Source organism: Bicyclus anynana, chromosome 7 (genome assembly GCF_947172395.1).
Source record: "Bicyclus anynana chromosome 7, ilBicAnyn1.1, whole genome shotgun sequence".
NCBI classification, from domain to species: Eukaryota; Metazoa; Arthropoda; class Insecta; order Lepidoptera; family Nymphalidae; genus Bicyclus; species Bicyclus anynana.
Genome location: NC_069089.1, coordinates 336,515 through 397,462, shown reverse-complemented (window position 1 = coordinate 397,462; position 60,948 = coordinate 336,515). Strand labels below are relative to the sequence as shown.

General features: G+C 32.8%; 1 protein-coding gene and 1 long non-coding RNA gene across 3 annotated transcripts in view; one reads left to right on the top strand and one right to left on the bottom strand.

Moving 5' to 3' along the window:
- Nucleotides 1-4,164: 4,164 nt before the first annotated feature.
- LOC112045055 (uncharacterized) lies at nucleotides 4,165-36,716 on the top strand. 2 transcript variants are annotated; one of them, XR_008250970.1, is made up of 4 exons: nucleotides 4,165-4,439; nucleotides 21,629-21,953; nucleotides 22,301-22,454; nucleotides 23,554-36,716. It is a non-coding gene; the product is annotated as an uncharacterized LOC112045055 (long non-coding RNA). The 2 variants fall into 2 exon arrangements; XR_008250969.1 differs by lacking the exon at nucleotides 23,554-36,716 and having other exon boundaries at nucleotides 22,301-23,506.
- Nucleotides 36,717-40,518: 3,802 nt separating this feature from the next.
- LOC112045056 (uncharacterized) overlaps nucleotides 40,519-60,948 on the bottom strand; it is a 65,415-nt gene continuing 44,985 nt past the window's right edge. Inside the window, exon 3 of the mRNA XM_024081110.2 lies at nucleotides 40,519-45,140. Coding sequence (XP_023936878.2) covers nucleotides 44,623-45,081 — 459 coding nt within the window. The 5' untranslated portion in view covers nucleotides 45,082-45,140 and the 3' untranslated portion in view covers nucleotides 40,519-44,622. The remainder of the gene's footprint in view (nucleotides 45,141-60,948) is intronic.

Here is a 60,948-nt window from a genome sequence, read left to right as displayed (position 1 = left end):
GATAACTGGACGTGACTCCGTTCGTGAAGAATTCGTAAGGATGCTTTTTTTTTTTTTTCTTTTTTTTTTTTTTAATATTGAGTCACCTATACATTCAACTGATTACAGTATGCAAGATTTTTACAATTAAAATATTAATTTCAATAATTTATCCTTATAACATAATTATATTTGATGTGAAAATTTACAATAAAAATTTCAACCTAAATTTAACAAATATTTATTACAATTTTTATTACCATCAATTTTTATTATAATAAACCATAAATAAAATTTTGCTATTTACAGAACAAAACTTTAAATGAATAAGAAAATGAAAAATAAATCGATGATGAAAATTAATAGATTAAATTGCTTATGTCATAATGTCATTATTTCATGAAATTAATAAATTCATTCATTTTATAAAAACTCTTTTCGAGCAGCCATTTATTTAATTCTTTCCTAAAAGTTTGGAGAGGCATTGCTAGCAACTTACTGGGTAGCTTATTAAAGGCCGTTATAGCCATATATAGTATGCGCATTATCATCTGAGTCGTCCGGTCATAAAAGTCAAAAAAGATAGGAATGTGCAGCGCGCCTACCTGCGCACCCTAATTATCGATAAACGGCTACCTGCGCACGTGCTAATGATGAGTCAATAATGATTTGGACGATTCTGATTGGTCGGTTTCTAATGTAATTGCATTGCGTATTTTTTTTGCTATAAATGTGTTTACTGCAATTAAATAAATACATTCATGTGTTACTCGTTGCGCACTATGGATACTAATATATAATAAATTTGGCAGAAGACGAAGATTCTGATGATGAAGACTCAGATGAAGATTAATTTTATTTAGTTAATAATTATATAATATGAAATATGTATTATATTAAATCAAATATTGTTAATTTTTTTAATTTTGTGAACAAGATACGATAATAAACTTTACTTATCGATAATATGTCTTTCATTGTTACACCCTTCACTAGACGGCTCCATAAGACCCATAAGTGCAAGCGAGATAGATATAGAGAAATGATTTATGGCCCTAAGACTCAGTTGTTAATGCTATTAGTATTATAGTAAGCGTTGTTTTTGAATATAGTTAAAGTACATTTTGGCTGTTTATATCCTCATTACTTATTTGCTCATTTGCTCATTACTTATTTAATCGACAAACCTTTTTTTGGGAGTTACGCTTAGGTACGCTTTCTTTTGTCGTCAATCAGAAATTCTGCATTTCAATTTGAAAGGTATGAGTGCCGGAACAATTGTAGGCACATGAAGCCTAACATCTGTTATACCTGCCTTGACGGGCCCAGGATAAAACATGGTAGTGTATGTTCTTCTTCCTAGCGTATGAACTGGTGGTGTGGTATACTACTGATGTTTTAATTTGGTTTTGTGATAAAATTCTGGGTCAGACAAACTGTAGCCAGTAGCATATCGACGCAACGCTACTGTGCTTCGTCATGCTATATACCTACTTATATAAAAAAGTGTCATCTCTTTCATTCATCTGCCGGTAAAAAAAACGTAATCTGTCGGTTTTTTGAAACACTTAATCGTTCTGTTTGTTCTTTGTTTCGTGCTAAGTTACAGATAGAACCATTTGTATATAATAGCTACCCATTATCCTGATCTGATTCTCATACAAATATCTACATTTAATATTAACGAAACAGAGAATATGTAGTTTAATTGAAAACATAAAAATATATTTGAATATGCAATTTCGAAAAGGGCACATGTCATATATTCTATACATACATCTCACAAATATAAAATATCTACAAATATATATACAAATATATAACAGATTTATTTTAAAATACATAATTTTAGTTTTGTTCTCATAATCTGGTATCCCCAACAATGCGCCATTTATTTGACGAACATTCCCGAACGTTTGTATTGATCGCCGCCCCGCTGCAGCTGCCTGGGATGTTTTTATATCCTTTGACTACAATATAGGCTAAGAGACGACAATAAAAGAATTATATTATTGTTAGCGATGAATGTTTTTTTACAATAAAATTATGTAAAATGAGGGGTCACATTTTCTCATGGTAATATTCTTAAGTAGATACAAAGAATGAATTGTATTTTTACTTTTAGCCAACGGTTTTGAATGCTTTGCCGTCAATGACATTTTATAGTAACATCATTGTTTGTCGTAGTATTTCGTCATCGAATTGAATATGCCTGACTGTCGGCCTCCGTGGTCCTGGATTCAATCCCCGGCTGTGCCGATTGAGGTTTTCATAATTAGTCCAGGTCTGGCTAGTGGGAGGCTTCGGCCATGGCTAGTACCCTACCAGCAAAAACGTACCGTTAAGCGATTTAGCGTTCCGGTACGATGTCGTGTAGAAACCGAAAGTGGTGTGGATTTTCATCCTCCTAAATTAAAATTAAACAATGTTATTTTATGTTTAAATAGATTTAAACTCAAACAATGTTATTTCAATTTTTTTTTTTTATTCTTTACAAGTTAGCCCTTGACTACAATCTCACCTGATGGTAAGTGATGATGCAGTCTAAGATGGAAGCGGGCTAACTTGTCAAGGAGGAGGATGAAAATCCACACCCCTTTAGGTTTCTACACGGCATCGTACCGGAACGCTAAATCGCTTGGCGGTACCTCTTTGCCGATAGGGTGGTAACTAGCCACGGCCGAAGTCTCCCACCAGCTAGACCTGGACAAATTAAGAAAATCTCAATCTGCCCAGCCGGGGATCGAACCCAGGACCTCCGTCTTGTAAATCCACCGCGCATACCACTGCGCCACGGAGGCCGTCACAATTTTTAATTAACCGACTTTAAAATAGGAGGTTTTATTTTAGACTAGAAACTATCTCAACCTTAGCAACGCCTTCAAACCGATCAGTAATTAGCACACAAATATTAAGTATTTTTCGTTTTATGGTGTTGTTTTAAGGAGATTTAAAAATATATTCTTCATTCAATCAATCAATAGGGATGATGACAGTATTTTAAATTGTACATAAATTAAGAGTATGCTAATAGTAAAGCAATTTTGTAAAAGGAACAGGGTATCTGCGATCATTACTTTCGGAGCTACAGGGATTTAAAGGGTCAGATTTGCGGCGCTGCTGCGGATCCCTGAAAAACGCCCCATACAAAATGGCACGAACTAATGACGTCGTAGGTAATGTTATGTTCGTTAGATTTGCATGTGCGTTCAAACAAAATTACTAATATCTTTATTATTTATGCGTTTATGTTTATAGTTCACATATTAAAAATTGTCACATTTAATGTAAGGAAGCTAAAACTGTATGAATTTTCATCTAATTACGATAAAAGATTTTTTTTTGATTTTGAAATTTTATAATCTCATTTATTTTGCAAATAGCCCAGACAATCTATGCTTTTTATGTATAAATTAATTACCCGAATGTATCATAAAAATCAATATATTCAAACCTAGTCATCATCACCATTCTGAGGTCAATCAATCAATTCTGATGCAATCAGTAAAATTTTTGTCTGTCTGTCTGTGTGTTCGTTATAGAAATAAAAACTACTCGAATTATTCTTCATACTCCTCGGCAGATTATAGTATACTTTCCATCACGCTACGATCAATAGGAGCAGAGCAGTGAAGGGTAATGTTGGTAAAATGGTAGAAGCTACTCGATTTTTACAGCGATACTACTGTAGGGTTGTATTAAAGAGGTTTAGGGGCGGATAAACTCGCGGGCGTCCGCTAGTTTAAAATATTTATGTTATGATTATATAATTATATGCGTTTTCTACCTTCCAATTTGTGTGTTGGTAACCAATGCACATGGAATATGGCTCTAATAAAGTTAATTAATTAGGAATTGCAACAAAATTATACATACTCACCTACCTAACGTAGGTACTTAACATTATAGTAAAATGTTTGTTTTATCCTAATGGAAAATGTTGGATCTTAGACTATGCCAATGCGGTGGAAAATTCTCGACGCATTCGTTTACTCGCTTGTACGTATAGCAGCATCTCTATCGCATGAACAAAGAACATTCTAGAACGATTATGCGACCGTATCGAGTTTGACGTCAAAATACGTAGTTTCTTACCTGACAAAGTGGCTCCCTAATTTAGTCGTATACAATTGCAGGGAGAGGGGACAGGACGAGCATATAAAAGCTCAAATTTCGCGGTGGGGCTACGATACCTTTTCCATTAGAGTAGTGGTAAGGTTCAGGTACAATATGTATTTTTAGGATTAATTAGAGTTAGGCGGAGGCTAATATCTAGTTAAAATGTAGCCAATATAGTGATATTATTTTAATTTTAACAACAATGTATTGGAATTTGGAGTTTATCCGAGGTGGCAAGTTCCGTTAGAATAAGATGGCGGAGTCATCGCCCGGTTGACGCGTATATCCTTGATAGCACTAGAATCTATCCCAGAAAGAAGGCAAAAGGATAAAAATGTAAGGTGGGTACGATTTTAAATATTTTTTTCTAATTTTAAATTGTGCAATAGATTTTCGGAACTTTTTTCCGAAATGCAGGAATTGCGTCGTTACATGACCTTGAGTCGTCAGTCAATATTTTTCGTTTGTTTTTGATAGGTATTTACTATGAGGATTTATATTAAGTATATTAATCGAGTTTTTCATAACGATTGGGTAAATTCCACGTATCATTTTATTGAATTGGGTAAACAAGAGCAAAAACAGCTGTTTTATAGCGGCCATTTTTGATTAGGTATGATTACACGATCGTTCATAATATTTATAACTGTGATTACAAATGATAACATTTTTATTAAGTAATTACTTACCTATTAGGTACGTACAGAGAAATTATTTTAATAATTAAGTAGAAAATATGTAGGTAGGTCGTGCAGTATAATTGCGTCTCTGTTACCTATCTGTGATACACAGGATTTTACATTTATATATTTATTGTTCTTCGTTATTAAGCATACCTAGGCAATACAACGGCTATAGGCGGCCATTTTCCAATAAGTAGGTAGGTAGGTCGATCTACAATCAGTCTTTAAACTATAATCAAAATGGAAAAATAAACAATGATGTGTAGTCACGAAGTGGATATCTTACATTTATTTTACTAACAGTCGGTCAGTTTAAGCTGAAATAGGTAGATTGACGCCATATTTTTATCGATCAATGCCTAACACACCCAGATGTTACCTAGCGGCCATCTTTGAATAATTAAGTACTTGTGCTAATTACTTTATGTTATATAAATATCGTCATCATTGTAATGATATTTTATCTGGTAGCGGCAATTAATAAAGAGGATAAACAAAAATAACATATTTTCAACGGGATAACTAACTGAAGCATTTAGCAGCCATTTTGTTTGCGGCCATCTTTATTATTTTTATTTTTCTAGAGGGTTATTTAGCAGAAACATTTAAAGAAGCATGGGGAAGCATTTTATTTTGTGACAGTAAAAATTGTTAAGACTTTGACTAAATAAACGAACGTCATATGCACTTCTTCCTACATGTAATTTATTTAGGCCTACCTTGGCAACTATTGCAATTATTAGGTAAACAGTTCTAGTCTCTAGATAAGAGTATCATTCTCATAATCAGTCAATAACAAAAATTATTTAGGTACTTTGTTTATTTCTGTTGGTTGTCAACTGATTACGATTTTATCAAATAAACAGATAGGGACGTTACATATAAAAATGTATTTATTTTTAATGGTTCTTATTTAAACTACAAGATTTGTCTAAATGGGTAGGAACCTAACAACCTACACAGATTTTTAAGATTCTAAGGTAGGCTTTTCCAAGAGGCCTTTTAGGTTTGCAAGAGGAGCTAGAGAGATAGTTTAGTATTATTTACACCAATACTTGGTTAGGTTATCTAGAATAGCTCAAAAACATGTTTCTCGGTCAATCAGATATTGCAAAGCCAATCTTTAAAAATTGTGAGTTTAGAAAATGTTAGCAGTAGGCAAATGATCAAACACATACCGAAGCTATTTCATAATAAGGCAAATATCGATATAGCTGGAGACGGCACAATAAATATGATCGAAGTAGGGGGTATTCGCACTATTCACAGTTAGTTTATTTATATCTCTTATAGTTTGATGATCCAAACCAAACGAGGGATCTATCTAATTACATTGACTCTCAGAACTTAATAAAAATAAAAGTATATTTTGAAGAATTGATTGAACTCGAATTAAAGGCATTAGGTGGATTCAAAGGTTAGATTTAATTAATAATATGGTAATGAATATAGAATCAAAATACAGAAAGCATAAAAAGATAAAAGTTAAAATAATAAAAGTACCAAAACAGTATATAAGACGTATTTTTGGAATGAAAGGTGACTCGAAATGTAGTTTAAAGTCTAATAGATATAATTTTTTATTTCAAAATATAGAAAATCCCGTTCATTTAACACATTAATTATAAAAAATATAGTCATTAAAGAAGAAAGAAAGAAAGAAAAAAGCTTTATATTAAAGCTTTATATATTTAGCTAGAACGAAAGTTCTAAGCCTCAAAACTTAGATAATCATAGGCAAAATTTATTTATGAAAAAACATTCACCCATATGGAAAAAAATCACATTAAAACGTATGTGTTAAATTTAGAACAAAAAAAGTATACAGATAATTAACTAAAATTAAGGTATATTAATAAGTGAAGTAAAAATTTTAGGCCTAAGTTTTCATTTCAAAAACAAGAGTTTTTAGAGAAAAGTGTAGGTAGTTTATAAGACGTTAATGTTAATGAAGGTGTAAATCAGGCTAAACATTTGATTAACTTCATAGATTCTACTAGTGAAATTACAGAAAATCTGTAGATACTTTATTATTATTATTTTATTTCGAAAGTTTATTTATTTAGGTAAAATACCTACTGTTAATAAGGCACTCTGCATGGTATAGCCATACTAGAAAAAAAATTATAGCAAACTAGACGCAAGTCATAATAATAAAAGGTATTAGAATTAGAACCTTAAAAATAATAATGAATAAAAAACAAACTTATTACAATAAAATGTACTAAGGAAACAAAGATTATAATAATAATAAGCCCATTTATTTCCAAGTGAGTACATGAATACTATAGAGCTAGGAATAGGGATACAGCTAAATGACAGAATCAGCAGATTCTAGTTAGTGTTAAGAAATGGATTCGTTTGTAAATTCATCTACAACAACTTGTAATTAACTGCTTATCACAGGCTTAGAGAGAAAGGTGTTTCCAGTAACATATGCACTTAATTTTAATAATATATAATTTACATTAACTTAGTACATTGCATAAAAAAATAGAAGAATGCAAAGGGATTAAGAAGCCCAAAATTTCTAGTGAATGGAACAAAACAAGTATACTCGTCATAAATACAGTATGTTAACAAACAAAAATGGATACCTAAATATACTTAACCAGATTGAAATCGGTTAAGTGATGATATAAATAAAAGGTACAAAATTATGTATATATTTCAAATTGCAAAATATAAAATGAAGATCAAAAGTGACAAATTTGATGGTTATTTCTCTCTTCTTTCATCTCACTATATGTATCCATGAATAAATTATTAATTAGACTATTATTATAATATTTTCAGAAAGAGAAGCAAACATGATAGTCAGTGATATGTTTTACAATGAACCAAAAAAAATTAAGAGTGAGAAAAAGTGATTGGATTAAAAATATTAAGTAGCAACTATTTAAGATTAGACTATGAATCAGTTTAAAAGTATTACAAATTAAGAAAATTCATAATATTGGTGGAAAAAATACCTCTACAAAGAACACAAAGAATATGAAATACTTATATTTTAAGTATATTATGAACTGTAACTTAATCTAAAATTAAAAATAATAAAAACTGAAAACATGCAACTTTTCTTGAAATTAGGTAACATTTATATATATATTAGTAAGATTAACTCTATAATTATAAATTTTGTTTATACATATATTAGGTCGCTTACGTGCAGGGAGTATTATATCGTAGTTTAAACTTTAGCTTTTCATGATATTTAAGGAGTTTTTCTTATAGTTTTTCAATATTACTCTAATATTTTTGTGGAATTATCGGAATATGATACCAATGAGTCAAATCAAGCTTACAGTGGAGACGTAGGTGGACTTGTTTATTAAAAATACTTTATATTTTTGTTAACTCTATAAGACAAAATACCGACTACATAAATTCATAATATGAAATATTGAGTTCCTGAATTGATAAAACAATCATAAAGTTAAAGTATTTTCTTTTTTTATTAATTGTATAATAATCTATACGTACTGCACATTGTGAGTTTAGGATAACATAGATAAATTCTTTATCGTACATACATATACACGTAAAGTGAGAGAGATTTGAAACTAAATGACATTTCATGACATGACATCTTTAACATTTTATATGTATAAAAACTAAATAAGTGTTTTTTTAAATAAAAAAAACAGAGTCCCTGATATATGAGCATTATTTGTCTTAAAATATCCAAAGAATATCATGAAAGTATCTTATTTTTAACTTCTGTTTTTAATTTAACTCAATAATAAAAAAATATAAGTTTAGCAGTAGAACATTTTTGAATTAACATCAAGAAAGCATTTTATTGATAAATTCTGCTAGTTTTTTTTCTACAAAGTAAGCATTAAAATAGTAATTGTATTAGAAAACTATAAGAATAAAACATTAAGACATGTAGTTAAGAGTATAGGCCATTGGTAGAGAATATGAAAATATCTTGAAATGTTAGTCGGTATTAGAAAATATATTCGCATTGAACAATAAACATTTCGATTTGGTTACTAAAGAGGTAATGGGTCAGCTTAGGCCTTTGATAGAGAAAATGAACATTATTCACTTTAAAATATCGAAAGCTTTTTATTTATGAATTTTGCTAGTTTTTATTTTTACAAAATACACGTTAGATATAGCAATCGTATTAGAAAATGTGAACATTAGAACATCAACAAGATAATATCTCGATTTAGTCAATGAGCATTATTTAGGAATCTTAAAACATACTCGTATTGTTTCGACAATATATAAAGATCAAGGAAACATGTTATTTATAAATTTTCTTATTTGTGCCCAATTTCGAATACAATATAAATACAGTTCAATTTCAATACTTATGAAATAATTAGGAGCTTGGTCTCTTGACGAAGAATAAACCCGTTATTAAAATTAAAATATCGAAAGAAAATATCGTACATCAAAGAAATATTTTAATAATAAATACTGCTATTTTTTTATTTTTACACAGTATTAGAAAACGTAAGCATGATATAAGACTAAGACAATTTAATTTAATTACTGAAGAGGTAAAAACGAACACAGGATTTTGATAGAGAAAGGAGTATGAAATTTTAAGATAATAAAGTATTAAACGAAGACCAATATTATAAATACAGATTACACGAGTAGTATTCCTAATTACCAGCACAGTACTTATATATTATGATAAATATTGAAATGACAACTTTAGAAAAGAAAAACAACTTAGTAGTAATTATAAAGACAAATTGACCGAACATTCTCCATACCAACGAATTTAGAAAACTTGTAGGTAGAAGTAAATAAGTGTAGGTGATTATAAAGTTTTAGAATATGGTTCGGTTTTTTCTTCTACACGTATAGCAAACTGTATGTTAGAAGTGGTATAACAATGTGTGGTGGTGATGTTTTACAACAAATACATGCTTGTAGGTAAATCTTAATTATAATATAAATATAATAGAATTTGCGAATATGTACGAAAAAAACACGGGAAGAAATAAAATACATTATTATAAAATTACTAGAAAAGACTTGTCGATTGTTTGGCTTTATTATACCTACCTATTAAAGTATTACAAGAAATTAATATGTTACAAGAAAAAGTTTTAAAGCAAAACAAATAATCGTAATTTGCGATAGAACTTCATATAACAATGGTAAAGAACATACAGAGATGACACATAAAATAGCTAAAAGATAATAAAAGGAGTACTGAAATGCGTCAACAGCTTTTTTTGGTTTATTTCACAACATGACGTTAAACGATGACGTAGCGAGGTTGAGTCTTTCTGGAAGTCTTAATTCCATAACGTTTAGTGTAAACAAAATAGATCCATAGATGTGACATAGAGAAGCGAAACAAATGATAATAATTTGCTATAGAACCTCATAAGAATTGTAAACAAAATACGGAGATTATACACAAAATAGCTAAAATGTAAGTGAAGTATTCAAATGTGTGTTTAATTTTTTTTGTTTATTTCACAACATGACGTAAACGATGACGTAGCAAAGTTGCGTCTTTCTGGAAGTCTTAATTTCTTAAATGATAAATTATGCAATAGAATGTATAGATTACGATGACAATTATTTTAAGACTTACTCAATGATAATAATTACATGTACATACATTAATTATTAAGTGATAGAATTAAGTACTACATCGTATATATAAGGGACCAATAAAATGTGACATAGGAATCAGAAACTATAATAATAATTTGTGATTTGTGATATCATAAAATCATAACATTATAAATGGTTGAGATCTATCTGGAACTCAAAGTTTAGAAATTATAATATATTTTTTCTAGTTAATTTCATAACATGACTTTAAACGACGAAGCGAGTATTCTAGAGTAGAATGTATAGTATTTATGTCAAAATAGACAATGTTCACATTAAAAGAGACTAATAAAATGTGCAATGGTGAAGTTAAATTTAAACAATTTGCTAAGATTTATTTTATTTATTTTATATCTAAGGAAAAATAAAGAACTTTGGTAGATGCAGGTAAAGCATATAATATGTATGAAACCTACAGATACATGAATGTTTTTTTTTTTATTAAACCTACACAGGTCAAATGAATGAAGTACTAAAATGCTTTAAAAGTTTTTAGTTAATTCCATAAAATGACTACGATGATATAGCGAGCGAGCATTAAAACCATATGAAGTCATTAAGAAAGTCAAATAGATATTTTAAGAAGAATTAAGCAAGCTATTTTAATACGAGTAGATATAGGTAAAAACAAAATCACTGACAAGATATAAACTAATTCAATTACGGAAAATATTAGTCTAATTAAGCAAATTAGAGACGAGATAGGGAATAGAAGCTTAAATAATAATTTGCGATAAATCTCATCATAAAACTATAACATTAAGAATGAATTAAAATATACTGAAACGTTGTTAAACAAGTTGCAACTTATTTCGCAACTTAAAGTTAAGTGATGATACTGCAGAACGACTATTAATTAACGTAACTCACAAATATACCAGTACATTAATGAAGTAATAAAATATAATAGTACTACACAAGAGACCAATAATATGTAAGACAGGGAAGTGAAGCTTATATAATAAGACATATACAATTTTAACATTATTAATGGTTTAGAACTTACCGAAATGCATCTAAAGTACGGTAGAAATTCTGTGATAACTTAGTAGGTAGAGGTACATATAATTATTTCACTTAAAGTATGAGAGAATATTAAATGATATGACAGAATCTCATAAAACTCTTATATTAAGTATGAGTTTGAATTAACATAGATGACATTGCATAGGTACGTAATATAAACTTACAGATAAATGGAGTACTAAAACACGTTGTCAGGTTTTAGCGTATATCTCAATATTATGTAAAGCGATGATAAAACAAGCGAATCAAAAATGGCCTAAAAATATGTATTATGTATAAATATAAAAAATAATAGTTAAAACTTACTGAAAGTTACACAGATATGATTTATAAGAGCGTATTAATAATAGAATGAAAGATGGAGAAGAAAAATTAATATAATTTGTAGAATAGTATATGATAATGATATTAAGATTTAAAAGAGAAACAGAATTTACGTAAATGATACAGTATAAAAAAGCTAGGGTTACAGAATTGCAGCATATTTTTTTTTATTTCGTTAGTTGTTATTTTACACATTGGTGAAGTTTATGTAAATTTTTACACAAAAGGTTTGGTACATTTAATTATCAGCTTCTAGCTGCTGCATAACAAAGTAATCAAATATTACATTATGATAACCTTGTCACATATGGAATTATTATGGTTAAGCGATAACATGTATAAACAAAATAGATCCTTAGATATGAGATAGAGAAACGAAACAAATAATAATAATAATTTGCGATAGATCCTCTAATAAGAATGGTAAAGAATATACGGAGATGCTACACAAAGTAGCTAAAGGATAAGTGGAGTACTGAAATGTGTAAACAGTTTTTTTTCTTTATTTCACAACATGACGATAAACAATGACGTAGCGAAGTTGCGCCTTTTTGGAAGTCTTAATTTCGCAATGTTTACTATCAAAAAATAAAATATAAATTATGTAATAGAACATATATGATTGTTATTAATTTAAGACTTACTCAATGATAATGATAAACACGTAACTACATTAAATATTAAGTAATAGAATATAACCTACACTTATATCCATGGACCAATAAAATGTGACACAGGAAACAGAAATTATAAAATTACAACATTTTTCAAAAGTTAATTTATTATTATTTATAGTATTTATGTCGAAATAGCATAGTATACATTAAAGAGACTACTAAAAAACCTAAGGAAAAATATAGAGCTTAGGTATATGCGGGTAAAGCATATATGTATGAAACCTACAGACACATGAATGATTTTCTCATTAAACCTACACAGGGCAGGTGAATAACGTACTAAAATGCGTTAACAGTTTTTAGATTGAGTTGACAGTTGATTCCATAAAATTATAAACGATGATGTAGCGAGCGAGTGTTAAAATCAAATAAAGTCACTAGGAAGTTAGATAGATATTTTAAGAAGAATAATGTAAGCTATAGTTAAAGATGAGATAAATAAAGGTAACAACAAACTCACTGACAAGATACAAACTAATTCAATTACGGAAAATATTAGTACACAGAAAAGACTAATTCAATTAGAGACGAGATGGGGAAGAACAGCTTTAATAATAATTTGGGATATATTCTCATCATAAAACTATAACATTAAGAATGGATTAGAAGTTAATGAAACGTGTTAACAAGTAGCAACTTATTTTACAATGTGAAGTTAAGTGATGATACAGCGAAACGTCTCTTGAAAATTAATTAACGTCACTCAGAATTTCTTACAGATTCACATTTTTTATTTTAAATTTTCTATAGTAATTATAATACACATACGAGTACAACAATGAAGTAATAAAATAGTTCTACACAAGAGACCAATAAAGTGACAGACAGGAAAGTGAAGCTTATATAATAATTTAATTATAAACAGATAAAACTTTAAAATTATGAATGGAACTTACCGAAATGCATCTTAAAGTACGGTAGAAATTCTGTGAAAAGATAAGCGAATCAAAAATATCTTAAAAATGTGCATAATGTATAAATATAAGAAAGAATAGTTAAAACTTGCTGAAAGTTACACCGATATAATTTATAACAGCGTATTAATAATAGGAAGAAAGATAATGAACGAAAATTAAAATAATGTGTCATAGAATATTATAAGATTGATTCAGAATTTACGTAAATGATACAGCATATAAGAAGCTAGGACTACAGAAATGCAACATGAGTTCTTATATTTAGTTAGTTGTTATTTCACACATAGACGATGATTATGGAAATTTTTACACAAAAGGTTTGGTAAATCTAATTACCAGCTTTTAGCTGCTACATAACAAAGTAATCAAATATTATATTATAATATCCTTGTCAGATATGGAATTATTATGGTTAAGCAATAACATAGTATAAACAAAAAAAAATTGAAATTTTAATACACATACGAGTACAATAATGAAGTGATAAAATATAATAGTACTACACAAGAGACCAATAAAATGTGAGAAAGGGAAGTGAAGCTTGTATAATAATTTAATTATAGACAGTTAAAATTTTAACAATTTGAAAAGTTAAGAAACTTACCAAAATGCATCTAACGTACGGCAGAAGTTCTGTGACAACTTAGTACATCTAATTATTTGACTAATAAACTATGAGATAATATTAAATTATATGACAGAATCTTATAATGCTCCTAAATTAAGTATGATTCCGAATAAACGTAGGTACGTAATATAAACTTACAGATAAATGGAGTAGTAAAACACGTCATCTGGGGCTTACTGTATTTTTCAATATGAAGTTAAGCGATTATAAAACGAGCGAATCAAAAATGGCCTAAACTAAAATGGAACTTACCGAAATGCATCTAAAGTACGGTAGAAATTCTGTGAAAAGATAAGCGAATCAAAAATATCTTAAAAATGTGCATAATGTATAATATAAGAAAAAATAGTTAAAACTTACTGAAAAATACACAGATATAATTTATAACAGCGTATTAATAATAGAAAGAAAGATAATGAACGAAAATTAAAATCATAGAATATTATAAGATTGATTCAGAATTATATATATTTTATATTTAGAAGCTAGGATTACAGAAATGCAACATGAGTTTATTTTACATATTAAAGTTGATTATGGATTTTTTATAGTTTTACGAACAATAGGTTAGGTACATCTAATTATCAGCTTCTAGCTGCTACTTAACAAACCAATCAAATATACGTATAGTAGATACCCTGTCAAATATAGAATTATTATGGTTAAGCTATAACATACTATCAACAAAGTATATCCATAGATGTGAGATTAAGAAGCGAAAAAAAAATCATAATTTGCGATAGATCCTCATATAAGAATGGTATAGAACATACGAAGATGATACACAAAGATGCGTCAACAGTTTTTTTAATTTATTTCAGAACATGACGTAGCAAAGTTGCGTTTTTCTGGATATCTTAATTACGCAATGTTTACTATCAAAAACTAAATGATAAATTGTTTAATAGAACATATAGTTTAATACGACAATTAATTAATTATTTAATGATTAAGTAATAGAATAAAGTACTACGTACAGATACATAATAATGTACATATGTAAAAATTATCATAAGGAAAAATATAGATTAATATAGGAAAAATATAGAACTTAGGTAGATAAAATATTTTGTTATGAAATCTACACAGGGCAGATAAATTAAGTACGCACTAAAATGCGTTAACAGTTTTAGTTGATTCCATAAAATGACTATAAACGATGATGAAGCGAGCGAGTATAAAAACCAAATAGTCATTCAGAAAGGTAGATAGATATTTTAAGAAGAATTATGAAAGCTACAGTTAACGGTGAGATAGATGTAGGTAAAACGAAACTTAGAGACGTGATATAAACTAATTTAACTATTGAACATATTAGTACACAAAAAGAGACTAATTAAATTAAAGACGAGATAGGGACAAGAAACTTAAATAATATTTTGCGATAGAATCTCATAAAACTAACATTAAGAATGGTTTAGAAGTTACTGAAACGTGTAAATGTAAAGTTGTGAAATAAGTTGCTTCTTGTTAACTTATTTCACAACTTGAAGTTAAGTGATGATACAGCGGAAGGACTATTGTACATTAATTAACGTAACTCGGAAATTGTTACACATTCACATTTTTTATTTAAAATTTTCAAGAATAATTAAATGTAATACGCATACGATTACATTAATAAAGTGATACAATATACTTAGCACACTATCTAGTAGTTTACTGCACTACACACTGAGACCAATAAAGACAGGGAAGTAAAGCTTTATAATGATTTTATTAGGGACAGATAAAATATTAACATTATAAATGGTTTAGAACACACCAAAAGACATCCAACGTACGGTAGATATTCCGTGATAGCTTAGTATAATTAAAAGAAACTAATGAAGTATATGATATGACAGAATCTCATAAAATTCTAATGTTATGTATGGTTTCGAATTATCGTAGATGGTATTGCATAGGTACGTAATATAAACTTACGAATACATGTAGTACTGAAACGCGTCATCGGGTTTTAGTGTATTTCTCAATATGACATTAAGCTGTGCTAAAGCAAGCAAACTAGAAATGGTTTAATTAATAATGAATAATATAAGAAAGAATAGTTAAAACTTACTGAAAGATACACAGATATAAGTTATGACAGCGTATTCATAATAGAATTAAAGATGAAGATGGAAAATTAAAATAATTTTTTATAAAATATTACAAGATAATAATATATTGATTGATTCAGAATTTACGTAAATGACACACCATAAAAGAAGCTAGAATTACGGAAATGCATCATTAGTTGTTTTATTTAGTTAGTTATTTGTTTAATTAATTCATAGCGTTAATTAGGCTTTTTTTTTCCGTTTTACAAACAAAAGGTTTGGTTCATCTTATTACCAGCTTCTAGCTGCTATATCACAAAGTAATCAAATATATAATAACCATGAGATGGGGAGCAGCTTTAATATAAATTTGCGTTATGTTCTCTTCATAAAACTATAACATTAGGAAATGGTTTAGAAGTTACAGAAACGTGTTAACAAGTAGCAACCTATTTTACAACGTAAAGTTAAGTGATGATACAGCGGAACGACTATTGAAAATTCATTACAGTAACTCAGAAATTCACATTTTTTTATTTTTTATTTTCAAGAATACTTATATGTAATACGACGAGTACAATAATGAAGTGATAAAATATAGTAGTACTAGAAGTGAAACTTTTATCATAATTTAATTATAGACAGATAAAGTTTTAACATTATGATTAGATTATATTTAGAACTTACTGAAATGCATCTAAAGTACGTTAGAAATTCTGACAACTTAGTACATCATCATATACATTTGACTAATAAAGTATGAGAGAATATTATTATTCTAATGTATGTATAGCCTGGGAAGACGAATTGGGCAACTGTAATGTCTTCCCGGGTATTGATTAAGTAAATAAATAAATAAATAAATAAATAAATAAATAAATAAATAAATTAAAATGATATGACAGAATCTTACAAAACTCCAATATTAAGTATGATTTCGAATTAACGTAGATGGCATTGCATAGGTACGTAATATAAACTGACACATAAATGGAGTACTAAAACACTTCATCAAGTTTTAGTGTATTTCTCAATATGACGTTAAGCGATGTTAAGCAAATCAAAAATGTTATTATATGTATAACATAAGAAAGAATAGTTAACTCTTACTGAAAGATACACATACATAGATATACTTTTTAAAAGCGTATTTATTAATAGATGGAGAAGGAAAAGATCAAGATTGAGACATAATTTACGTATAAAAGAATCTAGGATTACGGAAATGCGTTATAAGTTGATTTATTTAATTGTTAGTTTATTTCACACATTACTGGCGTTGAATATGGAAACTAACTTAGGTCTTGAGGATTTTTTATAGTTTGACAAACATCTACATCACATCACACGTCACATCTACTTACCAGCTTCTAGCTGCTATAACAAAGTAATCAAATCTATACTAATATTATAAAGAGGTAAAGTTTGTAAGTTTGTAAGTTTGTAAGTTTGTAAGTTTGTAACAATTTTTTGAAATTGGGTAATCTTCGGAACTACTGGACCGATTTTAAAAATTCTTTCACCAGTAGAATGCTACGTTATCGGGGAGTGCTATAGGCTATATTTTATATTTCTATCATATATAACTACTGAGATATCGCGGGTTTTCTCTTACAGGTCAGACCGAAAAACTTACTTATTCGCATGCGCTGCCTCAACCATTGCGTATAACTGAAATAAATGTATGGAGGCTTTTTGAACCTTTAAAAGTTCTACAAAAAAGTCCGCGACACCATATATCTATCTTTTATATTTTAGCAGATATAGTACCTTTAGTACTTTAATAAATTATTTAAATTTTAAATTAAGGTTTACGTCATTATTTACACAACTAAACTTAAATCCTTATCAAAATAAATTATTTAATAATCACAAGGATATTATAGAGATAAGATTTGCCCTTTACAGTATGTTAATTAGTTATATAGTTTCGGAGATAATACAAAATTTCTGAAAGTCGCAGAAATGCCGCTATATGACGTCCCGCGGTTTCAATTACGTGGTTCCCGTTCCCGTATAAATATGAGGACCAAACATAGCCTATGACACTCGCAAATAATGTAGCTTTCTATTGGTAAAAGAATTTTCCAAATCGGTCCAGTAGATCCAGAGATTACCCCCGGCAACCACACAAACTATACCTCTTTATAGTATTAGCATAGAAGTCGCTTGGGAAATTTTAGTCTTTTGGTCATTGCACCACGCACAAAAGGCTGGACCAATTTTGCTGAGGGTAGGGATTGGATAGAGGTAGGGAAGGGGTAGGATAGAGGTAGGGTAGGGGTAATTTAGGGAAAGTGTAGGGTAGGGTAGGGTAGGGTACGGATAAGGTAGGAGTAGTGTAGGGTAGGGGCAAGGTAGAGGTAGGGGAATGATATGGAACGTATAGGGTAGGGGAGGAGTAGGATAGGGGTAGGGTAGGGTAGGGTAAGGTTAGGGTAGGGATAAGGTAGGTGTAGGGAAGGGTTAGGGTTAGCGGTAGGGTAGGAGTAAGGTAGGGGTAGGGTAGGGGTAGATTAGGAGTAGGGTAGGATAGGGTATGGATAGGTTACGGGTAGGGTTAGGGTAGGGTAAGGTGGGGGGAGGGAAGGGTTAGCGTTAGCGGTAGGGTAGGAGTAAGGTAGGGGTAGGGTAGGGTAGGGTAGGGTAGGGTAGGGTAAGGTAGGGTAGGGTTGGGTAGGTTTACGAGCAGGGTAAGGTAGAGGTAGAGAAGTTTACATCAATTTTTACGCGGACGAAGTCGCGGGCGTCCGCTAGTATATAATAAACAGAATACTAAATTGTACTGCCTTCTGGGGCACTTTACCACTGGTTGACATCGATTCTGAGGAATCGACCAATCAAATCAGGACGTTTTAAAAATTTTAAATTTAGGTAGGTAATTTATAATTTGTATTTTAAATTTAAATAGCTAAATAAAATAAATATTATAAGGATAATGTAATATTTTTATTCTTTATTTGGGTAAACAACTAAGAGGTAGAGTATATCTACGGATACAAATAATATGCAATATTACAATACAACGTAACGATAAAATATAATACAATAAAAATAAATTAGGTATGAGTATATGTGATGATAATTGGAGACAATGATTTAGCAAAGTATTTATTATGTTTATGAATGTTGTGTTTAGTGTTTGCCATGTACTAAAAGTATTTAACAAAAGAAGGACCGAGCGAGTAATGTTCAATTCTTGATACATTCAGGAGGGAAATTATTTCTTATAAATGTCAACATTAGTAATATTAAGTTTAGGCAGGCATATAAGCCCAACTAAAATTAGTAGAATCAATTACGAATACATAAATTAATTGCAAAATCAGATAAATATTTAGCAAACTGAAAACAAGGGCGCAAATTAAAAACAATGGAGGTTATTAAAAATATAAGTTTTGTATATTATACAATATATTACCTTCCCCTCTCTAACCAAGCTAAAGCTAAAACTAGGAGTTGTAACAAAAAAAAAATAACCAATAAATTAACTTATTTAAACCAGCTTCTCTGAAGTATAGCTGCCATTCAAGCAAAATATATCTGTTCCATAGTTATTGTACTGTAAAATCAAAATTAAAAACTTCGTCTTTTGTATAAAGGAACATTTGATTTCAATAAAGGTTTCAAATTGTTGTCAAAGTGGAAAGCTATTCAAAATGTAAACGATGGTTTACATTTGAGGCATTGTTCACACGAATACTTAGAACGTCATTTTGTATATCAAAACATTACAAAAGGTATTCTTTGACTGTGTATACAATCATTAACTAATTGACTTCAGACAACTGTAACAAACAGATTGTGAAAGCCTTCGTGGAAACATTAAGGTACTAAACATTTTAGCATAGATATTATGTTTATATTTTGGCGTAGTTTATCCAAAGATAACTATTAACACTTTATTTATTCAGTTAGAGATTTTATTCATTTCGAATCACAACCACAGAAAGTTTAATATTACCTGGTATGCAATTGTAGAAAGCTGATATATGATATTAGTTAAAGCGATCTAGTGTTCACATCGTAGGTAAACTAAAGATATGTGTATAATAATCCATTTTCTTTTGAAACTGATACAACTGCGGATTTTATGATATGAAACATTATTTTATAATATAGAAAGATAAGATTCTCAAGTTAAATTAAATTAAAACAGGTTTATGTTATAATTAAAAATTAGGAGGAAAATCGGAAAATAGCAAAAACGATGCCGAAATAGGGAATGATGACTATCACTTTTTCAAGATTATTTCTTTAAATTATTTTAATTTTATTTCAAAAGTAGGTACCACGTTACGTACGTTATATTTTATAAGGAAAAATCAGTAAACATACGTCTAAATCTAAAGTTCTATTTTAATTCGCCAATAAATTAAGAGTTTATTTGTTGCGGTACATTATAAGTTAAGAAACATTTAAGAGAAAATATGAAAAGTAAAAATAAAACAAACGAAAAATATTGACTTATTAACAGACGCATTCAAATCTCATCAGATATGAAGAAATGAAATAGATAGGCAGTTCGTAATATTTACATAAATCATTGTTAAGTCCACTACATTAAGGATGTAAAATAGATAGATCGGAACAATATGTGAAATAAGCGTAGCAGGTGGTTTTAATTTAATTGCACTGTAGGTAGCCAATGAAGCATTTTATGATCTATCAATTAGGAAGGGGGAAAACAAGTTTTTATACTATTTTCTGTACGACATTCAGATTTACTCGTACTGACATAAGATAGTAATAATAACAGTTAATTATGGTATATGGTATATATGGATCAATATACAGTATACAAATAATGCGATAAAATCGTATGCTTGAAAGAAAAATTATGAAACCTTTTTCGAGTACTTAATTTACTCGTAAATTTTGGTAGGTATCTTAAGTTTAGGAATTATTAGAAATCTAATGATAATCAATCGATTCATCGATTAAAGTAATGACAAAAAATGATATAAAAACATACATAATAAAATTAGGTTAGCAATAATTATAAACCAAATAATACGGATTATTAATAAAAAATAAAATAGTTACGCCGTTTTAAAATATTACTTCCTAATTTTAAGGTTAAAAAAGGTGAATAGATTTATAGTATATACACTTATACAGTGTAAAGAATAAATCGACTATGAATAGCATAAATAATCGAAGACGAGAATTATAATTAAATAGGAATTAGAAAATTCCTTATAATATTGTTCACCAAACATAAAGAAATCTAAATGAAATAATTAGATCAGTGCTAGAGCTTAAAATATTAATTATGATAATAATGCAGTTAAAATATAAAAGTAAGCATAGTTATTAAGCTGGTATACATAATATTTCGAGATTTCTTGAAAAAAACACCCAAGAACAAATACTAAAATTGTTTTAAATACATAAAGTAAACTACTGTGTTACTTACTACTGAGTAAATATTGTATAGTTTTGCGCTAATAGTTTATTATTATATTTCGTATCATACGAGTAATATACGATATCTGAAATGTCTGAAAATAATATAATTGAATAAATCATCAATATTTTTCTTCATATTCATTCATATAATATATTATGTGCATTTTGAATATTTCAGGATCTTTTTATTTTTATTAACGTGTTTTCAACGCTTGTTCTACAGACTCGATAAAACCGTCGAACATCATGGCAGGTCGATTCCAAACAATAGGCCAGTATATTAGGAGTCCAAATATACAATGCGTTCGTGCGTCAATCGAAACGCTAGAGGATTAGGCCGGTCTCGCTAAGGAATGTCCCGGTCTTGCTAAGGAACGTACCCGGTCTTGCTAAGGAATATACCCGGTCTTGCTAAGGAATATCCCGGTCTTGCTAAGGAATATCCGGTTTCACTAAGGATTACCACACGCTTTCGCCACAAGATACACACACGGTCTACGACGTAGAAATCTTCCCGATTAGGGATTTTTCTAGTTACCATTACGCAGGTATAATACAATTTGTAGTTAATTTTATTTAACACATTAAATATGAGTAGTTGTTAATTTTCGTACGCTATACCTCTACTAAACTAAAACCTCACTTAACGATTATAATAAAGTTCTAAAATTACCCATTGCTCGAGCTCCATTTTCAACTTCATTACAAGTTAAAATTTTGACATAGTTCTGTGCGTGCTAATTTTAGTGCAAGTTTACATTTAATCGTAACAAATTTTTGATAGAGCGCCTTGATTGTATTGGCTCTAAACTATAGTTGTCTTGATGTAGATGATCACTCTTTTAGTTTGTAAGGATAGGCATCAGTAATGTTGTTATTGTCGATTAATTTTCAGATGTTTAGTGTGTTGGCGCTACGGGCAGGCTTGTTCGTGTTATGTTTCGCGCAATAGCTACGAGAGCTTTAGTATACGATGTAGATTTTATGATCGCAACGTTATACGCAGAAATCATACTTAGATCCCGACGCAGTTCATTTTTAAACTATGTGTAAGTTATAACTATTAGGATACAATTCTGTTTTATAAAGGACATACATAATTTTCTCAATAATATAAATTAATTTTAGATTCAATAAAATAGTATGTATAACTTATATTATTTAGGTATCTACTACTTATATATACATTAATAGATTTTTTGGAAATTAGAAGAATTTCGTGAATTGGGAATCGTACATGAATTATTAGATTCGAGTTTAAGTTCTTATTATTTCGTATATTAATTTAAAATTAAATATATAGTCTCTTATGCATACTCCTAAACAGGTATTGCAGTTACTAAGCCGGGCGATGACGTAGAGTTAATATAGGATAGTCATAGATTTAGACTTACATTTAGGATTTATTTTATCACATTCAGAATTTGACAAACTTAATCTTACTGTAGTTTATAGGAATCTTTAGTTCTAGGTTAATTTTAGGTGTATAGGATAACGTTAGTGATCTATTTATAATATTCACTTAAAATAAGGATAGTTGATAATATTACGTTAGCTATATAATTTAGATTTACGTAAGTTACAATACTGCATCAATAAATAGAAAGAATATCGCAATATATATAATGCAGGTAGGTAGGAGATAGAATAAACCTCTGATGTAAACCAAAAAATAATACCGTTAGGTCTTGAAGGCAAAATATGCCCATTAATGAACCTGGAAGAAGCCTAAATTGTTGGCAGGTATGATTTAGATCTGATTAGCAGAGGGTAGGACATAGATAGGTTATGTAGATACTCAATAACGAAAAGCACGTCTTTCAGAATTAAATAATAACTCTAAATTGGCCTAATGTAAAGTTAATTTGTGGCCAAGTCATTGCTCCGGGGTAGAGACGACTAAATAAAAAACCATACTCAATAATAAAACTCGTAATCAGTGATTTGTGTACGCATATATATTTTTTTGCTTGGGAATTGTTAAAAATAAACTGAATGTTCATTTAAATAAATATTTTAAATAAACTTATTATTTTATAGTATTCAAAATCAAAAGAAAATGTTAAACAAGCATTTGAATTAAAATATTACAGAAAAAGAACACAGGTTTTTTTATTTTTATTACAACTAACTTTTTTTTTCTTTTAGCCCTACCATATCATTTTTTATATTGTAAAAAGCTTTTAGTTTTCAAACACTTGTCTGAAACCTATTATTATTTTTAAAACTATTCAAACTACAAAGACAATAATACTCAAAAAGATGACAACCGAATACATGAAACACTTCAATACATGAAAACTAAATATTTATGAGAAGCAAAAGAGTAATAAGAGAGAAAAGACAAATAAATGTTAAGGCGAATCAAATCAAAATATTCAATTTATTTGTAGATATACCATCCAACGGAAATTGAAATAGTTTGAGAAAAGATAATCATCACAGTCATGTAAAATATAATCATACGAGAATCAAGGAATATTTATTTGTTATAAAAATACATGTCAGTTAGGCGTCGAAACATGAAAACAACTGAAAAACAGTTAGTAAATATGATAATAGACCATGCAGTCTCATTTTAGTGAAGATGTTTTTATGGCGAAAACTTGAGAACTTGTCTGTTTTTCTATTTTAAATAATTTTGTAAGTTCTACTATTTCCGAGAAGACTAGTTAAAGAAGATGTTAAGTACATACGCACATAAACGTGATGAAAGTTTTACATAGTGAAAAACTCGGTAAAATATATAAAAAGGTTTAGTGTACAGAAAATCTATATAGGGTCAAAAAGTTATGGCCACTTATTCAAATCATAGACTAGATTATGACCAAAAATACGATAAAACTAAACCAACTATAAACCCAGCCTGCATCAGGTATAATTTGAACACGAAATCACAAGAACAAATAAGTGTTGAAATATAAATAAAGACTATATAAGAATTTTATGCACAAAAATCTAAACAAAAGTAGATATTTCTGAAAGGAAGGAATAACTAGAACAACATTTATTAATGATATTAGAAAATAAATTCGGATTTTTTAAAGAGACTCAGCTAACACGAAATTTTAAAAAGAACTTTTTAACATTATGTACGCATTTGAAAAATAGCATACAATACGTAGAATGTAAAGTGCTTACAAAATTATGGTAGTTTTAGAAACTAACACAAGAGAAAACAAGAAAGAATCATTATATTTGGAATACATTAACAAATATGTTATGTAGAGACACCATTGTTACTGCGTTTATTTATATTGGTATTAAATAATTTGTTTTTTTTTCTTGGCAATATGTTCACATCAATGCTAGTAGAGTAATATGACCACTGCACGAAAATTGTAAAATTAAAAACAGCGTAGATAAATTGGACTTTTTTCGTGGTAAATAAGAATCAGCACATTTTTTGGTAAGTGATATTCTTCGCTACTCGTTAAGAAAAAAATATATTGCACTATTTAGTCCGTGGTAAATAAGAATCAGCCCATTTCTTGGTTAATGATATTCACCGATACACACTATCGAAATATCATCTGGCACCAAAATTTACTACAATTGAAGTTATTTTTGCCCGTAATTAAATTATACGACAATCAAGATTCAATTAAACTTACACGTCATTTAGAAATCTGCCGATTTCTGAGTTATTCTACGTTATACTTAACGAAAAAAATAATTTGTCAACATCTGAAGGAGGCGGTTGATTTTTATTTGATTTTATTGTATTTAAACATAAACCACAGTTCATTCTTAACACTACACATTATTTACGACCTATATTAGGTATATGTATTTCTACTTATATATTATATGTATGTATTAATAATTTTATTTACTTTTAAATCTTTTTAGCACCTTTTGAACCATTCTTAGTTGAAACTCGATGTTTAGATATTACGAAAATGAAGCATGGATTAGATTAATAAAGTTAAGGATTTGTCATTTTGCAATTTATTGCACTGTTTCGCACTTGGATGACTAGTGGTTAATTCATAAGGTTTGTTGCCCTGTACTTGTAAATACTGAGGCTAACCTGTGCTGTTAAAGCCCTGTTCTTGTAAATAATGGATAATTCTGTTTTTACTACGTGGACGTTGGAAACACAGTCTCTAATATCTAATAGTTATAGTAACTGTCCACGTCAAATAATCGCTTTATTTCAGAGGTAACATTACTAAAACTTTAACGATAATAGGATATTTCGAGGGGAACTCTGCAGTGGCTAACAAATTATGGATTGTAAAATATCTTTGGTCTTGTATAAGCATGAGGCTAGAAAGGTTTGGTTTAGTTTCCAAAACGTTGTTTGTGAAAATATTGCTACAAAGTTTCCGAAACGGCTTGTACGGTTGTAGACGCATCATCTGCAGATAATGACATCACGCTTTACGCCTTTGAGAGTTGTTATGATCATTCTATCATCGGCATTTGTATGGGTACGTACGTTTGATACATTTTGAAATACACGATGTTATCAATTTCATTGATTGATTTATTTGATTGTAATTATTAGATATTATTTAACGTTTTAACATTTTTGTATAATAACATTTTGTATTAGCTTTGTGTATTTTATTTAGGTATACGTTCAGTTATTGGAATATTTTAAAGTGAAATGATATAAAATTTTATTGCTCTGATTTAAATGGCACGTTTATAAGAATTAAAGTTGAATTGAAGAAAATTTATTTAAATCAGCCTAAAATAGCGTAACTACGTGAAAAATTAATGACTTGATTTCAGTTCCATTTGACCATCTGAAAGACTTTATTGCAGGAATTGGAATATATTGACAAAATTTGTAAAGCACAATTAATATAGTTGATGTTTAACGAAACTGCAGCATCGCATCAAATTAGCTTTTTCATATTTTCACATTAAGCCAGTTACCCAGTATCGTCGTAACTAGCCGACAGCAAGCTTAACAAACTGCCACTGAGCCTGTGTGGGGATTATTTTGGTAAAACACAACATGCTAACTCACTAAGTGCCGTCGAGTACCGAGATCGTACGAGTCCGTTGCTGCTCGGGTTGCCCGCTTAAATGTGTTTTCATTGTTCGAGTCTTATCTTATTAGTAACAAGTATGCTTTTTATTTGCAATTTCATCGTTGATCTTTTTAATATACACAGTTTATTTTATTTAAAATATTCTGTGATATTTGGTAAAGTGCACCAAAATTACTTGTGGCTAACTTCAGATTAAAAAGGAATGAGCATGAAGCTAGATGGATTTGGTCTTACGAGTAAGAAAATTCTTTCAGATTTGCGTTGTGTGAGTAGTGGGTATACATTTGATGTCACTTTTATTACTCTTAATAGCACAGAAGTCGATGTTGGTTGTGATTAGAGGCGATACCACCTTCATGAGTGTGCGGTCATAATGCGCTTGCATTTTGTTACTCTATAACGCTGTTCACCGGGTATGTAACATAAAATCCTTTCTGTAATAGGATGCTTTAATAGAGCTTTATAATCTCTGGAATGTATGACACTGGCAAACATTTTATTGGTTATATTTACGTCTGTGGCTAATTCTGCGTACCTACATTCTGTAATATTTTTTATTTGCCCCATTGTACACGATTTGCGGCAATAATTATAAACAAGTAACGAATATTGTATGTGATAAAAATATATTTAAATAAAAAGGAATTAATATAGTTCATATGTATGGCTATTCGCTGACTGTTTGAGGATATACATTGAGCTGTAGTTGATGCTTCGGTAATATTCATGACAAGTCAATAATAAAATCAACTTTCTTACTTGAAAATACGCTTACAAACGAGCTTTTTCATTTATAGTGTTGTGATGAATAGTGTTTGGTTTATTCAATAGTTATTTGTTTGTCGTGGTGCTTTGTGATATTGACTTAAACTTGTCTCCAGAGATATAAAGTTTAATAAATATTAACTTATCTTTATAAAGCAAACATCTATCTATTTTCCAAAATTTAAATAGTTGCCGGGTTTCAGAAAATATATTTAGAGAAGAAAGTTTGTGCCTTGTACATTAGAAAAAGACTAGGAAATTTATAATTCATAATGATTGAAATCAAAACCACGTTTTTATTTATCGACAATTATAATTATCCACCAAAAAGTAATTCAAAATTAAAAAATGTAATTTCAAATTCAATAGTAATAAAAATAATATACATAAATCTAGTATGGGTGATAAGTGAAATAAGTGATGAGAAACTTTCGTAAAAGTTTGTTTTGCATAAAATTTAGTTCTGTGCTGTTTCTAGATTGTGTGTCAGTGAAAATGTGTTGCTTATATAGTTACATACAATAACATAAATGTAATATTAAATATTTCTTTTAAATTACCTTGTAACTAATAAAATAATGTCAAAACTTATAATGCTGTTATTTGTAGGATTCGTAGTAAGATCCAAATTCAGGTTATATTATTTTAAATATTGTATTTTTTTTTGTTTGCATAACATATCCCATTACAGATTAAACATTACACATTATTGAATATTATGATGAGTTAAGTGAATTCACGAATAATTATTAAACAAGGAAAAAGAAGCTGAAAAAAATACTGCAAAAAGTAAAATAATACCTACATGGCCGGGATTAAAAAGACAAAGAAATTAAAAAAGTATCAACACAGTTATTGGCAAATTGATAATTGTGATTACAATAACAGTTTATGGGAAAGATTAAATTAAATACATATTTAATTTAACACAGCTAGGCTTAGCTAAGATAATTTTTAGCCCGTAAGTGTTTTTACAGATTTTTAGGTACTCGTGCGCGAAAGATTTAAAAGTGTTAAAAAGTAGACCTCGTATTAAGTAAATCAATTTTGGCTTATAAAAACGGTAACTGGTACACGAAGTTTTTGCAAGCAAGTATTGGATTGAACGTCTTATTTTACTCAATTTCTAAAAGCGTAAGAATTTAACGAAATTTATCTCTTAACTATTATTTTTTGTTGTTTCTTTTTTACATGTAGAAATTCTAGGAAATCTTCATTAACTTATTACTTTTTCATTTTGTATTTAGGAAAAACTGCTCTAACAATATATCAATGGAGAAAGTTCCAGTTTTTAAAGATTTTAAAATATTACAATAGCTCATACGGTTCCGATAACACATCACAGCAAGATCGACTTTTTCACGAGTCAGTAAATTGTTGAACTCCACTCCATGGTATGATTTATTTCTAGTAAATTTTCATTTTGCGTTTTGTTCTTTTCCGTTTCTTTATTCAGTTAGCAAGCTCATATAATTACTTTTCTAGATATATGCTTTGTGGAAATTTACTTTTTAATGTATTATTAACGATTACTACAATTTACAACTGAGCTGAAATAGAAGAAACAATACATTTGTTAAAAACAATTTTGTTGCAACAACTACTTTGTTCTAATCGTTTTATCCTAACGTTTTCTTTTTGCGTTTGTATTATATTCTTCTTGCAGTTAATATTTTGACAGTTTCACTCACGTTTCGACGTCAGATGTCCTTAACGCACGAGTAGTATAAGGTATATGATTAGCATTATTGATCTTATTTTATGTATAATGCAATAATCACCTATATATGTTAACTATATGTTCCTCTAACATTTTTATGCTTGACTGCGTGTGTTCGTTTCGATATATTTCACAGTTTTAACACGGCGGTTCGCCCTCAGGTTTCCAGTTACACGACAAGTGATAGAACTATTTTGTCGAAGTATTCGTTGGTATTTAAAAATTAATTACTATCAATAAATATTATTGTCTTACAGCATGATTTTTAAATGTATTTTAAAATCTTCAATTTATTTAAAAGTTCGCAATTATAGTTATGTCTCGCTAACGTCGTTATTCTTTTCTGCGTGTCCCTTTAATATTTTGTTACAGCTAACGGTTCTAACTATAGTATGGCAAGCTTGTTTGCGATTGATGACAACTCAAAGAACTGTAATGCAGATATGCAACTTTATCACCCTGTCACCAACACAATTCACATTTATGAAAAAACGAATACAACATTATAATAATTAATTTAAAACGTTCCATGACTGTTGAGTTAATGCACGGGTGCTGCGTAAAACGTAAGATATATCAATTAATATTTATATTCGTTAACAATAATCAATATTAGTCCTATTTTTCGCATTTGTGTGTGTGTGTGTAAGATTATTTTACAGTTCCGTCTACGTATCAGCCCAGCAGGATTCGCGTAACGGCACCGGGAGAAATCTTTATCTATAAAATTATTGCGAATACATACATACAGAGGTACTTACATTAACAGCAATTGATTAAACCTTAACTTAACAATAATCTTACTTATCTATTCTAATTAGATTTCTGCACATTTCCCGTAACTTGTATTTTTCTTGCCTGCGTGTCATTTTGTCTTCTTCACAGTTACTTTCTGCCAGTTCCCGAGCAAATGCCCGATGGGTCGGTGCCCATACTTGTGCGACATACTTACAGTTGCAGCAGTAAATTAACCGTACCTGTATTTCGAATCCCGTGTTAAATATTATTGCAGATAGGCGAGCATCTACATAAACCTGAGGGATCACATCACTATTTCTTAAAGCATCAACAATATAATTAACATCGATTATGTAAGTCGTAGTGCTATCATTGCTTATAAAATTTATATTACAATAGATATATGATATTTATTTGTAAATAGATTTTTCAAATCAATTTTAACACTTTGTCACATAAAGTTAAATCGTTAGAATATAGTTTTTGAATGATTTGATAAAGCAATTTACTCGTAATTGCAAAAGCAGAATTTACTCGTACTTCTGCAATTTTTTTAAATGTATTTGAGCTCGTGTTAGGCTTTTCTGCGTGTCGTTTGTATTTTTTTTGCAGTTGATGCTTTTAAAACAGCCGCGTATATTCAGCACTAGGCAGTTCTCGCACACTCGTGAGCCAGGCGTGATTCGCAAGGTACACATTACAACTGGAGATTATTGACCAAAAAAGCTTTCACCATAAAAAGGATTCAAGGGTATGACCATTAACTTAACGTTTTTAATAAAGACTATAGTTACAACCATTTGATTGGCCCATTAATTATCTAATGTAATGTAAATGTTTTTGCTTGTCTGCGTGTTTTTCTTTTTATTTTACAGTTTCTAGTCCAGGTTTACTAAAACTGAAGAATCTTAAGAATAACGGGTAGACTTGAGATTAACAGAGAAATGCATCCAGAAATATAATATAGACCGAAATGACATTAGGATCATGATGAATATAGGTATTTAAACATATAACTCGATGTTAATTTCTAACCTTCGCGTCTTATTAAGGTACACTAAATATTTTTTTTTACAAATACAGTTGATGGTTAGATAGTGCGTAATTTTAAATTAAACAATATAATTGAATTCTATTAGGCAGCATGAATATTGTCTGTGTTTACTTATATTTTTATGTTGTCCTAGTTAATTTTATTGTATTATGTCTATCACTGTTTGCATATGGGGACCCGGTATGTTTTCTCTTTATCTTTGCTTATTTTTCCAAACGAAACAAAATGCGCCATTCTCAGATACTCTCGCTGAGCCATCAAAGTTTGAGTTACATCTTCTTCGGGTATTCTTTGAGTATAAGGTAAAAAGGACACTTGGATTACGAGATTCGCGTTTCCCGAAATCAGATTGATGCGCGATATTTTCAAAAGGTATAGTTATTACCATGAAATTAATAGAATCACAAGAAATATCCAACAGTAAGGATCTGTCGAGTACATCTTCAACGGCTCGTCTCAACGTCATCAAAATAGAACGCTTGAGGTTTCCCATCCTGCGTAGCAGTATTTAACAACAAGATGTTCGAAGCTGTGAGTAAGAATCAAATTTGCCGCGTTTCCTGGTACCAGACTACCGCGTGATATTCTAAGAAGTACAATAATTACCTAGACTCCTATAGAACTTCTGGCGCTAGTCCAAGCTACAGCAAATAAGGCCGCACTAATCTACTAAAGAAGGTTTCAAATTTGTCATGCGATTTTGCCCGTTAGAGTACAAGATGTTTCCCGGAATCGGATCACGGCGCTGTATCCCGAAAGGTACAATCATCACCACGACATTTGCCAACATCAAAAATCAAATTCAAAAGACTTTAACAAAATATTCTAAAACGCGCATAGCGCGTATATCAGTAAGATTACCGAGATGTAAAAAGCTTGCTGTTAGTAAAAACTAAATTTGCCAAGCGATATCTTTCTTAAAGGTTTCCGGAATTACAGCGTGACATTTCAAAGAGGTACAATAATGTTCCTAGTCGTATACGGCTTTTAGCGCTCGTCCTAGTCACAGAAAGTGATGTACGAGATTCCGGAATCGGAGATATATTCTCAAAAGGTACATTAAATACCAATTTTCTTCCTTAGATTACAAGATTTGCGGGATCTTATTAATATGGCGAGATATTCTCAAAAGGTACAATTACTAAGTAACTCCAAGGATTCTCGTCTTACTGGCATTTGTGCGACTTCAAGAGATTTAGACTCCCATGTTGCAGTATTACCGAAATGAATAAAGTATCTTTCTTAAAGGTTTCCGGAATTACAGCGTGACATTTCAAATAGGTACAATAATGTTCCTAGTCGTATACGGCTTTTAGCGATCGTCCTAGTCACAGAAAGTGATGTACGAGATTCCGGAATCGGAGATATATTCTCAAAAGGTACATTAAATACCAATTTTCTTCCTTAGATTACAAGATTTGCGGGATCTTATTAATATGGCGCGATATTCTCAAAAGGTACAATTACTAAGTAACTGCAAGGATTCTCGTCTTACGGGCATTTGTGCGACTTCAAGAGATTTAGACTCCCATGTTGCAGTATTACCGAAATGAATAAAGTATCTTTCTTAAAGGTTTCCGGAATTACAGCGTGACATTTCAAATAGGTACAATAATGTTCCTAGTCGTATACGGCTTTTAGCGATCGTCCTAGTCACAGAAAGTGATGTACGAGATTCCGGAATCGGAGATATATTCTCAAAAGGTACATTAAATACCAATTTTCTTCCTTAGATTACAAGATTTGCGGGATCTTATTAATATGGCGCGATATTCTCAAAAGGTACAATTACTAAGTAACTGCAAGGATTCTCGTCTTACGGGCATTTGTGCGACTTCAAGAGATTTAGACTCCCATGTTGCAGTATTACCGAAATGAATAAAGTATCTTTCTTAAAGGTTTCCGGAATTACAGCGTGACATTTCAAATAGGTACAATAATGTTCCTAGTCGTATACGGCTTTTAGCGATCGTCCTAGTCACAGAAAGTGATGTACGAGATTCCGGAATCGGAGATATATTCTCAAAAGGTACATTAAATACCAATTTTCTTCCTTAGATTACAAGATTTGCGGGATCTTATTAATATGGCGCGATATTCTCAAAAGGTACAATTACTAAGTAACTCCAAGGATTCTCGTCTTACGGGCATTTGTGCGACTTCAAGAGATTTAGACTCCCATGTTGCAGTATTACCGAAATGAATAAAGTATCTTTCTTAAAGGTTTCCGGAATTACAGCGTGACGTTTCAAATAGGTACAATAATGTTCCTAGTCGTATACGGCTTTTAGCGCTCGTCCTAGTCACAGAAAGTGATGTACGAGATTCCGGAATCGGAGATATATTCTCAAAAGGTACATTAAATACCAATTTTCTTCCTTAGATTACAAGATTTGCGGGATCTTATTAATATGGCGCGATATTCTCAAAAGGTACAATTACTAAGTAACTCCAAGGATTCTCGTCTTACGGGCAATTTGTGCGACTTCAAGAGATTTAGACTCCCATGTTGCAGTATTACCGAAATGAATAAAGCTCGTTGTAAGTAAAATTAAATTAGGCATGCGATTTCCTGCCTCAGATTTTTGACAATCGCGTTTTCCGGTATCAAGACTACAGAGTGATATTCCTAAGAGGTACAATAACTAGAATGTATATAGTAATAAAATTCTTGGAATTCATTTTATCAATAATGCTGCAGCGAGCTACTACAGAAGGTTTCTAATTTACCAAACGACTTTCCCCTTTAGATATCACAGATTCCCAGAATCGGAGTATGGCGCTATATTCTCAAAAGGTACAATAATGATCATGAATTATTAACGTTTTCGAGGATTCTACTAGGCTACCAAATATTCTACGTACATAACATCAAGAATCCCGTCATTTTCGGCTTCGGGGGCAGCAAATAAATCTCAGCGGTAATCCACTTCGCATTTTTTTTCTACTAAAATAAGGCAAAAATAGTGTTAACTACATTTTCCCACAGCCGCTAACTCTCGTCGTGTAAAGGAGTAGACGGTGCGTCGCGATTAAGTCTTTGGAAAGGTTTATATCAAATAGACTGAATGTTTATGAGCTTTTTACGTGTGAACTTCCTAAACAGTATATTTGCGATTGATGGAGTTTCTAAGGGCCGATTGATCGAGCACACCGGTATACTGCTAAAAAGGTTTTTACCAATTTGATGTAAAAAAATATGTTTTATACGTAGCTTAGCTAAATGTCGTAGATTAATGGATTCAGATTCTATCCAGAGATCAGTATTTACCAGAAAACGTCGGCGGAGGTACAGTTTCGATGAAGTTTCACCAGACAAGATTTGACGATAGTTCCTCTGCTACTTACTTCAGTCGGTAGAAATACAGAATTGAGCAATCGGCGTGTTGCGTCATTAAAATTAAAGTACTTATCAAAGTTACCAAATTCGAGCATCACGCGTAGAAGATTTTATTCACATTACACAGAGGAAGTTTCGCAATATCAGAATTTAATACTTTTACCAATTTCAAGTCGGCTCCAGCGACAAGATTCACCCCCACTGTTGCCGTTGCATCAAACGACGCTGGTTGCAGTACTGTAACTACGAAAGGTTTAACATTATTTTATTATTTGAAATGTAAACGATTATTCGCGGTATCCGGACAAACAAATGTTGCAGTACTCTTCAGACTAGGCTATGCCGTCGGTAACCGATTACCAACGAAGTAAAGGTATAAAATGAACAATTTTATCAGCATGTCTTCGGTGTTTATCTCCGTCGCAGAATGGTTCTAATGGTCTCGATCGTGGAAACTACGAGTACAAAGGTGGAAATCCTCAGTAAAATGTAGCTTTCGGCCACGGTCGCCGTACGCCCGCACTTCGTAGTTGGTACTGCAATTTTGATTTTATAGCTTTTAAGGATAGGTAATATAGTTCTTTCTACATAGTAAATTGAATCCTAATCATAAATTGTGCACAACGCATCGATTGAGAGCTTCTGCAACAGCATGATTTGCTGTGTTATATTGAATTTAATAGTCTAGCAGCATTAAATGTTAAAAATTAACTGGCACATGATAAGTTGGAGAGCTTCTGGAACGTATTATGATTCCCCGTAATGTATTTAAATCAGCTACATAACCATTATTTTGTTATAGCGGTGGAAGGAGTTCCTGGGTATATTTAATTAACTCTATTTGATTTCAGCATTTTCCATTTTCTTATTCTTGACACCTGTTTGTACACGTACTAGTAACTGTGACTGTGTGAAATAACTTAATTAGTTTTTCCTTTTTAAATATAAAGCTTGCTTTAAACCTGGTGCTTAATTGGACACAAACGACGAGGTTTTGCTATCGGAAAGGCAACGCGACCTTCTACTTAGCATGTTTGGACTGATCTATTTTGAAAATCAACCCCATTCTCGCATACACTCGCCAAGCAAACTGTAGCTGTAGATTACTTTGTCAACGCTAATTGTAAGTATGCAATTGTGTGACGTGGTGTTTAACTTAGATATTACAACCAGCAGCATCATTAATAATAGGCGGCTTCTACTGCTAATGGGTATAATTATGAATGTTAATTAACTTTAAGAAACCGACCTATTTCAGAATTACAACAATGTCGTTTGTCTTCTTGTCAATGTCTACGTAAATAGTTACTGCATCTACTGTTATAGCGATTTGTTTTGGCTTGTGCGTGTTGTTTTCTTCTAAACTGCAATTCTGATTGTCCGTTTTGCCTTTTGCCCCTCCTTAAACTGAAGTTACTTGTGTCCTCATTGTTAGAGAATCAGGCTTTAAAATGGAATAAAATATATTCCTATCCTTTCCATGTTTAGTTTTATTTTTAGTTTTTATAAAATTCTTTATGGTATTTTTTTCAATATAATTTATTTTTATTTTTATGGCACTCAACCAGAAACATTGTAAAATTATGTATCGACCTTATAGAAAAAACAAAAATAACTATGTACGAGTATTTGAATTGATTTAACGCAATAAAGTATTAGAATGGGGTCTTCGTTAAATGTCTGGAACTTTTTTTTGTTTATAATATTTACTCGTATACATTACACTGTACACTGCAGATAAAATAAAAGCAAACTTTGTTATAAGCATAAGAAACGAAATAAAATAATAAAACTTTCAAGCTATAAACGTCACGTTATAGTAATAATTACTCATTAAGATAATAAACAGATTATGTTACATATGTGTATTATAAGAAAAAATATAAAATAAGGTATTTCATAAATTAGATTATAAAGGGATAATACAGAAATAGTAATATTTATTTATTATAGTAATATTAAGTTAGTAATATTTAAGGCTATGAGGTTAATTTATATAGGATAAGAAGTATTTGCTACATAATGGGTATTTTATAATAAAGCGTGACGATAGGTCGTTATATGAATGTGTTAGAACTTGCCACGATAGGTACATTATAAAAGAAACGGTTAAATCTTATTAAGAACCGGGCGATGATAGGTAGAAAGAGGCAGGGTGATGAAAAAATTCGAAGTCATTAGACGATTATTTTTGAAATCCAATTGGCTTTAAACTCAACCTATGATCTACGGTGATTCCTATGGAGTTTCTTGCGCCGTTTCTTCTCCATAGAAGTACACCTTACGAAGCGGTGGTACATTTTTTCCAAATTTATTAAATAATAAAGTTTTAAATCATATTGTTATTGCATAAATAAAATACATTCGAAAAATGTAATGACATTAAATAATTGCAAGCTCATTTGCCAATTAAGTAACTTTATTTTTAGAGTTAGGCATTATTAGGTAGGGTAACAACATATTAAATTAACATTCATTGACAAACATTTTGACAAAGAAAATTGGAATTTTTTCCTACAAAAGATGTGATCCCTGTGGAGTTTCTTGCGCCGCTTCTTCTCCACAGAAGTACACCTTCCGAAGCGGTGGTAGATTTTTCAAAATTAAAAATAAATGATAATAAAATGTAAATGAGAAAAAGCATATAAAAAGTAATAACTGAAATAAAAAGTTAATTTTGATGAATTCACTCGTTTCATTCAATATCCCAATTTTCAAAATTAAAAATGTGAAACTACCCCTATTGTTTTATTTCCCATCCCTATAATATTAAGCAAAATAATATAGTCCGCATCATGTAAGATTGCCGTTCTGAAATATATTTTCTGACTACACATGTAAATACATGTAGATAGTTTAATTTTGACTTGTTTATGTAGTACAATTCGTACTTGACTTCAGTGGGTCACTTTCATGATGCGATCATGCAAACGGCTTGAGATCGTAAATCGAATGCCAATCCACTCCATTATATTTAAAGTTTAGATAAAAGTACGGAGATGGTACCACTTGACCAATACCTAACTCTGAAAGTTAAATTATTATACGATCTCTACAAATTATACGACGAATACATATTATTATACGATCTCAAAACAATATACTCAAACGCGAACTTATTTAGATTATGTAAAAAGTTACTCAAAAATTTTCAAACGTGTTTGTATTCTTGCGAAATCGTTACACATCAAACAGAGAATAATTGAGCAATATATCAATTAAAATCACGCGAGTCCCTTCGTCAAAAGTTTAAAGAAATAGGTATACTAACAGTAGCCTGTCAATATATATATATTAACATTTATATTATATTATATTATATATTTATATTATATTATTATATTATTATTTATATATTAACAGTATAGTATATGCAAGACAAATATTAATTTGTACAATCGAAAAGGAGATTTACTAGACACGGGCATAAGTTAGTTATTTCTGCATACCTATCGTCCCCAAAGAGTAAAAAAATCTTTTGTAGGTTTGGGTGTACTCTTCTATAACAAGATCCCCAAGACTGTGATGGACCTGCCAATGCATAGCTTTAAGCAATGTGTTAAAAAACATTTACTTAGTCGAGGTTACTACAACATTGATGAGTTTCAAAGATAAAAGCGCTTGGAGGCCATTGGATCAGCTTCCACCTTCACACAGGAAATAAAACGATAAGAAATTGTAATTGTTATCAATTGTAAATTATAATACTTACTGTATGACTTTTTCAAAAGAGCAACTGTTGAGTTTCTTGCCGGTATCTTCTCAACAGAACCTGCCTTCTGAAGCGGTGGTAGAATCTTTACAAATAGTCAACTGACGTATCAAAAGTGCTTGTAAACTGAGCCTACTTGAAATAAATGATTTTTGATTTGATCTAACTGCGAGTAGATAGGTTCCTATGGAAAGAGAATATTTTTCAATCGATCGTCAGTCATCATCAACCCATATTCGGCTCACTGCTGAGTTCGAGTCTCCTTTCAGAATGAGAGGGGTTAGGCTAATAGTCCACCACGCTGGCCCAGTGCGGATTGGCAGACTTTACACGCAGGTAATTAAGAAAATTCTCTGGTATCCTCACGATGTTTTTCCTTCACCGTTTGAGACGCGTGATATTTAATTTCTTAAAATGCACATAACTGAAAAGTTGGAGGTGGAGGCCCCGGACCGGATTCGAACCTACACCCTCCGGAATCGGAGGCAGAGCTCTTATCCACTGGGCTATCACGGCTCATTTTTTCCAATGATTGTAGGTAATGTAAATCTATGGTCTCCAGAGTATCGATGTTTCATACTTGTAATCGTGTTCGTCGGTGAAAGAGCTCCGTAATAAAAATTTTATTAAAAAAAATTCAACCGACTTCCAACTCTAAAATTAAACTAAACTAAAAAGCAAAAAATACCATCTTACCTATGTGCTACCTTCTGATCAGTTTGAAGGCGGTGCCAAGCCAGTGATGTTTTAATTCAAGCCATTTAAATTACACAATTTCTATGGTTCTTTCAGAAACGGCTTTAATTAAAACATGACACTGGATTGGCACCGCCTTCAAACTGATCAGAAGGTAGCACATAGGTAAGATGTTATTTTTTGTTTTTTAGTTTAGTTTAATTTTAGAGTTGGAAGTCAGTAGAATTTTTTTTAATAAAATTTTTATTTTTTAATTTTTAGTGTTAGCACACCTAACTGAGTGTGAACAAAAATTAATGAGCAATTAGTTGAAACGTTATTTTCTTATGATAAGTATTTAAGTCCTACAATCCCAATTTTACTACCTTAACTCATACTCACCAAATACTACCTTAACTCATATACAAAATTTCACTCCCCCCTTTATCCACACGTAATATGAATATTCAGAAAAACGTGAAAGGTGACTGTCTTCCGCCTTCATCACCAGACCCCCTATGCAGTCACAATCTATATGGGTGGAAAGTTCTCATCAATATAAAATTTATCAAGTCCAAACACAAGGTAGCTACTGTGAACCGTCGAGGAGTTCCCTTAACTCTCCTTCATCTTCATCACCAGACCTTTAATACAGTCACAACCTATCCAGGTGGAAAGTTCTCATCAATACAAAATTATCAAGTCAAAACACAAGGTAGCTACTGTGAACAGTCGAGGAGTTCCCTTAACTATTCTTCGTCTTCATCACCAGACCCCTAATACAGTCACAACCCATCTAGGTGGAAAGTTCTCATCAATACAAATTTATCAAGTCCAAACACAAGGTAGCTACTGTGAACCGTCGAGGAGTTCTCTTCACTGTCCTTTGTCTTCATCATCAGACCCTTAATACAGTCACAACCCATCTAGGTGGAAAGTTCTCATCAATACAAATTTATCAAGTCCAAACACAAGGTAGCTACTGTGAACCGTCGAGGAGTTCTCTTCACTGTCCTTTGTCTTCATCATCAGACCCTTAATACAGTCACAACCCATCTAGGTGGAAAGTTCTCATCAATACAAATTTATCAAATTCAAACACAAGGTAGCTACTGTGAACCGTCGAGGAGTTCTCTTCACTGTCCTTGTCTTCATCATCAGACCCTTAATACAGTCACAACCCATCTAGGTGGAAAGTTCTCATCAATACAAATAAATCAAACCCAAACAAAAGGTACCTGCTGTAAATCGTTGACGAGTTCCATCGTCTGTGTATCAGCTCCATCATCAGACCAACTCCAGACCTTCATAAAATTGTAGTGGTTTAAAATACCTTATGGAAACACTAACAAACGCACTAGCCGTCTCTACGATTTTCGAAAGTTCCTCTCGATTTCTCCAGGATGCCATCATCAGATCCTGACATGAAAAAAATGGGACCACCCTGGAATCAAACCTTTCAAAACAAAAAAAAAAAATTTAAAATCGGTCCACAAATGACGGAATTATCGCTGGACATACATAAAAAAAAAAAAAAACATACATACAGCCGAACGTAGAACCTCCTCCTTTTTGGAAGTCGGTTAAAAATAACTTTTTGGGTACCTACCTAGTTGAATGGTGTAAAAACTGGCAAAATCTTCTAGTTCAGCTGTATAAGATATATATATCAAATCTAAGCTCGTTTTCCTCAGAAAATGATAGACAATCTTGGTCGTGAATTTGGGTCATTCTATAATTAGTCTGAGTAATGAGTTCAGTGGTTTGAATTATCAACTGCCATCTATTGTACAGTAGTGGAAACTTCACAAGATAAAACTTATAGATTTCCGATTCGGTACAAGTACATTATAATTCTATGGTAAAACTGATAGTATATTTTATATGGCCGGGGGGGGGGGGGGGGGAGGGGGACAATAATATTTTAGACAAACATTTTCTTTTGAAAAATGCAACCATTCCATCAGTATTTTCTTATGACGTTGTCACGTTCAACTATCGTCAGTAAACCGACTTTACAGACAACCGATTGTTACTTGCGACAATTTCATACATGTCCGGGATGTGGAGCAGTAAAGGAATAAAATAAGAAACAAAATAAAATGTGTAAAATTATTTTATATTGCAATAATAGTCATTAACGTAAAAACAAGGAAACGCTACGTTACACCTACTAAGTTACCGCTTACGATATCTTTACATCTAACTACGTACTACAACTTATCAGTTACATCACATGTACAATGAGATTAATTTTTTATATAGCAAAAGGTTTCATTAAAAGCAGTTCGTAGCCTGTGATGTCGACATCTATATTTTATTCGCTGACAAGTTAGCGCTCAATGCCGCCTGAAGGTAAGTGACGGTGCAATTTTTCCTTCTCGATGATGTTTTACGTATAAATATGTATGGGATAGTAACAATTATTTATCCCTTAATATCAGAACGCTAAATCACTTACAGAACCTACGGTCTTAGCCAGCCACGACGGAAGCTGCCTAAACTTTAGCCCATCAAAAAATAATAAAATCATTTAAAGACTCCCACCGAGAATCGTTCCCAGAACCTTCCACGTGTTTCCATTCGTAGAGTGATGAGATGCGTAAGAAAGAACTACTTTTATCTAATTGTAGGAAAGAAAGTCATTTAAAATATAGTAAATGTTTTTTTTAATAACTCATTAATAACAGACTCCCCTCAGGATTATGCGAATAATTCAAATTTTACTATCCTCTGATAGATGGCGCTAGTAATCCAATTGAAGTTAAACAATTATGATTGTTATTGATTTTAACGTAAATAATTATTTAAAGATTGTACCATAATGCCAAGACCTTTAACAAATCAGTTAGCAATAGAAAAATGGCAACAGACGAACATACATATATACACACTTGTTAGCTGTTGCCAAAAATGCACATCACTTTGTCTCCGTTTCATAAACTATTAAAATAATGTATAAAATCCCTATTTAATTCCATTTTAACAAGCGCCTTACTATTATTATTATGCATATTTATTATTATGATCTAGATATTTTAAATCGAATATTAAATAGATAGTAAAACAGTTGTAAAAAGACATTACTTGTTAATTCGGTTTTACGCAAATATCTTAATTTTGTTGAAAAGGACTCTTGCAGGCTTGATAAAATAGGGACATTTTTGAAGGTAGAAGTAGAAATATCTCTGTGTGTGAACATTTAAATAGAGAGGGCGCTACTGTAGCACGAGGGTAAAATCTCTTTTAAGCCGGATAGACTACTTTAGTATTTCAGTCAAGTACGAACAATTTTTGGGCGGTAAATCCTAAAATAGTTCGTACTCGACTAAAATACTAAAGTAGACCGAATTAGGCGTTAGTTCCAACATCAACATCCATAATGAAGTATTCGAACTCGGCACTCTCTTTGCGATTGCTTTAATCGCAATGTATTAAGTAGGTACCCCTAAAACAAAAACAATAATTACAAGTGGGCACTTATGCTAATAGACACGATATGATTTACCCTTCCTAAAGAAATGTTTTAAATATTTGTGTAAAAACCAAATTAACAATATTTACTATAGCAGCCATTAGACGTACCTAGAATATAATATAAATGTAACACCGATTATTAAATCTATTACAAAAGACATCAAATAGGTATAAAATATGTAAAATGCAGTCTTCGCATAGTTTCCTTAGAGGTATGCTTTAAAAAATTGCATTATGTAAAAAAGTAGTTGGAAAAAGTTCAGAGTTTATGATAAACATTGCACCAAAATATATACTTAATAACTTTCGCGAATCAATATTGCAAATTATTGTATTTTACATTAATTTCTTACATTTCTCAAAACGCATCGACTGCACCATTACCTACTAGAGTTCATAGGTTTTCGATTTACTGCAGTTGTACGCTACCATAGACTCGATTAACCGATAGATCAGGGCCCTCTTTATTGGTTATTTTCCTCTATTATTTTTCGTTTAGGAAGTTTAAATTTTGTATTATAGCTTATAGAGCCAGAGCCTGCGTCGGCCTGACTTTCGTCATATTATAAAAGCTGACAGTTTGTCGTTACTTACTTATCTGTGTTGTTTGTATCGTTCTTACCAATGCTAAGAGCATTCTTGCCATAGATAAATACTATAATTATTTATTTATTAATAATGCAGGACTGAAGAGTTTGGATCATGCACTTTGTAGATGCAAAGATGATACCATACCTGTTCTGTAAACTCGAACCAACCTACTTCGAGGATTTTGTATTCTTGGTACTTACGTTACTTGTTTGGACCGTGATGGCTTTGAGAGACAACAAACCTTCGCAATACATCTACTTGGATAATTTGATAAGCAAAGCTACTATGATCCAAACTTCATAGCTGTCTACTGTACCAAGTGTTGACAAACATTCATCTTTTATAATATGACAATCTGACTGTCACAGACTCAGCTCTCTAATGGTTTTAATATAAAATAATTACAATTAGTAGGACATTATTACAGTTTTCTAAGCCGTTCGATACCACGTTTCATAATAAATTAAATAGTACAGATACGTGATATTGTTACGAAGCGGGGTCGGAGTTAAGTTCGAAATTACGACCTTGAGGACTTACGACATAATATATAGGTACCTCATGACTTCGGATTTTCAATCAAATTGCTCATTTTGTAATGAAATTAGGTACTCTTTTGTTTGGTATATCTGAATTAAGTATTCGTTATGTCATATTAATTCCAGTAAATGAGCTGATGCCATACCGTCTCATTGGACGAGACCCTTGAAATGTTCGTAGCCATAGAAATGTCGGGTGCATTACTATAAAAGTTTTAAAATATATTTTTAAAGATTTTGACCTCCGATCTACCTGCTCGTATCGCGAGCTTAATACGCAAAGCGTCGTTTCAGATTTTATGGTACCTTTAAGAAGCTCCTGTTATTTTCTTGCCAACATATATTCTGTTCTGTATAGGTACAATTACAAGTGACAACATAAATACAGACAGTATAACAACGAGTGATTTTTAAATATTTTGTAGCATTTTAGTCTCTAGTTCCTAACATAAACTCAGTCTGCATACATATAACTCTCAACAAAATCAAAGCAAAGGATAGCTAATTTAAAGGCGAAGGTTTAAAAAAACAATAAACTCAATCTGCCGTACAGTTAAAACGAAGCACAGCACAGCTTGTGTTGGGTTTGAACTGGCGGAGTGAGGAGTGAAACTTTATGCGTTAACCTAGATATTGACAGATTTATAATGTGTACGAGTAGTCAGTTGACTATTTGTAAAGATTCTACCACCGGTTCGGAAGGCAGGTTCTGCTGAGAAGATACCGGCAAGAAACTCAACAGTTGCTCTTTTGAAAAAGTCAAAGTTCTATAATGGACTGAAAACCTGTGATGGTGATTTTATACCTACTATAGGAAATTAAATACGGTCGGCGTCTATGAAATTTGGATAGTGATGGTTTTGGAAGATAGCAGGTAGCGTTGTGGCTTGAACACAACGGTCCAAATTTTATAGTTGCCTCCCGTGGTTACTTATTAGGGTAAAAGCATGAGCTGACGAAATTTCAGTTTTTCAAAATTGAGGAAGGTCTTACCACCACATGCTTTTGTTTGATAACGTGACTCTGTGACGATTGTTAACTTGGAAACTTACTCAGCGACAAATGAGTAACAAATTAATAATACAAATACATGTGACCGTATCGTTCTTGCAATTTGTCGCTTTTTGAGATTTCACTGTGACACAGAAGCATGATTTCGGCTGTGTGTGCTTCACATTATTGGCTGCACAGGTGTCGTGAGGGTAAGCACGAGGTAAGTAGTTAAATATATAGGAACATTACAATGAGACCTTCACTTAATATTATGTAGGTAGAAACTAATCGCGGGCAGTGTATTTTGGCATGCATGATGCACACATGATTGGCATCTATTTACCTACTTATCCTCGTGCTGTGCTTTGCCCCTATTGCATCTTTCTCCTTCCTTATTTTACTTAGGAGTATATGTAGGAACGTTGCAGTCATGCTTCAATGTCGGTCGACAAAGTTTTTTAATGACTCTTTACAGGGTACATCACTAGTTTAATTTCTTATACTTAAATTATAAAATCTAGGAACCTATTTGTTAACGCAAAAAGTAACACTCCGTTCCGATTTGCGGATTAGCTAAATAGAGTGGCGACGACGCGCGAGCAGATTATCTCTTATTTTTGTTCTTCATGGTGAGACGTCGCCAGAAGCTCGTCTTCTCCGCCGTGGGCTGCTCCTCCCTCGCCTCCTCGCCCCGCGTCTCCCCCCGGAGCATGTCCAGGAACGTGGGATCGTTTTTCCGCACATTCTTCTCTATTTTCACCGCCTCCGCGCTGAGTTCCGACTTCAGCTTCTCCGGGCTCGTGTTCTCGACTTTAAACTCGTTCGGGTCTTCAACGAAGGCCTGCTGCAGGTCGCGCATTATCTTTTTCCTTATAGTTTTCTTCATGCTGAGATGTCTTTCGAGGGTTTTGACGTCTCCATTGGCGTAAGTTCTGTAGTCCTCCTTTTTCTTGCGGATGGACTTTTTGGTTTTGTCGTCGTTGTCGTCGAAGGGCTTGCCGTCGTACTGCTGGTTGAGGCCGAAGATGTCCCTCAGGTGAGGGATGGCTCGCTCGGAGGTCATCTCGTGAGGCGCCGCTCACGCCCAGCACCGAACGTTCACAGGCTCTTCATCGTGGCGACCTGGAATTGAGAAAGAAAATGGTTAACAAAGTTTGGGAAATACTTAATCAGCTCTCTGGCATTTCAAGATACGCTGTAATTTATGGTCTTTTGATATCTTTTTCTAACTTATTTGGGTGATTTCTAAGTGTGTATGTGCGGCATATTCTTGTGGCATCATTGTGGCAGCTTTTACTGGACCACTAAACCTAACACGATACATGATGAATTTAAGGTTTTAAGCCAAAAGTCGAGTTGGATTGCGTGTATTGTAATCTTGTAAATATTGTATTTCTGTTTATTTAGTAATAATATTTTTAGGTCAAATTATGTAAAGCAGTATGGTAAATGACCTAGCTCAGACTGATGTCTTGTAAGAGTCATAAGGATTTCCTGTGCTCGCGAATAATAAAGTATTATTCCAACGATCGTCAGAATAATTTTACCATTAGGCAACATAAAGTATTAGATTATAGATATTAGATTTTAAGTAATTATGATATCCATATAAGGTATATTATAAATGTGGTGGTAAAGATTGGTGCAAGTGGCATAGATATTATCAAAACGTCTCTTTAACTTGCTTTAGTTGCTAGCATTAGTTTCACTAGAACTGCGCCAGTTCTATATTAGAACGGATATCCAAAGCATAAGATACTACTCTAGTATAAGATACTACCGAATTGACTGGGCAGCACACAACACGAGCAGAGCAGGTTAATATTAAACGCGCTTCGTCAAAGAGCTTAACCCTACACCCGTCAAAAGCCCCGGCCTCTGCTCGGAAGTATTTCTCTGACAACCGCACAGTAAATCCATGGAACTCTAAGATTCGTCTCTTACAGAGGAATTCAGACGTTATAGGGGCACCCCCAGGGGATCATCCAGCCGCTGAATGTCGAATTTAACCTCTATTTGTTTGAGAATTTGACACCCTCAATGATACCCTCGGGGTGCCCCTACAACGTCTATGAATTCCACAGTTAGACCCACAAATTGTTTTGTCAACTATTAGGTACACCCTCCCACGGCGAGTCGTCGCGCGACCTGTATCTATGTCATTTTAATCACGATAAGAGTTAAAAGAATAAAAGCCACATTTGTCGCAAATGTTGCCATTATCGCGATAATCTGCTGAAACAATTAGCCGGCGCACGCCGCGGAACGCGACTGTTGCAGAAAATGGACGCTGCGTGCCGTGACGTCGCACCTTATTATAAGGTAAGAATTATTATGTGCTTGGGAAGTGTGTGAGAACTGTTTAACAGGTATTCTCTATTAGTTATTAAGTAAATAGGTATTCTTTTACCGCGGCTAAATGCCTCGACTATTGACAGAAGTGCTAACTTACTTTTGGCGCAAAGAATCAGTCCCGTATTCCACGTGAACGGTACATTTTTCCTGCATTAAAAGTATTCTATGTTGTTTTCTGTAGGTACACGGCGAAAAAAGATCCTGATGATTGGTTGGGTAGTTAGAAGTTAGAAGTAGTTAGAAATTATCTAACCTAACCAACTTTCGCAATTATCTGTGAATTAGGTATATAATTATTAAGAGATTTTATTTTAAGTTGGTAATAGAAACATATTTTATTTTATAAAATTTGGGTATGCATAAACTAAGCATAATAACCGTTCATATAATTGTTATGCTGAGTTTATGCAGAATGTTTGACTAACGAATAGCAATTCATTTTTCTACGTTAGAAGATGAAATTCCATTGACTTAACAAAAGTTTGTGCGAACCAAAATGTCCTAAATCATATCCATACTTACTCACGATACACGATAATAGCGCGAGCTACGTCAGCTCCTCGCACGCTCTGATACATGCGGAGAACAATCCGAAGCATTTTCTTTGTGACTGCATCAACGGCCGACAATCAAACAAAGCTTGTACGCGACTGTACCTACGCTCGTAAGGCTACGACTGCACGAACTGCTGCAGACGGTTGTACGCCGGTCCGGTGCTAATTTAATAGGTACTTAGATGTCAGGCAACTGTCAATGTCAATTTGTAAATATGCCGCGATATTCGATAATAACATAATTTTCGAAGAAACAGAGAAAGTAGTAAGTACCCACACTTTCTTAGAAGAATTGATTCATACCACAATTTGAAGGAAAAGGGAAATATTAGTCCAAAATAAACAATATAAATAAATATCAATGAAAAACTGAAGATTATGTTGTTTTGTTTGATCGCGTTTATCTCTGAAAATACAATCGAATTTGCAAAATAAATAATTTCTAGTTAGGATTTCATTGTGAATTGGTGTAATCTGTATTCAGAATAATTGTCATGTCAAATTGTCTATGTTCATTATTACTGGTCTTGTTATAATCAATAGCCATAGTCTAGGTTAGATTGATCTGTGGTGACAAAATTAAACCAAGCTTGACTATGGTTACATGTTTTATTTAATAAGTAAATAATATGACAGGTGGAACAGGTACCACAATGAAAATGAAAATGAAAAAAAAATGAAAAAATCTTTATTCGTCAACTAAGTCTTACAAACAAGTAGCAAGGGCCCCTGTACTAGGTGGAAAACCCGTATTACTGGGTGCCCCGCTCATTCACCACACAGAATAACCGTAGTTAACAAATAACAGAATTATAAATTATAATATATTTAGTGTGTGTGTATGTGCGTGTGTGTGTGTTTGTGTGTGTGTGTGTGTGTGTGTGTGTGTGTGTGTGTGAGTGTGTGTGCGTGTGTGTATTATCAGTTTGTGTTTTATTTAAAATAATTGCGTCCGTATTTAAGAAAAGTTATCTTTAAGTAAAAGTTCAGTTTGTTCATAGTCTAGGGCCAGCAAGGTATCAGTTACCACCCGTTTCAATTTATTATGAGTCAAAGCATTAATTTTGTGACTTTTATTAAATTTGTTGTAGAGAAATGAAGATTGGTAACCATATTGCTTTCTTATAAATTTAGTTCTGCTTCGTGTATATTGGCAAACTTTAGTAGTTCTACGTTTTGAAGTGTTGTGTGGTTGGAACGGCAGCTTTTGGTGAATTTTATTTATACAGTTAAATATATATGTCTGTCTAATTGTGAGTAATTTATAGCTGGAGTGTAGTGAAAAAGTGGGATATCGAAAAGGTTTAAAGAACATCACTTTTAACAATGATCTCTGAGCTCTTTCAAGGGCAATTAAATGGGTTTTGGCTGCACCTCCCCATACGGTTATGCAGTAACTAATCACAGAATGTGCCAGAGCCTTGTATGTATTTATGAGAATTTTTTTATTAGCAACGTGTCTGAGTTTTTTGAAGATCCATATAAGTTTTCTCGTCCTATCCGTAATGCATTCTATATGTCGTCTCCAGCTCAGATGCTGATCGATAATTACTCCTAGATATCTAATACTATCAACTCTAGCAATATTGTTGCATGTGCAAATATTTGAAACGGAATGGTCGCAAGTATGTGCTTTCAGACTAAAGTTGATGTTAGGTTGTGTCACTTTACAAATGGAAAACGTTAGAAATTTGGTTTTATTTATATTGAGAGTTAATAGATTTGAATTCAACCAGCTGGAGACGTGTCGAATACCTGACTCAGCGACTTCTTTTAGCCTATCCCATGTACCTGCATGGAAGATGAGTGCAGTGTCATCGGCATAGGTATATATTTTACAATTTTGGATTTGATAATTACAGAGATCATTTACGTAGATCAGGAACAAGGTAGGTCCGAGGACACTACCTTGTGGTACGCCGTAGGAGATGTTTGTTGGATTGCTGATATATTTACCGAGTTTAAGTTGGTTTTCACGGTTAGACAGGTAGTCAGTGAGTAAAGCATGGGGCAGGCCTCGCACACCAATATTGTGTAGCTTTTTTAGAAGGATTGGTACAGAGACGGTTTCAAAAGCTTTGGCTAGGTCCAGAAAGACTCCAGCGGATTTGTTACCGGCATCCAGGTGATTACTAATTTCCTCAGTTAAGGCTATCACTGCGTCTTCTGTGGAGACGCCGTTTCTAAACCCGTACTGGTTTTTAGCTAACAGGTCAAATTGCATCAGGTATGTATTAAGACGATTATTTATAAGCTTTTCCAGGATTTTTGATAGAACCGGGAGAACTGAGATCGGTCTGTAATTGTCAACGTCGTCTCTGCACCCACCTTTATATATCGGTGTAACAATGGCTCTTTTAAATATAGATGGGAATCGGCCATGTTCAAAGCATAGATTGTAGACATGACTCATTATTGGCATAAGAATATTTCTAGCTTTTTTGATGAACGACGTAGAGATGTTGTCCCACCCTGGGGCAGAGCTATATGAAAGGTCGAGTATAATAGAGTTTATTTCTGATGGGTCAGTGTTAAGGAGTGCAAAAGAGTTAGATGGGGTTGATATTGTGTCCACTTTGCTATCAATATCAGTGGGCGAGCCTGTTAATTTTTCCGCCATGTCTTTGCCACGATTAGAAAAGTAACAATTAATAAAATTTGCAGATTCTAAGGGGGAGTTTTTCAAGGTAGTAAGTTTGGTTGTGTCGTCAGGTTTGTCTTTATTAGTGTAACAAATTGATTTTAATGTTTTCCACAAGGATTTTGAATTTTTTGCACGGTCTAATCTATTCCTATCGTAATTATTTTTAAGTTTCCTAATGAGTTTATGACAGTAATTTCTGTAGCGAGTGTAAGTAATTTTTAAGAGGTCGTTATTTGGATTTATTTTTACTTTAGTGTGTAGTTTGTCCCTATGTCTTATGCACCGTAGAATTCCTGATGTTATCCAGGGCTGGATGCGACGTTTCCTGTTGGGTATCGTAGTTATTGATCGATTATTATGCAATGCCGTAGAAATTGTATCAACCAGGCACTCGGCAGCTTGAATTGGGTCTTGACTTTCTAGTATCACTGTAATTTTAGACTTTATTTCATTTGAAGCACCATCAAAATCTACTGAGGCTCTGGTTTTCACAACATTATGGTACAGTGGCTTATACATAAGGTTTATGATAACGGTGGAGTGATCGGTTGGTGCGTTGGACAGAACAAGAGACTTCGCGGGTAATGACGTTTTGAGCATCATGTGGTCGTAACACATTTTATCACGCGTAGGTAGTCTATGACCCGGGAGAAGACCATGATATGCAAGCGTGGTTAGGTAGTTATTGCAATTAGGGTCGGTTGAGTTCAGTTTTATGTCTATATTAATATCACCCGTTATAATAATATTTTCATATTGTTTATAATTTTGAAGTTGTAATTCTAAAGAAGATATAAAGTCGTCAGTATTTCTAATTGAAGGGCTACGATATATACCAATAACTACAGTGTCTTTAAGTGTAAGTACAAGGCAAGAGGCATTGCTAATATTAGGTTCAGATATTGCGTAGTTGAGAGTCTTGCTAACGTAAAATATAACTCCGTCACATTGGTTTATACATTTCTTTGTATAATATGTATTGTAGTTATCACTAAGTACAGGAATAGGTTTATTTTCTGAGAGATGGCACTCGGTCATAACTAATACATCGCAATCAAAATTAAGTGAGTGCAACGTTACTTGAAAGCTGTCTAAGTTTTTATAAATGCTCCTTATATTTTGAGTTAAAATAGTTAAGTTATTTGAGGGTACGATGTGAGCAAGACTGTCCTCAGGTTTACACATCAGGGCCTGGGCAAAATGGGTGTTGTCTATATCTGCACTGGTTTGCAATATGTTATCCATTGTTAAAAGTATTAGATAAAATGTTTACAAACACACATGTCTCATAAAAAATTACTATCATAATATTAGATCTACTTGTTATTGACTCATTACACTTTAGAAAATAGTAAAATTTCTTATAAATAATATGAATTTTATGTACTTGATTTTGGGTTAGTAAATATAAGTTAGCAATAGATAATGTGCTTGCGTCTATTTGTTGACATAAAAACAGGACGGCATAGCTAGTGATAGTTCTCTGTAATGTGTAAGTTTGAGTTGCAATACTCGTAGTGTATGTACAGAAAAAATGTAGGTAATTTGTATTTAATGTGTATAATCGTAGTATGTGTAAGAGATTGTATAAAACATGAAGGTAGACATAAAAAGTTGTAATAAAAGATACAAGAAAACAAAATTTTACAATTAAAGTTACAAAATGAAAAAATACAATGAGCGAATTCATAGTTGAGTAATATATAAAAATATTAGTCCAGGAGTACAGCATAACTACTAGGATAGGATCTAGTCACTTTGTAGGTTCATATAGGCTCTTTATTTGTGATTCACTTATAATTTTTATAATCGGGGAGTTTATGTCCTTACGAACCAAAACGTCACCGAGAGAGGTCCAACAGAATTTGTAGTTCTGCGATCTAGTCAGCTCTCTTGCTAAGTAATACAGTCTGTTACCTTTCTGTGTTAGGTGGTCCGATAAAAATATGGGAATATTATTGCACTTCAATCCCAGGTGTTGCGTGTTAAGCTTATTATTTTTATTTTTGTAGTTGTATGTTTTAGCCGCAACTTTTAGGTTTGTTTTCTGTAGGTAGGTAGATAATTCAACTACAATGGGCTTATCACCTTTGTTAGATGTTCTGTATATATCTTTTACGTCGGAGGATTGTAGCTCAACGTTTATGGAGGTGGCTAATGTCGTAACCATATTTAAAAGAGACGTTTTGGATTCATTTTCCAGTTTCGGAACATTTTTAATTTCAAAGGAACATTTTTTTTGTGACTTTTGGAGATCCTCAATTTTGTTCTCCAAAATAATGATATATTCTCTGTCCTTTTGTTTTTCGCGCTCCAATGGGGATGATGACTAGGTTTGAATATATTGATTTTTATGATACATTCGGGTAAATAGGGTCAATATTAACTAATTTATACATAAAAAGCAAAGATTGTCTGGATATTTGCAAAATAAATGAGATTATAAAATTTCAAAATCTATTAAAAATATTTTATCGTAATTAGATGAAAATTCATACAGTTTTAGCTTCCTTACATTAAATGTGACATTTTTTAATATATGAACTATAAGCATAAACGCACAAATAACAAAGATATTAGTAATTTTGTTTGAACGCGCATACAAATCTAACGATCATTACATTGGCTATGACGTCATTAGTTCGAGCCATTTTGTATGGGGCGTTTTTCAGGGATCCGCGGCAGCGCCGCAAATCTGACTCTTTAAATCCCTGTAGCTCCGAATGTAATGATCGCAGATACCCTGTTACTTTTACAAAATTGCTTTACTATTAGTATACTGTTAATTTATATACAATTTTAAAAACTGTCATCATCCCTATTCTGTCACTTTATTTTTCATGTCTTCGTACTGCGAGTTTAAAAAAGACAAAGAATCTTCAATACTTCTCAGAGAAGAGGTAATTTGTGACCTTTCCTTGTTCTGTTGAATCATCCACGAAGATAACATATCTTTTATTTCGGTTCTAAAGTCCGAAAAATCAGACAGTAATTCATCCGAACGTTTGCGTTTAGTTCGCGTGCTAATAAAACTTGCTGTTTCAATTGGTGATGCAAATTCCTCACTAGTGTCGATATTACGCAAATTGGACTCAGAGTTTGACTTTTCAGGTGTCCGCCGATACATTTTACTCAATACCAGGTACCAGGGCAGCAGAGGCGCGCAGTAGGTATTACAAACGCCACCGGTCGGTGTGAATGGACGTGGGGCGGGGCTAACGTGTAGCCGTGCAGCGGTCGACGTAAGCGCAGGCCTTCTAAGCAGTTATGCGCTCCTATTATTTCACTCAAATTATTCACGATCACACTTTTGTATTTTTAAATTTTAATTATTAAATTTGAAATTAATTTTATACACACACTATTTATACGTCTACGCTCGACAGCGGTCCGAGGGGAAGAGGAGACCACAAGCTGTATAAACTTTTCCTTGATCATCAGATTCACCTTGGCAGGAGTAGTAGAGTTGCGAGCTGTAATTTTACGTCAGTTTATAATCTAACGATTTTCATATTCTTTCAGTAACATATTAGACATAAAATAATTTTCACCTTTATCCGGTTAGTACGCGGAAAAGGCAATCGGCGCGTGTGTCTCCAGCTTTACACGCAGACTACTCTTTGCGCAGGAAATATAATAAAGAGCGCTTCAGTGCTCGAGCGCCCTCGCCGGGACAATGCGACGAGTACGCTCGCCGACAGAATGCATTTGCCTTCTTTTGCGATCGTACTTAGACACAAACTGTATGCCTAGTTGATATTAGTGGTTTGGCAACAAGGTATTATTCTTCGTTTGCTTGTAGCTACACAGCTTGTAGCTATCTAGAAGATTGTAGAACACTACTGTCGTATCTACAAGCTACTACACTACAACATCTTGGCGGTAGAATTAAGCAGTTGCTTGTGCTCTGTTACAAAAAGCTCTAATATAGTCTGTATCATTGGTACGAGCATTTGGTACAGAAGTAGAATAGTACCTAGCCTAAAAAAGTTCGTAGGCTTTATCACGATTTTCCCACAGGATCGCGGGTGAAACCGCGGGACATACAGTGGAGCAATAAATCGAGAACAGCCTTAAAAGTAAAGCCTTGTTCGAAAGTAGTCCGCAGCGGTTGCTCAAACTAAACCAGTTTGATAAAAACAATGGAACATAACACTTCGTGTTCGCGCACTAAAAAACCATTCTGTTTCGTAATCATTTTTATATTATACCTACTATTATGAGATGTTAATGTCTACAATGATTTTATTGTCTAGGCTAACAGTAATATCCTGTAAAAAATAACCATAAAATGCATCATTACCCTCCTGTTTTTCAAGCTTAGTTCCATAGCAGCAACTTAGCTCCATTGCAAATGGCGGACTTAGGGGTGGTAATGTTCAAATCTCTTTCTCAGTATATAGTATATATATAGTATATAAGGTCTCTTTGCTTCTATTATTATTATTTTTTTATTCTCTACAAGTTAGCTCTTGACTACAATCTCACCTGATGGTAAATGATGATGCAATGTAAGATGGAGGCGGGCTGACTTGTTAGGAGTAGGATGAAATCCACACTCCTTACAGTTTCTACACGACATCGTGCCGGAACGCTAAATTGCTTGGCGGTACGTCTTTGCCGGTAGGGTGGTAACTAGCCACGGCCGAAGCCTCCCACCAGCCAGACCTGGACCAATTAAGAAAACCTCGTGTAAATCCACCGCGAATACCACTGCGCCACGGAGGCCGTCAAAAATAATGTAGGCTTTGGGAGCGTTTACTTTTCTTTTCAAGTTGCCTCGCTCGCTACTAATGGGTTTCCAGTATTTGAGAAAACGCGGGTCACAGTTGTAATGTTTCGTCATCACATCATCTTGTCAAAGACATAAACTGTCGTCAACAAATCCGTGTAACAGCTGACATTAACATTGACGAAGGGTCAACGTACTTTACCTAAACACATGTCGGCCATCTTGTGCTGTGACGTCACAGTTCTAATGTTGGCTAACACGTTTGAATTTCGAATGTTTATGTACTTCTCCGTGTCGATATATATGAAGTAATCTTACGCGATAGCTGCTGTAAACTGACATAACTTATAGTAAATAATTTAACGCCATTTTAATATTCTAAGGGTTATTTGATCACTCACTCACCCTCGCCCTATAGGTATGAAAGAAAGAAGATATTTCATAGATTTCATATTATATTTTTTTCATTTTCATTTTTATATACTTTGGGTTAATACGTCAATTTTAGAGGATTAAAACAATTACTTCAAAATTACGTTAAAGTTTCTGCGCTCTAAGAATTATGAAAGCGGTTGTGTAAATTGCTTGTTTCAAAGCATTTATAGTTTTAAAAAAAGCTATTTACTATTTGAAAGTACCTTTTGGAAAATTCTCTTCTGAACGTTCTTTTGACCAATTTTCTTATTTATACTAAAAAACTTAACATTATAAAGTTTGTGGTATTATAGGGGTAATCTCTGGGTCAACTGAACGACTTTGAAAATGCTTTTACTACTAGAAAGCCACGTTATTTTTGAGTATCATAGGCTATATTTCATCCCCGTATTCTCACGGGAACGGGAACTACGCGGGTGAAACCGCGGGACGACGGCTAGTATTTATATTTACTTAGAATTTAGATCAACAATACTTTTGGTGATTGAAGATTTAATAGGTTCTGTAATGTACAAATAAGAAACAAAGATTAGGGGATGGAAGGGGATGAAAATTATTTTCATGTAGGCCAAGGCCGAGAAAATGAAATTCATAAAAATTTGTTCATGAACAAGGGCAATCAGTTATAATTTATGATTTAATAATTTTCAATAACCCACTCCACAGGGGGGTGAAAGGAAAAAAAATCCAAGGGGGTAAATGATGAGTAAAAAAATCCTTATTGAAGTGTTTTTGCTGAAAATGTGCTTGGTAATAGAGGAAAATTAATTATCTTCGGGTATCCCGTTGAAAAACAAAAACATGAAAATACCACGATCGGAAAATTCGATAGTTATTATCTCGTAAATAAGTCTACACAATGTGAGGTCAGATGATGAAAAGAAAATGTTTTCCCCGAGAGAGTAATGCCGTACAATGGATATCTACCCTCTTTTATAACTTTGAAAAGGTTTTTAAAGCAAATAACTTTGTGCAAACACATTTAGCATTCACATAGATGTGAGAGTCAGTGAAATCACCCTCGCCCTATAGGTATAAAAGAAAAAAGATATTTCATAGATAAATGTATTTTTTTCAGAGAAATCGTTATATTTTTCTTTATCATAAAGTCGTTTTGATTTATAAGTTGTATTCTACTTTCATGTATCGTGTATTTAAAATTAATAACTTTTGTTATTAGTTTTAAATACAATATATTACCGGAAAAATTAACGGAATTATTGTTAATTCTGTTAAGTTTTTCCATACCATATTTTTGCAGTCATCGATCTGGTCTGATGATGTAGTCAGAAGGTAACTATAGGAACTCCTAAAAACAATCCTCGATCTATAAACCCATCAAGTCTAGGCTCGTTAGACTTGTCAAATTCTCCGGTGCTACGTGTTAAAGTCAGCGCGTTATCAACTGAGTTGAGAGGATATGTTTTTTTTTATTTATTTGTCCTAACGCACCTGCTTTTCCAAATGCCATCTACTGTAAGGAAGCCTAGCTTGGTAGTTTGTAGTAGAAATTCAAATTAACTTATTACTATATAGTCCTTAGTGATAATATAGGTAAACAGCTTCATAAAATCCTCATTATGTTTCGCGAGGTGAAATAATGTGGAGTAAAGATTCATTTTCTGAATTTCTGAATGAGAAGTCTTTGGCAAATGTTGAATACGTGTTTAACTAGATATACATAACCACACCTCTCGTAGTGATTCGCAATGACGAATGTAGATCGTACAGCCGACTGCCTAACTCACCGTCACTCACGAGCATATAAACATGCGTATTGTTAATTACCAACAGCGGTATGTGGGTAAGTGTGCCACCCAATTGTGGCTCACGTGTGATTACGATCTTTGATTGTGTTAACGTTGGGCGGCCTTGTCCTAATGGATCGGAAAACATTTGCTTTGTGGGCTTCTGGTGATGGATGTTTTGAATATTCAAATGTTCTATATGTATCCATTGACGGGACAAGCACCATCGCGACACATCGACATCAACATGTTAGAATACAACGTTAAATGTAACACTCTACTTGAACGCGTGCCTAAAGTTACTCCGACAACACCCTTTAGACAGTGTTTGGCAACAGAAATAAGCATGGCGGTGGCTATAGTCGCAAGTTAGTTGATAACACTTCCATCACATGCGGGCGACGGGCGGAAAGACTGCGTGGGTGTAAGTGACGTGTATCAGTCGTGGGTTTTTCATTCATCGCTACTCGCCCCCCGCCTCGCGCGCCACGTCGGGAGTGTTACGAACGAAGTTGCCAAGCTATAGTCATCATCATCAGGTGCCGTCTTCAAACTGAAGTTTGGCGGTCAGATGAAGAAAACTTTTCCGATCACTTGCCATATTTTTCAACTGCCTGTAATTACTTTTGGTCCACTCCTTAATATCGTCCACCCATTTACGTCTCTGCTGTCCTTGTGCCCTTTTTCCGACTATCTTGCCTTCTAGGATCAACCTAGGAAACTCGTAGAGGGGTCCTCTTTGCAGATGTCCGAAAAATGCAACCTTCCGCCTCATTATAGTTGTCATTAGCTCGCGTTTGCAGTTTGCTCTCTCCACACTTGAGCATTTGAGACAAAGTGATTCCAAGAGTCCAATTCCAAGCTATAGTCTACACAAATAAAGCTTTTATACAAATATTCTAATAACAAGAAAAAATGCTATAATAACTTGCCTGTGCTACAAGTTCTACTGTAACTCCTGGCTTTAGCTTCAATGTAATTTCTATGTTGTCACCAGAACTGAACAAGCATGAAACATTTGAAAATGCTAGATTTAAGGCTCAAATTCTCTCTGCTTCTAATATTTCACCTTCATACTATTGTAATAAAAACAAAAGTTAGATAAAAGATTGTAATTTAGTACGTATGTACGTTCTTTCGATTTTGACATGTAGAGTCGAGTTTTATTTTTCGTCCCGTCATCTTTTGTGCAAGTTGCATAGATTTGAGAGCATTATGTAAAGCACTTTCTGTACGTACGTCACGAGTTGCATGATGTGAGCAATGAGCGTGCTCATATGTACGTCTCAATCTATCTTGACCATCGGAAACGCATTTGAGTAACGCGGCAGCAACTGGTTAAAGCGCATAACAACTACTTGGACTAATATTCGCTAGCGAGGAAAATGATTGCGACATACTAAAAAAATTAAAAATCCATCATCATCGTAACAATCTTTCTTCCCTTTTTAATGTTCCACTCTAGAACACAGGATTTATTAGGTAGAGTAAATTGATTGTCTAATTCAGAACAGAGAACTACTCTTTCTTGCTTCAATTTTCGTAATATTAGTCACACAAAGCTGGTATGAATTTATTTTTATTTCCTTTCTAAAAAAAGTTCTGTATTTTGTTGGTCCGTTGTTACTCCTTCGCGCGATTTAAAAAGGAAACTACGTAGATGAGTAAACTACGTAGAGTTCAGATGATTTTTTCCATTATAGATTATAGATTGTTTTGATGCATAATTCCAGGAAAGATTTTAGTATTTTCAAAAGTGGTTCGCTTTTCTTCGAAAAAAAAAATATCTAAGACGTAGTATGTACTAAGTTGACTGCACAGGAATCATGCGCCCCATCCTCCGGTTAGACATCACACATAAAACAGCGTAATATACACCTACCTACAATTTATCAACCTTGGGGGTATTTCCAGCCGTATAGAGACAATGTCAAACAAAACAACTTTTAGGTAAGAGGTATTTACCCAAGTGCATACACACAAAGAGTCTGCTGTAGGTAGACAACCTTACGATCGCGATGACGTTATCCGATTCTTTTGAAAGATAAAAGATACTTTTAACCGTAAATAATCGCCATAAATACCTGCTATTATTTAAGTATAATAAAGCGATTATACCATTACATGTGGCAATTATGATACACAAACTGATTACGTAGGTAAGTGTAATACGTTAAAAAAATAAGGTTCTGTTTGTAACCCTTTTGTACGTATATAGTCGTATAAGCTTATTCGTGTTTCTCCTCGATAAGTATTGATTTGATTTGGTTATTTTTAGTTTAAATGCATTTTTCAGGGAAAGATGGCGAATGTTTTTCCTTACATATCGCATGTTTTTGAATACAGGAATGTTACTCCCTAATAGTAGATTTTCATTGGGGAAAGCATTTTTCAAATTGGTCCAGTAGTTTCAAAGCCTAAACAAGGCTAACAAACAATAAAAAAATCTTTCCTCTTTGTTATATTATTAGTATGAACTTATAAACTTAGGAAATACATAGACCAATTTATTAGGTAATAATTTCTTGTAAGGCCTGAGTTTGTAAAAAGCAACATTGACTAATACTCAATAGACAATACTCAGTCGGACAAGGTTTTTACAAATGTAGAGACTCTAGATTTCGAGATTTTCGCTATTTTTATTAAAATCAGTATTCAAATAAACAAAAATATTTGTCTATTACATAATCAGAATGTACAAAAATAGATTATTTAAAGAGATTACACAATCAATATGATCACTCTGAAGGATCGTAAACAATTACGTAAGCGAAGCACACTCGTAGGTTGGACTCACTTTGCAAAGGATTATAATAATCTTCGTTCCTTTGTATGCAATTCTGTAATTATTGGCAATAAGGTCAATCATCTTATCGTAATCCGACTCACCCGCATTGGAAAAGCGTGGTCAAAAAATCCCTCACGTAGATGAGAATGCAGGTACATTACATTTCCCTTAAATAGACTGATGATGATAATTCTTTATTGTCAATGTCAAAACAATGCTCCATGTCTCCCCTAACATTCTCCAGTCTAAAATATACCTTATAGAATACAAAAAAGAGCACAATTTAGTTTCAGGAGTGCCCCAGCCGGGATGACCTCATCCCGGTGCACTCTGGGGCTTTGTATTACCGGGCGTAGTGCGTCCCGTGCGTAGTCCAGTGGATAATGATGGTGGAGTTACTCGCATCCGATTCTGCTCGAATAGGATATGAGCCTAAGTCAACCCCACTAACCGGAGATTGAGATAACGGGTTATCTCATTTTGCGAAAACATTGTTTCGTAGAAGGCTGAGCCCTTATCTCCACATACTCGTGACATCGCAGTTCAGTAATTGGGAAAAAGTAGACGATGTCACCCTACAGGGCAGCCGAGCGGCGTGCGGCGCACTTACCGGATATTGCGTATGCACTGTCTCTTATTGTTCGCTTATTTGTATTCACCGTCAACACTAGCGTTAATATACGGTAAACAAACTTTTACCGTCGGCTGCATGTCAACTGGCTGACGACAGGCAGTTATGACAAAACATCGGTGGTTATTATCTATGATTACTTTGACGCAGGGCATCTGCGTCAAAGTAATCCTAGTTCTTCGAAAGCCACCGAACTCGTTTGTTTAATGGTTTCCCACAGAAGAGCTAAGCTTTACTAAGCAAAACTTAGTATAAAGTTACTTTGCAAATGCCCAGAGTAAGCTTAGCAAGCACAACGAGTAAGAATTCTAAAAACAAACGCCAAATCTCCGGACCTTCTGGCATTTTAATATGCTATTGGGCTATTCACTATTTTGGTCTTTATTATCAATCTATTAAAATAAACAGCAAATCAATTGAGTAATGTCATATACCTACGGTATGATATCCACCAGTGAGTACGGGATGATATTTGTTACATAGAATCTCAATTTCAAATAATTATGTCATAGCTAGCATACGTCAAAAATAGTCAATTAGCCTGCAGATCAGTCCGTGAAATACGGGCCTCTATCAATCAATTTACATCAAATCTTTCATCTAAAACACACAACACCAAACGAAGACGTCTCCCCAATAATTAATTATAAAAGCAGTAATCCAATTAAACACAATTGCATTATAACAAACCATAAATCCGAATTCCCTAATGCCCGCATTCAGATGATTAGCCGTTTTAAACGCAGCCATAAGGATCTTTCAGAGAATACTGATTCTTATTGCTAAGCAGTTAAGAGTCATAGCGTGACCTACTGCGGCGGCGCAAAGCAAGCGCTCTCTACTTGATGAGCATTCCATCTCTGCACGCAATCAGCTAATGGTAACGTATCAGGCTTTTTCTCGCTTGTCGTACTAATCGGTGAGATTATCTGCTAAAGGACTACTTAGTGGATAGCATCTGATGCGGCGGGCCAGTGGATAGCCTATTTAACTAATGCAGGAAAGCCTGGTTCGAATTCTGGGTCTATGAAATATTTAGTTTT